We start from the raw sequence: 72,089 nt of genomic DNA on the forward strand, positions 1-72,089 counted from the left end.
GGCCATCTCCTCCTTGGCCAAACCGAAGTGTATCAATGATGTTCAACGCCTGGCAGGACGGATTGCCGCGTTGAGCCGGTTTATCAGTCGCCTTGGCGAGAAGGCCATCCCTTTGTATCAGATGCTGAAGAAAACGGATAACTTCGTCTGGAGTGACGTCGCTAATGAAGCATTTGAGGACTTAAAGTGGCAGCTGGCTAATCCGCCGGTTCTCGCCGCTCCGGTTGACAAAGAGCCATTGTTGCTATATGTGGCAGCTAACGCCCGGGCTGTTAGTGTGGCTATTGTGGTAGAGCGCAAGGAGGCCGGAAAGGAATATCCGGTTGAATGGCCGGTCTACTATATCAGTGAGGTACTTATTGAGTCCAAGCAGAGGTACCTGCATTGGCAAAAATTGGTGTATGGGGTTTTATGGCAAGCCGGAAGCTTAAGCAGTATTTCCAAGGTCATCCCATCACGGTGGTCAGCTCTGCTCCGTTGGGAGATATAATCTAGAACAGGGGAGCAACTGGCCGGATTGCTAAGTGGGCTATAGAGCTCGGGCCTCACGGGTCGAAATACATACCCCGAACGGCGATCAAATCTCTGGCACTTGTGGATTTCATCAATGATTGGACAGAATTACAAGCGCCAGAGGAGAATCCGGATCATACTTATTGGACTATTCATTTTGATGGGTCCAGGCAATTGGAGGGCTCGGGGGCTGGAGTCATATTAACTTCCCCACGAGGTGGTAAGTTTTGTTATGTTCTCCGTTTCATGTTCCCTTGCACTAACAATGCAGCTGAATATGAGGCTTTACTCCATGGTCTTCGGATGGCTAAAGAGATGAACCTAAGCCGAGTTAAGTGCTTTGGTGACTCGGATCTGGTGGCTCAACAAGTGTCCGGCACTTGGGATTCCAAGGACCCACTAATGGCAGCATATCGTCGTGAGGTGGATATTGTTGCAGGTCACTTTAAAGGTTATCAGGTGGATCATGTGGACTGGTGGAAGAATGAAGCGGCGGACGCTTTAAGCCGCCTGGGTTCCCAACGTAAACCGGTTCCACCTAATGTCTTCCAGGATGTTTTGTATAATCCGTCCGTCAAGCTCCCTGGTGAAGAGGATTTGGCTGTTCCTGATCCGGAGGCTCAGTTGGTGGCGGCTCTTCATGATATCCCGGATTGGATGGTTCCATATCTGGCATATATGAATCGGGGCGAGTTACCAGAGGATGAAACTTTGGCCAGGCAGATAATCCGGCGGTCCAAGTCCATGACTATTATCAATGGAGAGTTACATCATTGCAGTGTGACACAGGCATTTCAACGTTGTGTGTCTCCTGAGGAAGGCCGTGAAATTTTGTGTGAGATCCACGAAGGAGATTGTGGTCACCACGCCAGTTCAAAATCTTTGGTGGCCAAGGCGTTTCGTCACGGTTTCTATTGGTTGACAGCTCAAGCTGACGAGGACTTGGTCAAAAGATGTGATGTCTGTCAGAAATTCTCGAGGCGCGCTCATGTACCAGCTCAAGAATTGAGGATGATTCCAATCACCTGGCCGTTTGCAACTTGGGGGCTGGATATGGTTGGGCCTTTCAAGAGGTCCAAGGACAAGAAGACCCACCTTTTGGTGGCGGTCGATAAGTTCACGAAGTGAGTGGAGGCAGAGCCAGTTAGTAAGTGTGACGCAGCCACGACGGTTCAATTCATCAAAAAGGTGATCTTCCGGTTCGGCTTTCCACACAACATTATAACAGACAATGGTACCAATCTGTCAAAAGGTGCCATGAAGGAGTTCTGTCAACGTGAGCACATCCGGCTTGACGTGTCATCAGTGGCTCACCCACAGTCTAATGGTCAAGCGGAGAGGGCCAATCAAGAGATCTTGAGAGGCATCAAACCCCGGCTTATGGTTCCTTTGCAACGGACGCCGGGTTGTTGGGTTGAGGAGTTACCTTCTGTGTTGTGGAGCATCAATACCACACCCAACAGATCGACATGATACACACCATTCTTCATGGTTTATGGAGCGGAAGCAGCTCTTCCTAGTGACATCCGTCATGACTCGCCTCGTGTAGCGGCATATGTTGAAGCTGACAACGAGAAGGCACGGCAGGAAGCTCTTGACCTGTTAGATGAGGAACGTGACATGGCGGCAGCCCATTCAGCGATTTATCAGCAAGATCTGCGTCATTATCATAGCCGCCGGGTTAGAACCAGAACCTTTCAAGAAGGTGATTTGGTGCTTCGGCTCATCCAGGATCAGACGGATATGCATAAGCTATCCCCCCCTTGGGAAGGACCCTTTGTGGTGAGCAAGAATCTGCACAACGGGTCATACTACCTAATCGATGTTCGAGAGCGCAAAGACTCACGTAAATCGGAGGAGGAGACCAACCGGCCGTGGAATATTGCTCATCTTCGGCCCTACTATACTTGAGCTATAGGCTCTGCTTATGTACATATTATGACATTGTATATATTATGATCAATATAACAAACCGGAACCTCAGCTAAAGCGGGGTATCTGTTGTTTTTCTTACATCATGTGTGGTTACGTGGAGCTTACAAAGTGGCATCCGGTTTACCCCTTGATTTAGCTTCTCAAAGCTTTATATTACATCACTTGGGGGCTTGGTCGTATCCGAACCATAGCTACACCTCTTGATCGGCGCAATGCCACAGCATCACTTGGGGGCTTGGTCGTATCCGAACCACAGTCACACCTCTTGATCGGCTCAAAGCCACATCAATCCGGGGCCAAAGAGAGTGTTGTAAAACAACAGCTCAAACATAGGCACCCACTGAGCATAGCTCACAATGTTGCTTGGGGATTCTTTGCTGTCGAAATGAACTAAGAATCTACACTTGTAACAGGCTATCAAGCCATGGCTTGGAAGCCTGGTGTATACACCTAAAACCCCAGGTTAACCTGCCTATTTAAGTAAGTCACTCCGCCCAGGTAAACCTGGTATGACCCTTCGAACTTTGACAAGTTACTCTAAAATGAAGACCCTGAACTTGTCAAGTAAAAACGATGATTGGTTAAGGATTGAGGACCATCTTAAAAGGCTTTGCAAAAATGGTTTAACTCAGTGGCCTGGCAGCCCATGAAAAGCCTCGAATTTGGGGCCTGGCAGCCCGTGAAAAGCCTCGACTACAACAATTTTTATTTGCCTTTTGCTAAGTTTTCTTTGTTTCATAAGATTTGTGATGTTTTTAAAAACCGGTGTTTATCAACCCGGCTAGGCTGTCAACTACAAGTTGTCAGTACACGATCAAATTATAATCCGGAGACTATCAGCCCGGTCTGGTTTTGACTCAAAGGTACCAGTATGGAATAAACCAGTGTTTCTCACAACCCGGAACGGTTTTATTGTAAACCGGCATCATATATCAGGAGTTACTTATCCTCCAGAGTAGGGTTATGGCCCTCACTACAAAGTTGGTCAGCCAACATCATGCCTAAAGGTCGAAAGTATTATACATTTCCATATTTGGTTATCTTTTACAACCTTGGTTACAGACCTTGATCATATATATATTTGGGTATCATGACCCGCCCGGGGGTAAACCGCCAGGGCGCTTTAAGCTTCTTATCTGCAGGAACAGCTTGAATAAATGGCTATGGATTATGAATATCATATCTTAAGCATGTCGGATTAAGCAAGCATCAGTCGCAGATAAATATGCACAAAGGCATACCAGACCAAGTATTTTAACTAGCATATTACAAGGCGTTTCAGTGCCCAAAAGGATAATTGTTTTCTCAAATACATGTTGCAGCATGTAGAAGACTAGACCGGCCTCCGGTTCATGGTTGGTCACCAGCTTGGCCTGACGGCTGCGGATCATCTCGCACCGGTTCAACTCCCTCCTCTCTACCCAGTGGCTGGAAATCAACAGTTGCCCAGTTGATCCCAGTTAGGGCTTGGAATACAGCTTCATCGCTTATCAGCGTGGACGGTTCGATGTCAGGAGCATAAGTGTGCTTACGGATTGGTGGGATAAGATTTTGCGCTTCTGGAATTGGTGCCGCAACCCGTCTGTTCTTATCATCATAACTCGCTTGATAGTATGAAAGATCTGCCTCTTCAACCAGTTGACAAGCCAATGGGCGTACTTCCCGGTTTATGATTCGGAGATCATCATTGCCAAATTCTGTTCCGTCTTCCTTTAAACTGGGATAGCCTTGGGCCGCCTCCACTGGATCAAAGTCAGGCACCCGCGCTTTTGCCCGGGTTAGTGCGGCCAAAGCGCCCGTTCTAGCGGCAGACTTTTTTAGCTCGTCTACCCGGGCAGGAAGCATAGATAACCTTTCTAAGGTATCCTTGATCAAAGTGGGAGGAGGATTATTATGTGAAGCAGTATAGATGATCCGCTGCGCACCGGTATACAGCTGCTCTATCAGAGTGTAGGCAACTTTCAACTTCTTCTGTACATCAGAGCCCAGATGGCTAATGCGAGTTCCTGCACCATTGTACACATCAGTAAACCGACAACACATGGGAAAGATATGTTGAAAGCATTATGGAAAACATGTTTACCGAACACAGCAGCAGTCATGGCATGAATCTGCCGCTTTACGCCGGTCAGTTCATCAACCACCGGTTTAAGAGCGGCTTCTGCGTTTTCAGCCCTTTTTATCAAAGCGGATTTTTCAGTCTCCCAATCCGCCCGCTCTTTGTTGAAGCCCTCTTTCAGTTTCTCCATAGCGCCTAGAGCGCTGGTCAATTTTTCCTTCGCTTTGGAGGTTTCAGCTTGCTGGGATTTGAGGTTCTCTTGCAGATCAGCGGTTTGGCTTTCCTTCTTGCTCAGTTCAGCCTATAAAGAGACAGATATATAATGAGTTGACAGTACATATTTGAAGTACCAAGCACATAACAAGTTATGCCCTTAGTACTTGGGGGCTAATGCATATTTTCTCTTTATCAGAAATTTTTACAAGTCCCAAGCACAATACAAGTATTAAGCTTGGTACTTGGGGGCTAATGTGTATTTGCTCATAAAATGCTGATATGGGAATTCTTCTACAAAGTCCCGGTTCATCTCACTACAGGAATCAGCTACTTTGCCGTCTGCCACGGCAGACGGCAAAGGCAAGGATTGCGGACGGCAAAAGGCTCCGGCAAAGTAGGCATCGGTAAAGAGCTTCTTTGCCGTCTGCTTTTTGAAGCGCATGGCAAAGGGGCCTTTGCTATCAGTGGCTGGCGGCAAAGAAAGCCGACGGCAATAAATGCGCGGTTAGTCCGTTAGGCGGCTAACGGCAGCCTTTGCCGTCTGCCGCTGACGGCAAAGAGCATCCGGCCTTTGCCGTCCGCCGAATGATGTCAGCTGGACGTCACTGCGGGACAAGCCTTTGCCGTCTGCCACTGTAGGCAAAGCCTTTGCCGTCCGCCGCTGTAGGCAAACTAACCAAATGGGTCAGCTCCCAGGGAGCACAGGTGGCCGCCACGTGGCTTCTTTGCCGTCCGCGGTAGACAGCAAAGGAGCCTTTGCCATCAGCGGCTGACGGCAAAGGTGCCTCTTTTTTCTGTTTTTTTTAAATCCAGCAATTTTCACAGCAAATATATGACATATATATATATATATATATTTCACAGGGCTATTTAACAGCAAACATATGACATATCCAGCACATAAGTTTCATCGTGCATACATATATAGTTCCATCCATTCATACATAGCAAGTTGCACATACACATTGTTCCATCCATACATATTACAATGCAAAGTTTCATCAAGGACATCAAGTTTCATCATAGCAAGCTAGAAGAATATTAGAGGAGAATGAAAGAAAAAACAAGCACTCCATCATAGCAAGCTAGCTTCTGTGAAGTGCATGAAATCTGCAAAATGGCAAATAAGAAAGTTAGAAAAAGGTGACTAGAAGAAGAAGTATATGCCATTTATGAGCTAACTTAGGTGAAATGGATCATTTATGAGCTAACTTAGTTGAAATGGATCGTTTATGAGCTAACCTAGGTGAAATAGATCGTTTATGAGCTAACTTAGGTATAATGCATCATTTTAGAGCTAACCTAGGTAAGATGGGTCATTTTGGAGCTAACCTAGGTGAAATGGATCGTTTTTGAGCTAAGTTAGGTGAAATGGATCGTTTATGAGCTAACCTAGGTGAAATAGATCGTTTATGAGCTAACTTAGGTAAAATGCATCATTTTAGAGCTAACCTAGGTTTGATGGGTCATTTTGGAGCTAACCTAGGTAAAATGGATCGTTTGTGAGCTAACCTAGGTGAAATGGATCGTTTATGAGCTAATTTAGGTAAAATGGGTCATTTTAGAGCTAACTTGGGTAAAATGCATCATTTTGGAGCTAACCTAGGTAAGATGGGTCATTTTGGAGCTAACCCAGGTAAAATGGGTCATTTTAGAGCTAACATAGGTAAAATGGATCATTTTGGAGCTAGTCTAGGTAAAATGGGTCATTTTAGAGCTAACTTGGGTAAAATGGATCATTTATGAGCTAACTAAGGTAAAATGGGTGCGTGTGGAATGGAAGACCTCCCACCACGCGCCGACGAAGAAGGGGCCTCGGAGCGCTCCTGTTGAGGATATAACCCTTAGAGTCACCCGCCAGGAGGGGCCGGGTTACTCATAATGGTCATCACGCGAAGCCCAGTACCGAGCTCGAAGACGGCGGGTCAATGATGGGCCTAAGACCCGGAGTTGGCTTAAGGCCCGTAGTGATAAACCGCCATATGGCAAGACTTGTAGTGTAAGGCAAGAATAGTTGAGAGTCCGAGCCGGACACTCTTATGAGCCAGCCGGGGCTCTGAGAGCCGCTGAGCGTCAACCTCTCTATATAAAGGGATGACCCGGCGGCGGTTTAAGGACAAGTAAGATCTCGTCGAGAGCCAGGCATAGCAATTAAGCTCCCTGGTCATCGAAACCCTAATCAATACCACCTCAACTGGACGTAGGCTTTTACCTTCACCGTAAGGGGCCGAACCAGTATAACCCTCGTATTCCTTGTCCCGTTTAACCCCTTTAAGCTTTCTAGCTGCAATGGCTCCATGACTAAGTCCTTGCATGAGGACATCTGCCGTGACAATTCCATGACAGTTGGCGCCCACCGTGGGGCCAGCGCACGGTGGATTTGAGTTCTTGAAGGGCAGCTTCGAAGGGCTCAAGGGATACGCTGTGGGCCGGATGACCAAGAGTCGTCGCGGCAAGCTCTACATCGACGATACAAACTGGGGCCCCGACGCCGGATCAATTGAGTACGGGCACCGGGTCCCCTTCGACGGAATTCATGTCTTCATTGGCAAGATTGGTGAGCCGGGCCCTGAGCCGGATCTCCGCGCCGATCTCATCGAGACGGCTCAGCGCGCATGACCCGCCCGGGCCCTACCTGCCTTGAAGCATGCTTTTGTGGGATGTGTTCATGGAGGACTCTCTGATGGATCTGGATCTGGTGATGAGTCGGCCGCCGGCTCTGACGGCGAGTCGTCTATGGATGAGTCAAACTTGTTGTATCAACTTCAAGATGGCAGGCTCAAGGGTTGTTCCGATGGCGACAGCATTCCGGACCCCTTTGAACCGCCGAGCCGGGTTGGAATCTTCATGGCCGGCACGCAACCTGTTCAAAACCCCGCCTCCGGGTCAGGGAGCCCGGTGCCTTCGCCGGCTCAGGTGCTGATGGATCTTACAGATAAGATGACGGTCCTGTTGACCGCTACGGTAGCTCCGGTGGATCAAGTTCAACATGACGCGGAGGTGGCACAGTTAAAGTTGGATCTAGCAAAGGCCAAGGAGGATCTGGCGGTGGAGGGGATCAGGATGGCTGCAGAGAGGGCGGCTCTCGACGCCCAGACTCAGCTGATTCAGGCACAGTCCTTCTGGCTCACGATGGATCAAAACGCATCCAATGAGGTCATGAGAAGGAGGCATCAAAAGGCCCAATCTCGACTCCCTCCGGTTTACGATCCTCGAAACCTCTTCAACACGCCAGGTGCAGGGTCTAGTAACCCGCCGGAGATCATAGTGCCCGGGGCTGGGATACCAATTCAGCCCCAAGTAATGGGACCGCCCCGGGTGAACCCTGCCCCGCCTCAGTACGTGCCAATACCGCCGGGTCATTATGCCAACCCGTTGGAAAACATGGTCGCCGCGGCGGCATGGCTGGCGGCTCTCCCAATCGATGGTGACTCTCCAACGGCGGTTGAAACCCGCCGGGTCAGGGAGCTCCTTCAGACAGCTCTGGCGCAGCAAGAGGCGTACTCTTACAGCCGGGATAGGATCCATTCAACCCCTCGTCCAGGCCGGAGCCCGAGTTATAGCAGACACATGGTTTCAGCGACCGGCTCAAGTAACGTCCGACGCGATGACTTGCCACCTGGCCATGGCCCGGCTCATAACGGAGCCTTTCACGCAACAGACCAAGACAGAGCACGGCAAGAGGCGGAGCAGGTGCCTCAGTTGACGGCTTACCAGACACCCCCGGCTTATCCGACGGCTTCCGTCGACGTGGGTATCCCTACGAGGACTGGAGGTGTCCCTTGTTTAGTGCCGGCTCTCCGCAATGAACGTCTACCCAAGGACTTCAAAGGGCCTAGGAAGGTGCCTAATTACACGGCTGATTTACAACCCGGAGCCTGGATTGAGAGTTACGAGATGGCCATGGAATTGCTAGAGGTCAGCGAAGCGGCGATGGCCAAGTACTTCACCATGATGTTAGATGGGACTGCCCGCACTTGGTTGAAAGGGCTGCCGCCGAATTCTATCGGGTCTTGGGCTGAGCTGAAAGCCCGTTTCATCCAAAACTTCAAAGATACCTGTAGGCAGTCTATGTCAATTGTGGATTTGACTAACTGCAAACAGCAGGAGGGTGAGTCTACGACACATTGGGTTCGCCGGGTCAAAGAGATAATACATTCATCTGATAAGATGGATCCCGGATCTGCAGTCTTGATGTTGGAGCAGAATTGTCGTTTCCTGCCCCTGAAGATGAAGCTCGGGCGGCTCAAGCGTGACTGCAATGATATGGGTACGCTGATGGCGGCTCTCGTCAAGTACGCCGACTCTGATAGTACCAAGGACCCCGCGTCAGATGATGAAAGGACAGGGAAGGGAAAGAAGAACGGCAATGGCAAGGGTCTTCAGCATAACCAGGCAAATCAAGGAGGTAACAAGCGTAAGGCTGATGGCGGCATGGAGTTTGTGGCCAATGCCAGCTCACAGGGTAACAACCAGCGACGTAAAGGGAGGCCACCTCCCCGAGCCGGCGGTTCAGGCCCAACCCTTGAGCAGTTGTTGAATGAGCCTTGTCCAAGGCATGGCTCCAGGGAGAAGCCAGCTACTCATCTATGGAAAGATTGTGCAATCATTAAGGCCTTTAAGAATTCCAACGCTTTTAATGGCAACAATGGCCCGGGCGACGGCTCAGGCGCCGGCGGCTTTCATGGCCCGGGCGGCGGCTCAAATTCCAATCCTCAGAATGTTCAAGGGGGCTTTAATCAGCAGTCCGGCCAGGGTCATCAACAGCAATAGGGGGGATACCAGACCAATCCAAAGTAGCTCAATGGTGGACAGTACCATGTGTTTACCACCAGTCTGTGTAAGCGAGATCAGAAGCTTCACAAGAGGGCTGTGAATGCTGTTGAGCCGGCGGTTCCACGCTATTTAAGATGGTCTGAGCAGCCTATTGTGTGGAGTAGGGAGGATCACCCTCCCCGGGTTGATAATCCGGGTCACTTGGCCCTGGTGGTGGCTCCTCAGGTGGTAGGATATAATTTCACTAAGGTGCTCATGGACGGAGGCAGCAGCATCAACATCCTCTATTATGAGACCTTCCGTCGTATGGGGTTGATTGATAAGAACCTCAGTCAGTCCAATACTGTTTTCCATGGTGTGGTGCCTGGTAAGTCGGCTTATCCAGTTGGTAAGATCGAATTGGAAGTGGCCTTTGGAGATGAGTACAACTACAGGGTGGAAAAATTGACCTTTGAGGTGGTTAAGATAAGAAGTCCGTATCATGCCATATTTGGGCGGCCGGCTTACGCCAAGTTCATGGCACGGCCGTGTTACGTATACCTACAGCTCAAGATTCCGGGTCACAATGGGACCATTACGGTTCATGGTAGCCGAACGATAGCCTTGGAATGTGAGGAAGGTGACGCGGCTTATGCAGAATCTATTTGTGCAACAGAGGAGCTGAAGTTTTACAAGGATAATGTTGACCCAACAGATATGACATCTCTGAAAAAGCCGACCACGGAGCATGAGCCGGCAATGAAATTTAAGTCAGCCGATGAGACTAAACTTGTTGATTTCGTTCCAGGTGACTCATCTCAGCAGTTTAGCATCAGTGCCAATTTGGATCCAAAATAGGAAAGCGCACTCATCGAGTTCATCCGTGAGAACAGGGACATCTTTGCATGGAAACCTTCTGACATGCTAGGTGTACCTAGAGAACTCGCTGAGCACACTCTCAATATTGATCTGAAATTTAAGCCGGTCAGGCAATTCCTTCAGCGGTTTAATGAAGAGAGGCGGAAAGCCATTGGTGAAGAGGTGGCCCGGCTCTTGGCAGCCGGGTTTATTGTCGAAGTCTTTCATCCAGAATGGTTAGCTAACCCGGTGCTCGTGCTCAAGAAGAATGGCACCTGGCGGATGTGTGTGGACTACACGGACTTAAACAAGGCGTGTCCGGCTGATCCTTTTGCCCTTCCCCGTATTGATCAAATCATTGATGCTACGGCGGGTTGCGAGCGCTTAAGTTTCTTGGATGCTTATTCTGGATACCATCAGATTAAAATGGCAGTTAAGGACCAGGAGAAGTCGGCGTTCATCACTCCCTTTGGAGCCTTCTGTTATGTGTCTATGCCTTTTGGACTCAAGAGTGCACAGGCGACTTACCAGCGTTGTGTGCAGAATTGTCTTCATAACCAGATTGGGCGCAATGTTCATGCCTATGTGGATGATATCGTGGTTAAGTCCAGGGAGAAGGAGACCCCGGTAGATGACCTTAGAGAAACCTTTGATAATCTCCGGGTTTACAAGATGATGCTTAACCCGGCCAAGTGTGTTTTTGGTGTTCCTGCAGGCAAGCTCTTGGGTTTCCTGGTTTCTAACAGAGGCATTGAAGCTAACCCAGAAAAAATCAAGGCAATCACCTCTCTGGCTAAGCCGGCGTGTATAAACGACGTCCAGCGCCTGGCGGGTCGTATCGCTGCTTTAAGCCGGTTTATAAGCCGTTTGGGTGAGAAGGCCATGCCGCTGTACCAGTTGATGAGGAAAACTGATGACTTTATCTGGAATGATGCTGCTAATTCTGCTTTTGAGGATTTGAAGAGACAGCTGGCCGAGCCCCCAGTCCAAACACCGGTATCGACATTTGCAGAAGCTTGTTTATGGTGTATTCATGGCAAGCCGGAAGCTTAAGCACTATTTTCAGGGTCACCCCATCACTGTGGTTAGTTCTGCTCCCCTTGGAGATGTCATCCAAAACAGAGAAGCCACAGGGAGAGTGGCTAAGTGGGCTATAGAACTTGGGCCTCATGGTCTGAAATACGTGCCACGCACTGCTGTTAAATCTCAAGCTTTGGTGGATTTCATCAACGATTGGACAAAGCTACAGGTGCCTGAAGAAAAGCCGGATAATACATATTGGACTATTCACTTTGATGGGTCTAGGCAATTGGAGGGCTCGGGGGCTGGAGTTGTATTGGCTTCCCCTAAAGGTGACAAGTTTCAATATGTGCTACGGTTGATGTTTCCTTGTACTAACAATGCGGCTGAGTACGAGGCCTTGCTCCATGGTCTTCGGATGGCTAAGGAGATGAGCTTGAGCCGGGTAAGATGCTTCGGTGACTCAGACTTAGTGGCTCAACAAGTATCAGGCAAGTGGGACTCCAAGGACCCTCTCATGGCGGCTTATCGCCGTGAAGTTGATGCCATTGCTGGACACTTTCAGGGTTACCAAGTAGAGCACATCGATCGCAGGAAGAACGAGGCGGCTGATGCATTAAGCCGGCTGGGCTCTCAGCGAAATCCGGTGCCGCCTAATACTTTCTTGGACATCCTGCATAACCCTTCTGTCAAGTTACCTACAGAAGAAGACTTGGCTGTCCCTGACCCGGAGGCACAGTTGGTGGCGGCTCTCCACATCACCCCAGACTGGACAGTACCATACTTGGCATACATGACCCGGGGAGATTTGCCTGAGGACGAAACTTTGGCCAGACAAATAACCCGGCGGTCTAAGTCAATGGTCGTCATCAATGGTGAGCTGCATCGCCGCAGTGTTACTGGAACATTCCAGCGTTGTGTTTCCCCTGAGGAGGGTCAAGACATCTTACGTGAGATTCACGAAGGGGATTGTGGCCATCATGCCGGCTCAAAATCCCTTGTGGCCAAGGCTTTTCGTCATGGTTTTTATTGGCTGACGGCTCATGCTGATGCGGAGGACTTGGTCAGTAAATGTGATGGTTGCCAGAGGTTCTCGCGACGGGCTCATGTGCCGGCTCAGGAGCTGAGGATGATTCCAATTACTTGGCCATTTGCGGTCTGGGGGCTTGATATGGTTGGGCCTTTTAAAAGGTCCAAGGATAAGAAGACCCACCTCTTGGTGGCAGTTGACAAATTCACAAAGTGGGTTGAAGCAGAGCCAGTTAGCAAGTGTGACGCAGCCACGGCGGTTCAGTTCATGAAAAGGGTGATATTTCGCTTTGGCTTTCCACACAACATTATAACTGACAATGGTACCAATCTGTCTAAAGGTGCCATGGAGGAGTTTTGTCAACGAGAGCATATTCGACTTGATGTTTCATCAGTGGCTCATCCTCAATCCAATGGTCAAGCTGAGAGGGCTAATCAGGAGATCTTGAAGGGCATTAAGCCCCGGCTTTTAGTCCCTTTGCAGCGGATGCCGGGTTGTTGGGTGGAGGAGTTACCCTCCGTGTTATGGAGCATCAATACTACTCCTAACAGGTCTACGGGTTACACGCCTTTCTTCATGGTTTATGGAGCGGAAGCAGTCCTCCCCAGTGACATACGTCATGACTCGCCTCGCGTGGCGGCTTATGTTGAGGCGGATAATGAACAGGCGCGCCAAGATGCTCTTGACTTGTTGGACGAACAACGTGACGTGGCAGCAGCTCGCTCAGCGATTTACCAACAAGACCTGCGCCATTATCACAGTCGCCGGGTTAAGTCCCGGGTCTTCCAGGAAGGTGACCTGGTGCTCCGGCTCATCCAAGATCAAACAGATGCACACAAGCTATCCCCGCCTTGGGAAGGGCCCTTTGTGGTCAGCAAGAACTTGCACAACGGGTCATACTACCTTATTGACGTTCGGGAGCATAAAGATTCACGCAAGTCGGAGGAGGAGACCCGTCGGCCGTGGAACATAGCTCAGCTTCGGCCTTATTACACTTGAGCCACCAGCTCTCATAATGTACATATCTCTATACCCATGTATATATTATGTTAAATAATAAAGCAGGACCTCTGTCCTTTTCTCCTCCAAAGATAAACGTGTTATTTCCATTACAACATCACATGGTCACTTGGAGGTGGATCCGGCTTATGATCGTATTCAAATCTAGCTGTAAACAATATAATCATCTGGGGGCTTCCTGTTCAAACATAGGTCGTATTCGAACCAAAGAGAACATAGCTGTCGATACCCATTTGATTGGCAAAGTGCCGAGCTCATTGGGGAGTTTTCTTTGATCATATTTGAATCATAGCTCAACCCCCTTTAGGAACCGACGTGGATCGTATTCGAATCAGCGTCGTTAAACAACTCTTAAAGTCAATTGGGGGCTTCCTATTCAAACATGGGTCGTATTCGAACCAAAGAGAGCATAGCTGTCGGTACCCTCTTGATTGGCATCGCCAAAGCCACTGGGGGCTATATGATCGCATTCGAATCTTAGCTTAACCCCTTTGGGACAGTTCTCTGGTCGTATTCGAACCAGAAGCCCCTAAGTTATTGATCTTCTGACTTACAACAAGTTCTGTGGGTCACATCAACAGTGTGCAAGGGCGGTTTTCCTTTGCCGACTTACTTTTGATTCACAATGTTGATAACATCCAGTAAGTATTCTTGACGCTGGTAAACCGGAGTTGAGATCTTCACCTCATTATTCGGATTACATAAGCCGGAACTATGCTTGAAGGCTCGTAAGTATGTCATTATGATTACATCGAAGATATAATTGAGGGCCAGTCTTTGGTGATTTTTAATTCATATCCCGGGTTATATATGTAAGGTCTATGGTTCTCAGTGCGGTAAGCCGCCTAGAGACTTGTGACTTGTTTTTTCTATGCAGGATGATCAATTATGACCCGGAGGAATATAAGGAAGCAACTTCAATGGAGCTAAGCATTCAACATGTGCACGATGGCACGACAAGGTTAACATGTTTGTCCTACTCTATTGCAAGACTCCCCGAGTCCAAAAGGTGAAGCATTGTTTTAAAGGCGTAACCGTGGGCCGCCTAAGAGTCAAGATGCTCGCTGGGTCGAAGCTTCCGGCCCATCCCTCTCCGCTCCTCCGGCTGTTCCCATGACTTGGAAGGTTGACGATTTCCAGTCAATGCCACTCAAAGCTTCAAATTGAGCCTCCTCGTCAATTAACCCGGCCGGGTCAATTTCTGGGGCAAAGGTGTGCTTACGAGTCGGCGGGACCAAGCTGATGGCTTCATAACGCGGAGTGGGGATCCTCTGATTCTCTATGTCGTAGCCCGGCTGGTACTTGGTAAGGTCGGTGCCATTCCCAATCAGGGTGGCCACCGGGCGCACGATCTTCACACAGGCGGCAAAGTCTTTTTGGTCGAAGGGGGTGCCGTCTTCCTTCAGGCTGGGGTATCCAAGTGCGATGTCAGCCGGGTCTAGCTCCGGAAGGAAAGCCTTGGCCCGGCTTAGAGCAGCTATGGCTCCGGCTCTTGCAGAGGCCCGTCGCAGCTCTTGGAAACGCTGAGGAAGAACGGCAAGCCGGCGAAGTACGTCCGCCAGGTGAGTCGGAACCTCATTGGACAGGGCCACAACGGCCAAGGCGCGCTGTGACCCGGTGTAGAGTTGCTCCACCAAAGTGTACACGGCCTTCAGCTTGGTCAGCACATTTTGATTGAGGTTGGCGCTTCTGGGACCTGTTTTACAACGTCAGGTAAGCCGCTCGCAATGATGGGACTTATGAGACATAGAGAATGTAAACTTGTTGAAAGTCTGCAGAATGACTTACCGAAGATTGCGGCGACCATCTGTGACACATGTTGCTTTAAGTCGGAGAGTTCGGCGGTTCTCTCTGTTAGAGCCGCCTCCGCCTGTTCGGCCCGGCTGACCAGAGCAGCCTTCTCTTCGGCCCAAGTCTTCCTTTCGGTTTCAAACTTCTTCTTCAGTTTCTCTTGAGCAGCAACACTGGACTCAAATTTAGCGTTGGCCTTCCGGGTCTCAGTTTCCTGAGTCTTCAGGCGGTTCTTCAGCTCAGAGATATCAGTCTCAAATTTCTTGCAAGCAGCCTGTACAATTTCCAGGTTATAGCATGAATAATTATTATACAACTTTAAAGTCCCAAGCACTTTCCAAGTAAAGACACTTGGCACTTGGGGGCTAATGTATGCTGAAAGGTTCTATCTACAAATTGTCGGTTCATGAAAGTAAGCCGGAAGTTAAGTCTACAACATATTCTATCATAAGTAGTAGACTTGGGGGCTAGTATGGTAAAGATGACTATGCAGTAAGCAAGAGAGTGTTACCTCAGACTTCTGCTGTATCTGCTTCACCATGTCAATCTCCAGGTCCCGGTTGTTGTGCACCTGATTGACATAGCCGGAGATGATATCTCCAATGCTCAAGTTAGCGTAGTTGGTGATGTCCAGCTTGGCCCTGCGGCGCTCTAGCAACTCTTCCTTGGCAGAGCACTTAGCCAGCGCAGTGGGTCTCCCCGGCTCGACAAACTCCGTCCGGGTGATTACCACGTCCGGATCATCGGCCGGCTTAGCCGGGCTGGAGATGTCCGGATTGGTAGAAGTCTCTATGACCGGCTCGTCGGTTGGAGCGGTGGCTTCAGGAGCAGAGGCAGCTGGCGGCTCTTGAGCTGAAACCTCCGGCTCAGTCAAGACCAGTTCTTCGACTGGTTTATTCTTCTTCGCCCTCTTGCTGAGCTTTGCTTGGGCACTGAAAGGACAAAAGGTTAGTACAAAAGCATGAGTAAAGATAAGCACAACACAAGATGATCATCGTTACCCGGGTGCGGTCTTGAAAGCCGGCAGGTTAGATTGCATACAATCACCAGAGGAAGGTGAAGTTTCCTGATAATTTGAATCAGAAGAATTGAGCGGTTGACGAGTAACGCCCACCAAAGGATGAAAAGGATATAAGTTGGAGATAACCTCGGTCCGGCGCTTCCTTGATGCTTCAGGTAAGCCGGAGGAGAGGTCTGCATCCTTGTTGGTCCGGGTGTGCCGCCGGCTCTCATGAATCTGTTGCTTCAAAAGAAATTGAGGATCTTGATAAGCTAAAGGATGTGAAAATCTTACTTTCCGGGTTACTCTTCGGACTTTCAGCCTTGGCAAGGGCTCCGAGTCGGAGGAAAGTGTCGTTACCTCTTCAGTCACCGGGTTACTTGCTCCGGTGTCATCCTGCTGATGATCAGTATTGATAAGGTGGATAGGAATAAACAAGAAACAAAACAAGAGCCAACAGATTCAGGGGTTACCTCTGACTCGGAGCTGTCACTTAGCTGAAGCAGCTCTGAGGCAGTAGGCTTGCTTCCCTTCTTGCGGGGAGCGGCTCTCCTGGCGGCTTTCTTAGCCTTCCTGGCTTTTTGGGCCGCCTCATGGTCATATTTGACCTTCCAGAACTTGTCATTAGCCTGAAACATACAACAAAGATTTCTTAAGGTCCAGATGGAAACTATTAAAAAGAAAACCAAGGTGTTCAGGTCAAGTGGCTTACCGCCGGAGCCGGGTTAGCTTGGCAGAAGGGGTTCAGGCTGGTTCTCCCACAGTCGGCTAAGCTCTCATTCAGGAGAGACTTGGTCATGTCGTCCACAACGTCCTCAGGAAGATCGTTGGGGCTGTGCCGCAGAGGGTCATCCTTCCGGCCCGTGTAAGCACACATTAAGCCGGGGCGGCGGCTCAAGGGGATCACCCGCCAAGAGATCCAAACCCGGACCAGATCAATGCCGTTGAGGCCGTTTCCCAGGAGAGCCTTGATCTTATTGATGGTGGGGATCAGAGGTTGACGCTCAGCTTGAGAGAGTTTGTCTGGCAAAGGGTGATTTGGCTCCAGATGCAGGGCACGAAAGCCGGGCAGAGGGCTCTCGTCAGCCGGAGAAGTGTCCTGGCAATAAAACCACGTCTGGTTCCAGTCCTTTGGATGGCTTGGCGGCTCAGCATAAGGAAAGAGGCAATCTCTCCGGCGTTGTATGGAGATTCCACCAAGTTCCAGGCTCGGCCCGTTGGCGCACTCATTCTGGCGGTTAAGATAAAATAGCTCTCTAAAGAGTAGCAGGCTGGGCTCTTCTCCAAGATAGACTTCGCAGAATACTTGGAAGTTGCATATATTTGACACGGAATTGGGTCCTATGTCTTGCGGCCGCAGATTGAAGAAGTTCAGAACATCCCTAAAGAATTTTGAGCCGGGCGGTGCGAAGCCCCGGCTCATGTGATCAGCAAATATCACCACCTCACCATCTCTTGGTTGAGGTCTTTGCTCCGACGGGTCAGGGGCACGATAAGACTTGATTTCCTTCTTGGGCAAGTAACCCGTCTTTACGAAATCAGCTAGAGTGTCGTCGGTGACATTGGATCTCATCCAGTTGCACGTGATGGGTGCCTTGGGAGCTTTGGGAGGCATTGTGAAAGATGAAGCCTATGAAAAAAGAAAAATGTCCGGTTCAATTATAAGCCGGCAGACGTCTACAGTTTAATACTCAAATGGCGGCTTATGAGAGGGGCCTAATGACATATGGTTAAGTGCATCGGGTTATCTAAGTCGCTGAAGGTATCGTGAGATTCAAATTTTCTACAGCTTTATCATAAATGAGCCGGAAATTTTACAGCGTGTAGCTTCTTTTAAGCCGGAAATGTGAGCCGCCATAGCTCAGCAGATGCAATTTTTGACTAAGTGTGGTGAAAACAAGTTTCACAGATCGCAGTAATTATTTTGGATCAAACGGTTGGCTAAAAGGAAAAATTTCTAGACCTAGAACAGACACAGAAAAAGTTCAAGGGTTTGAACGGAGCCTTCATGCAATGAAAGGGGATCTATGTACATTGGGAACGGGCGTGAAACAGCTACCGCAGCAGTTCTATACAGTCTAAAGATCAAGAAAAGGTGGTAATAATGGAATCTATCAAGAGCTCGCGATGAACGGCGACGAACACGGGAAGAACAGCAAAGAACCCTAATGCGGATCTACTTTATGGAGTGGCAAGGGCTTACGGGTGCTGGAGAGTTGCGGAGGTCGCCGCCGTTTCTCTGGTCACGTCAGGTTGATGCAGCGGCCTGAGTCGGTGAAGACGAGGAGACCCGCGGCGGCGGCGGTGGTGGAGCTCGAGCGACAGTACAGTGGCGAGAGGAGGAAGACGATGGAGGCGACAAGTAACTGGAGCCTCATGGGCCGGGCTATTTATAAGGTGAGGCTCATAAGTGGGCGCGAGAAACGAGGAGGCCACGGCGTGATTATCTCACCACAAAAACGCCTCGATTTTTGGGATGGCCTTTAAAGATAAGATCTGTTGAGGATATGGTGGGATAAAAAATGGACTTAATGGAAGATGACGTCATGGCGGGTTACCAGGAATCCAGAAGATGACGTCACGGCGGGTTATAACCTTCGTACGACCGTAAGCCGGAAGATCTTTTCTCTCAAAAGAATTGAAGATTGACATGAACCGGTTCAAATCAATCTGGGGCCTAATGTTGAGGATATAACCCTTAGAGTCACCCGCCAGGAGGGGCAGGGTTACTCATAATGGTCATCACGCGAAGCCCAGTACCGAGCTCGAAGACGGCGGGTCAATGATGGGCCTAAGACCCGGAGATGGCTTAAGGCTCGTAGTGATAAACCGCCATATGGCAAGACTTGTAGTGTAAGGCAAGAATAGTTGAGAGTTCGAGACGGACACTCTTATGAGCCGGCCGGGGCTCTGAGAGCCGCTGGGCGTCAACCTCTCTATATAAAGGGACGACCCGGCGATGGTTTACGGACAAGTAAGATCTCGTCGAGAGCTAGGCATAGCAATTAAGCTCCCTGGTCATCGAAACCCTAATCAATACCACCTCAACTAGACGTAGGCTTTTACCTTCACCGTAAGGGGCCGAACCAGTATAACCCTCGTATTCCTTGTCCCGTTTAACCCCTTTAAGCTTCCTAGCTGCGATGGCTCCACGACTAAGTCCTTGCATGAGGACATCTGCCGTGACAATTCCACAACAGCTCCCGACCAGCGCCCACCATCTTTCAACACCTGCCATGACAAAGAGTAAACGAAATTAGTACAACATAAAAAAATACCGACATGAATAATAATATGTATATCACTTAAGTGTATCATCATCAAGTACAACATAAAAAAATTGAATACCTGACACTACTAATAATCTCGATCACTATCATCAATAAATGCATAATCATCATCATCACTATAATCAATGACGGGCTCATAGGGTTCAGTGGCATCAACATGTGGAAGGCCACCTTGACGTAATCGGTCAAGCATTGACAGGTCATCCGCATCAGTAACCTCTTCTTGTTCCTGCTCTTCTTGTTCCTCCTCTGGGTTGATGTCGGATTCACTGTCGCTGTCTACTTCAATGTTTTGGGGTGAAGTATTGCGGTTCTTGAAACGCTTTTTGGAAATACGTGTCTCTTGGAAGAATTCTCCTTCATATGTGTCTGGGTTAATGTGAGGTTCATAATCCTCTTCCTTTGGGGGAGATAGTCTAGCACGTGGCGGCACTTCATAAACGACATCCCAACCTTTCAGATTTGGATTAGTTTGGCAGGCCCACGGTAGATAGAATACTTGGGTCACCTGTTGAGCCGTAATATAGACATCAGGAACATCTAAATGGGTGCTTTATTTGATTTCAACTAGCCCTATATGTTCATGAGTCCTTCTAGTCTCCTTCGGCTGAAACCAATAACATTTGAAGAGTACGACATTCGGTGGGTTGTCACCATAGAATAGAAGTTCATAAATTGCTTCAACTCTCCCATAATACTCGGTACCTCCTTCGCCGATAGCAGATACACAACAATTTGTAGACTTTCGGTCGGCCATAGATAGCTCTTTGCCATAGGTACGAAAGCGATACCTGTTGATGTCGTATTTGTCAAATGAACGGACCTTATAGTCAAAACCATTAGCGACTTGTCTCAATTCGGCGTCCATAGACTCTGAATTAGCCTACAAGTTTTATACGAAAGGATTGTTGCATTAGGCAGAAATTAGCAAATGAAATGAAATGGTCTAATAGAAATTACCGTTTGTTTGAACCAAGAGATGAAACCGGGATAGCCGCCTCCTTGCTTTGCGAGAAGCTCATACTCTTCGACGGAATCCTTTTGGATCACCGCTCCATACGAGAATATGGCGACGTATCGACTGTATGAAATATCCAGGAATAAGAGCAGTTCAAAGGAAATAGAAGTTGTGAAACAATGTACCGAGAACTTACTCGATGTACGGCCGCACTTCTGTCAGGTTGTTGAAGATATACAACGTAATGGTCCGCCATTCTTCGTTATCCAAAGATACTGGTTTCGAACCACTGGCTGGTGCGAGATTCCCTTTGAATAGGCTAAGGTTGGATCCACCCTTTTGAGGTTCGTCAACATTGTACCGAGGTTTCGGATTATGCAAATGACGATTTTTGGCTTCGTAGTGTGCTGTCACGAAGTTTGCCGCCTCCTCAGTGATGAATGCCTCAGTCATCGATGCTTCAATTCTACGTTTATTTTTACATTTTTCTTGAAGCGTCTTCTGCATCCTCTCAGTTGGGTAGCACCAACGATTTTGCACGGGCCCCCCCAATCTTGCCTCGGTCGAGAGATGCAAAATCAAATGCTGCATTGGATTAAAGAAGCCTGGTGGAAAGATCTTCTCTAACTTGCAGATCAACTTCGGCGCCAACTCTTCCATTTCTTCTAGCACGCCAGGCGATAGTTCTTTCGCACAAAGAACACGGAAGAAATAGCTGAGTTCTGCCAGTACTAGCCATTCATCCTCAGGGATGAAGCCACGCAACATCACCGGCATTACCCGCTTAATCCATATGTGCCAATCATGACTCTTGAGACCAAATATCTTCAATTTATCAAGACCCGCTCCCCTCTTTAGATTTGCTGCATACCCATCGGGGAACATCAACTGCATTTTCACCCACAAGATAATTTCCCTCATAGCTTGTAACGCCCATGATGCGGCTATATCTCCCACGTGTCGAGGCACGACTTAGAGGCATAACCGCATAGTGGTTTTGTCGCAAGAAGGGTCATCTTCACACAATCCCATGTAATGAACAAGAATGGGATAAAGAGTTGGCTTACAATCGCCACTTCACACAATACATAAATATAATTCATACATCATCCAAAATACACACATAGACCGACTACGGTCAAGATCCAAACGAAAATAAGATAACCCCAAATGCTAGATCCCCGATCGTCCCAACTGGGCTCCACTACTGATCATCAGGAAAAGACACATAGTAACGACCACGTTCCTCGTCGAACTCCCACTTGAGATCGATCCCATCATCTGCACTGGCATCGTCGGCACCTGCAACTATTTTGGTAGAATCTGTGAGTCACGAGGACTCAGCAATCTCACACCCGCGAGATCAAAACTATTTAAGCTTATAGGAAAGGATGGTGCAATGAGGTGGAGCTGCAGCAGGCAATAAGCATATATGGTGGCTAACATACGCAAAAGAGAGCGAGAAGAGAAGCAACGGAACGGTCATCATCTAGAAATGACCAAGAAGTGATCCTGAACTCCTACTTACGTCATTCATAACTCAAACCGTGTTCACTTACCGGACTCCGCCGAGAAGAGACCATCACGGCTACACACACGGTTGATGTATTTTAATTGGGTCAAGTGACAAGTTCTCTACAACCGGACATTAACAAATTCTCATCTGCCTCATAACTGCGGGCACGACTTTCGAAAGATAATACCCTGCAGGGGTGTCCCAACTTAGCCCATCATAAGCTCTCACGGTCAACGAAGGATAAACCTTCTCCCGGAAAGATCCGATCAGTCTCGGAATCCCGGTTTACAAGACATTTCGACAATGGTAAAACAAGACCAGCAAAGCCGCCCGAATGTGCCGACAAATCCCGATAGGAGCTGCACATATCTCGTTCTCAGGGCACGCCGGATAAGTCAAGCTACGAGTAAAACCAGACCTCGAGTTTCCCCGAGGTGGCCCCGCTGGCTGCTCGGTTCGGACCAACACTCGAAGGAGCACTAGCCCGGGGGGGGGGGGGTTAAAATAAAGATGACCCTCGGGCTCGTGAAAACCAAGGTTGGGCCTTGCTGGAGGAGTTTTATTCAAGGCGAACTGTCAAGGGGGTCCCATAAATCACCCGACCGCGTAAGGAATGCAAACTCAAGGAACATAATACCGGTAAGACAGAAACTAGGGCGGCAAGAGTGGAACAAAACACCAGGCATAAGGCCGAGCCTTCCACCCTTTACCAAATATATATAGGTGCATTAATTAAATAAGAGATATTGTGATATCCCAACATATCCATGTTCCAACATGGAACAAACTTTAGCTTCACCTGCAACTAGCAACGCTATAAGAAGGGCTGAGCAAAAAGCGGTAACTTAGCCAAACAACGGTTTGCTAGGAAAGGATGGTTAGGGGCTGACATGGCAATATGGGAGGCATGATATAGCAAGTGATAGGTAGCGCAGCATGGCAATAGAACGAACAACTAGCAAAGGAAAGATAGAAGTGATTTCGAGGGGTGGTCATCTTGCCTGCAAGGTTCTCAGAGTTGTCGAAAGCTTGATCCTCGTAAGCGTACTCAACAGGTTCCTCGTTCACGAACTCGTCTCCCGACTCTACCCAAGACAAGAACACAAGCAACGGAACCACAATCAATCACGAGAAATGCACAAGCAACATGATGCAAAACATGTATGATATGCAAGATATGATATGCGATGCAAATGCGTGCTCCGGAAGGAAAATGATGAACAAGGCATTAACTTGGAAAACCAAGCATGCCACTGGAAAGATGAGATGATTTCGGACGAAATCGATATAAAGATCACCGGAAACGAATGCACGGTTTGCAAATGGCAAGCAAAACAAGAATGACACGAATCTGCGATTAACAGCATGATAGCACTTAAAATGCAACAAGTAACAAAGCTACAGCACTCCAACATAGCAACAAAGCATATGAAAGTAATCTACAGGAGATGCTTGACAAAAGAAGAACACTGAGCTACGGCTAGATCACAACATATCAAGCTCAAAGAAGCATGGCAAAAGTGCAAAAGATAACAGGTTCACAGACTTGGTGAAATTACTGGACATGGCAGAAAACAGCATCAGGTAGCAATGTTCAGAGCACGAAATCAACATGCTACATGAACTTAACATGGCAAAACAAGGCATGGGAGTATTCTACTAAATTCATAGGACAAAAGTCCCTTACTGACCATAAGCCAAAAAGGACCAGAAGATATGATGGCAAGCATGTAAACATAGCAAGTTACGTTAACAGGTTTCAGATTTAGCAGAAAACAGAGCATGGCAGAACCAATAATATGAAGGCATCTTTGTGAGCTTGATGCACTCATCACAAAGCAATGCATGACAAAACAAGCATACCTACAGCAAGATGGCATGTTTTGGAAGCTAACCATAGCAAGAGCAAGTACATAGCATGCATGGATCAACTACAATAAGCTTGGCAAAATTGCATATCATGTTAAGAATCTGCCAGAAATATTTTATAGCAAAAGTAGAGCAAGATTGAGTCGTGCTATGGCACTCCATAATTGCAAACAAGGGCACGAATGGATTAATTACAACTATATCTACAAAACATCCTTACTGAACAACTCCAAAATATGCATGGATCTCTCTGTAGCATCAAGTTTACATGGCAACAAAATAACAGCAGACAAAGACTTGGAGAAATCACTAAGTCCCTGAAATCAGAAACATTACGGAGCCTAGTTTGCATGCTTGTGCTAGTCACCACAGAGATCACAAAAATACATGTCATACACCATTGGAAAGATGGCATGGCATACAACAAAACACATGTAGAGCTCATGCCCATAAGATGCACAGATTAAATGATACAAAAATGACAAATCTCCAAGTTCTGATAAGAACCAGAAGATAACAGCAACTAGCCCTCTTGCGACAGAGATTTGTGCATCAATATGACCTCTAATGAACATGGTGCAATTGAACAAAATGTAGAGCATCACGAGACGAACAATTTGACATATTACACGCGCGAAACAGAGCTATATGCAGAGAGTTATGCAATGTAGAACAGGAACACTTAATGTAAAATACAACAAAGACTTGGCAATTTTCGGAGGGGGGGGGGGTGGGGTTTGGGGTCAACCTCGTTGACTCAGATCCGATCGGGCTCTGCTCGATGGAGCTCGGGTGCTCGCCGGCGAGGGCCGGAGTAGGAGGGGGGCGCGGCGGCCGGAGGGAGGAGAGGCGGAGGAGAGGACGGCGGGGATTTTGTCCGGCGCCGGGCGGACGTGTCCGGCGCACGGAGGGACGAAGGGCTAGGGTTGGACTGCGAGTGTTTTTCGGGAGAGATGCAAATATATAGGTAGAGGGAGCTAGGAGAGTCCAAATGAGGTGCGGTTTTCGCCCACATGATCGTGATCGAACGACCTACAGCATGGAAGAGAGTTTGGTGGGTTTTGAGCTGGTTTTTAGGGGGGTTTTGCTGCAACACACAAATGGCCTTTGCGGATGCTCGGTTAACCGTTGGAGTACCAAACGACCTCCAAATGGAACGAAACTTGATTGGTGGTCTACCGGTGGTATACCAAGGCCACTTGACAAGCCTCGGTCCATTCCGAGAATGTTTGACACCCGCTCACGAAATAAAACAAAAGGGTTGCACCGGAGGAGATGGGAGCGCCGGATCGGAAAACGGACAACGGGGAAAATGCTCGGATGCAAGAGACGAACACGTATGCAAATGCAATGCACATGATGACATGATATGAAATGCATGACATGGACAAAATGCAAAACGAAAGACAAAAACCCGACCACGGAGGGAATATCATAACACATAGCCGAAAATGGCAAGAGTCGGAGTTACAAATATGGAAAATTACATGCGGGGTGTTACATAGCTGGCCTTCCAAGATTGAACCATGCCTTTGGCTTCGTCCAGTTCAGCTTTCCTTTCGGTTCTTTCATGTTTTGTAACGGCCTATCACATAGCGCCTCCAGATCGACTCTAGCCTTAGTATTATCCTTTGACTTCCCATCTATGCCGAACAATGTACCAAAAACATGATCTCACTCTGGTTGACCTATGAGGTTCGGTAGTAACTTGATCTGAAGTTACATGATCATCATCATTAGCTTCCTCACTAATTGGCGTAGTAGTCACGGGAACAGATTTCTGCGATGAACTACTTTCCAATAGGGGAGCAGGTACAGTTACCTCATCAAGTTCTACTTTCCTCCCACTCACTTCTTTCGAGAGAAACTCCTTTTCTAGAAAGGATCCATTCTTAGCAACGAATATCTTGCCTTCGGATCTGTGATAGAAGGTGTACCCAACTGTCTCCTTTGGGTATCCTATGAGGACACATTTCTCTGATTTGGGTTTGAGCTTATCAGGATGAAACTTTTTCTTATAAGCATCGCAACCCCAAATTTTAAGAAACGACAACTTTGGTTTCTTGCCAAACCACAGTTCATACGGTGTCGTCTCAACGGATTTAGATGGTGCCCTTTTTAATGTGAATGCAGTTGTCTCTAATGCATAACCCCAAAACTATAGTGGTAAATTGGTAAGAAACATCATAGATTGCACTATATCCAATAAAGTACGATTATGACATTTGGACACACCATTACATTGTGGTGTTCCAGGTGGCGTGTGTAGTGAAACTATTTCACATGGTTTTAACTGAAGGCCAAACTCGTAACTCAAATATTTTACCTCTACGATCATATCGTAGAAACTTTTATTTTTGGTACGATGATTCTCCACTTCACTCTGAAATTCTTTGAACTTTTCAAATGTTTCAGACTTGTGTTTCATCAAGTAGATATACCCATATCTGCTCAAATCATCTGTGAAGGTCATAAAATAATGATACCAGCCGCGAGCCTCAATATTCATCGGACCATACATCAGTATGTATGATTTCCAACAAATTTGTTGCTCGCTCCATTGTTCCGGAGAACGGAGTCTTAGTCATCTTGCCCATGAGGCATGGTTCGCAAGCATCAAGTGATTCCAAAAGTCCATTAGCATGGAGTTTCTTCATGCGCTTTACACCAATATGACCTAAATGGTAGTGCCACAAATAAGTTGCACTATCATTATTAACTCTGCATCTTTTGGCTTCAATATTATGAAAATGTGTATCACCACGATCGAGATCCAACAAACCATTTTCATTGGGTGTATGACCATAGAAGGTTTTATTCATGCAAACAGAACAACAATTATTCTAGCTTACATGAATAACCGTATTGCAATAAACATGATCCAATCATATTCATGTCAATGCAAACACTAAATAACATTTATTTTAGGTTCAACACTAATCCCGAAAGTATAGGGAGTGTGCGATGATGATCATATCAATCTTGGAACTACTTCCAATACACATCGTCACTTCACCCTTAACTAGTCTCTGTTCATTCTGCAACTCCCGTTTCGAGTTACTACTCTTAGCAACTGAACCAGTATCAAATACCGAGGGGTTGCTATAAACACTAGTAAAGTACACATCAATGACATGTATATCAAATATAGCTTTGTTCACTTTGACATCCTTCTTATCCACCAAATACTTGGGGCACTTCCGCTTCCAGTGACCAGTCCCTTTGCAGCAGAAGCACTCAGTTTCAGGCTTTGGTCCAGATTTGGGCTTCTTCACTTGAGCAGCAACTTGCTTGCCGTTCTTCTTGAAGTTCCCCTTCTTCCCTTTGCCCTTTTCTTGAAACTAGTGGTCTTGTTAACCATCAACACTTGATGTTTTTCTTGATTTCTACCTTCGTCGATTTCAGCATCACGAAGAGCTTGGGAATTACTTTCGTCATCCCTTGCATATTATAGTTCATCACGAAGTTCTACTAACTTGGTGATGGTGACTAGAGAATTCTGTCAATCACTATTTTATCTGGAAGATTAACTCCCACTTGATTCAAGCGATTGTAGTACCCAGACAATCTGAGCACATGCTCACTGCTTGAGCTATTCTCCTCCAACTTTTAGCTATAGAACTTGTTGGAGACTTCATATCTCTCAACTCGGGTATTTGCTTGAAATATTAAGTTCAATTCCTGGAACATCTCATATGGTCCATGACGTTCAAAACGTCTTTGAAGTCCCGATTCTAAGCCGTTAAGCATGGTGCACTAAACTATCAAGTAGTCATCATATTGAGCTAGCCAAACATTCATAACGTCTGCACCTGCAATAGGTCTGTCACCTAGCGGTGCATCAAGGACATAATTCTTCTGTGCAGCAATGAGGATAAACCTCAGATCACGGATCCAATCCGCATCATTGCTACTAACATCTTTCAACTTAGTTTTCTCTAGGAACATATATAAAACATAGGGAAGCAACAACGCGAGCTATTGATCTACAACATAGATATGCTAATACTACCAAGACTAAGTTCATGATAAATTAAAGTTCAATTAATCATATTACTTAAGAACTCCCACTTAGATAGATATCCCTCTAATCCTCTAAGTGATCACGTGATCCATCTCAACTAAACCATGTCCGATCATCACGTGAGATGGAGTAGTTTCAACGGTGAACATCACTATGTTGATCATATCCACTATATGATTCACGCTCGACCTTTCGGTCGCCGTGTTCCGAGGCCATATCTGTTATATGCTAGGTTCGTCAAGCTTAACCTGAGTATTCCGCGTGTGCAACTGTTTTGCACCCGTTGTATTTGAACGTAGAGCCTATCACACCCGATCATCACGTGGTGTCTCAGCACGAAGAACTTTCGCAACGGTGCATACTCAGGGAGAACACTTATACTTTGATAATTTAGTGAGGGATCATCTTATAATGCTACCGTCAATCAAAGCAAGATAAGATGCATAAAAGATAAACAACACATGCAATCAATATAAGTGATATGATATGGCCATCATCATCTTGTGCTTGTGATCTCCATCTCCAAAGCACCGTCATGATCACCATCGTCACCGGCGCGACACCTTGATCTCCATCGTAGCATCGTTGTCGTCTCGCCAATCTTATGCTTCTATGACTATCGCTACCGCTTAGTGATAAAGTAAAGCATTACAGGGCGATTGCATTGCATACAATAAAGCGACAACCATATGGCTCCTGCCAGTTGCCGATAACTCGGTTACAAAACATGATCATCTCATACAATAAAATTTAGCATCATGTCTTGACCATATCACATCACAACATGCCCTGCAAAAACAAGTTAGACGTCCTCTACTTTGTTGTTGCAAGTTTTACGTGGCTGCTACTGGGCTTAGCAAGAACCGTTCTTACCTACGCATCAAAATCACAACAATAGTTTGTCAAGTTGGCGTTGTTTTAACCTTCGCAAGGACCGGGCGTAGCCACACTCGGTTCAACTAAAGTTGGAGAAACTGACACCCGCCAGCCACCTCTGTGCAAAGCACGTCGGTAGAACCAGTCTCGCGTAAGCGTACGCGTAATGTCGGTCAAGGCCACTTCATCCAACAATACCGCCGAACCAAAGTATGACATGCTGGTAAGCAGTATGACTTATATCGCCCACAACTCACTTGTGTTCTACTCGTGCATATGACATCTACGCATAAAACCTGGCTCGGACGCCACTGTTGGGGAACGTAGTAATTTCAAAAATTTCCTACGCACACGCAAGATCATGGTGATGCATAGCAACGAGAGGGGAGAGTGTTGTCTACGTACCCTCGTAGACCGTAAGCGGAAGCGTTATATCAACGCGGTTGATGTAGTCGTACGTCTTCACGATCCGACCGATCCAAGTACCGAAGGCACGACACCTCCGAGTTCTGCACAGGTTCGGCTCAGTGACGTCCTCGCCTTCTCGATCTAGCAAGAGGGGCGAAGTAGTAGATGAGTTCCGGCAGCACGACGGCGTGGTGACGGTGTTGGTGAAGAACAATCTTCGCAGGGCTTCGCCTAAGCACTATGAAAACTAAGACAGAGGATAAACTAGAGGAGACGGGGTTGCCGGCACACGGCTTGGTGTTTCTTGATCTGTCTTGGGTGCTAGCCCTACCCCTCTATTTATATGTTGAGCCTTGGGGTCGAAACTTGGAGTAAAAGCCTCCACAAAGTCGGTTTCACCCGAAAGGCAAGAGTCCTTCTCGGATTCCAGGGCCAGACGCCAGGGTTCCTGGCGTCTGGACCCAGACGCCAGGGTTCCTGGCGTCTGGACCCAGACACCAGGGACCCTGGCGTCTGGCCCCTGGACTCCGCAAAACTTCCTTTTGCGCTTTCCAAAAACCTCGTGGGCTTTCCCCTTTGGCCCAGATAAACTGTTCTCGTGCCCAAACATTTCGGGAAACATCCGGAACCCCTTCCGATGGATTCCGGAACTTTTCCGGAGATCAAACACTACTATCCACATATCAATCTTTACTTTCGGACCATCCCGGAGTTCCTCGTCATATCCGTGATCTCATCCAAAACTCCGAACAACATTTGGTCACCAACATACATAACTCATAGTACTATATTGTCAACGAACGTTAAGCGTGCGGACCCTACGGGTTCGAGAACTATGTAGACATGACCGAGACACCTCTCTGGTCAATAACCAATAGCGGGACCTGGATGCCCATATTGGCTCCTACATATTCTACAAAGATCTTTATCGGTCAAACCGCATAACAACATACGTTGTTCCCTTTGTCATCGGTATGTTACTTGCCCGAGATTCGATCGTCGGTATCTCAATACCTAGTTCAATCTCGTTACCGGCAAGTCTCTTTACTCGTTCTGTAATACATCATCCCGCAACTAACTCATTAGTTACAATGCTTGCAAGGCTTATAGTGATGTGCATTACTGAGTGGGCCCAGAGATACCTCTCCGACAATCGGAGTGACAAATCCTAATCTCGAAATACGCCAACCCAACAAGTACCTTCGGAGACACCTGTAGAGCACCTTTATAATCACCCAGTTACGTTGTGACGTTTGGTAGCACACAAAGTGTTCCTCCGGTAAACGGGAGTTGCATAATCTCATAGTCATAGGAACATGTATAAGTCATGAAGAAAGCAATAGCAACATACTAAACGATCAAGTGCCAAGCTAACGGAATGGGTCAAGTCAATCACATCATTCTCCCAATGATGTGATCCCGTTAATCAAATGACAACTCATGTCTATGGCTAGGAAACTTAACCATCTTTGATCAACGAGCTAGTCAAGTAGAGGCATACTAGTGACACTCTGTTTGTCTATGTATTCACACATGTATTATGTTTCCGGTTAATACAATTCTAGCATGAATAATAAACATTTATCATGAAATAAGGAAATAAAAAATAACTTTATTATTGCCTCTAGGGCATATTTCCTTCAGTCTCCCACTTGCACTAGAGTCAATAATCTAGTTCACATCGCCATGTGATTTAACACCAATAGTTCACATCTTTATGTGGCTAACACCCATAGTTCACATCGACATGTGACCAACACCCAAAGGGTTTACTAGTCACGACTGGTGTATAGACGGTTTAGGAAGCCAGAGTGAAGGTCTTGAGCATTCAGATAGGCATAATTTGACAAATCGGCGTTCCATTTGCCTTTGCCAATTGCAGAGAGCTCATCTTTGGCAGTATGCTTTGACAAAGCGACAGGATTGCCCGGAGCGGTATGGCCAGTGCCAGTAATCATAATGTCATCATCTTTGTCATCAACAACCGTTACTGGGGTTGGCAGTTTGTCAGTATTATTAACTGGACTTGCCGGTTCATTGTCAGTTCGGATAGGGCTGGTTGGCTGGTCAGCATGGCTTGTGGTGTCAACTTCTGCCTGCTCAGCAATGAAGTCATGATCTTGAGGCGGTGGGTCATTCAGTATGGCATCAATGTTGGTCTCTTCAGGATCTGGAGTTTTCTCCGGTTCAACAGCCACGTCTTCATCAGCCGGTTTATTCAACCTAGCTTTCTTGCTAGGTCTGGGCTTGGCGCTGAGAAAAATAAACATGAGGATCAATACAGTATATCAAAATAGCAACATCAAGGATAACAACAAGTGTATAGCTCACCCAAGAACCGTTTTGAGGGGTGGAAGTTTTGTGGCCGACGACTCACCAGAAGATGAGTGAGAAGTACCCTGATAATTTGAATCGGACGGGTTAAGAGGCTGGCGGAAACAACCTGCTTTGGGGCATGAAGTATCAATGGGATAAGAGACCTCTGATCGGCATTTCCGAACCGGACTGTTCGGTAAACCGGCGGAGGTAACTACCTGGCCGCTGTGCCGGGTTGTGCGGCGAGCCTCGTGCTGCTGCGTCTTCAGAAGAAAGTTTGGGTTCAAGTAAGCAAGGGGGTGAGAAAATTTTACTTTCCGGTTTGCTTGACGGATTTTTGATGTTGGCAGAGGATCTGAATCAGAGGAAAGAATGGTTACCTCTACGTCATCAGCATGACTGCCTTCAGCGTCGTCCTGATAATAATCGTTGTCAATGAGATGTACGAAAAATGAACCAAGAGAGTCAAGTTCTACCTCTGATTCCAGATTACCCACATCGTCATCAGCTGGTAGCTCGGAGGATGCAGTGGTGCTTTTCTTGGCAGGTTTTTTGATAACCTTGGTCTTTGGACGAACTGGCTTGACCGGTTTATCTTGCGGCTTGACTGGTTTGTCTTGTGGTGGTTTCTTGTTCCAGAATGGATCATCACCCTGTCAGAAAATAATCACACTTTCAGAGAATATTTGGACAAAAGCAACATCAGATAAAAAGATTATATGATTCTTACAGCTGGCGGTTTGTTGAAAGCGCAGAAAGGGAGTAGTCCGGTTTGGGCACAGACAGCCTCCGGTTCGTTCAACACTTTCTTTACAACCTCAGTGACTTCTGCATCTGTAAGCTGAATGTCAATGTGCCGCTGAGCATCCTTCAAACTCCCCGTATACTCACACATCAAACCGGAGTGCCGGCTTAAGGGCAGAATACTCCAGCTTATCCAGCAACAAGCAAGATCAACTCCTGTCAAACTGTTCGCCATGAAGGCTCTAAGCTTTGATAATTGGGGAGCATAGTTGGCCCTTTCTTTTGCTGTCAACCTCTGAGGAAAAGGATGTGTGTTGCTAAGGCGTTCAGGGCGGTAACCCGGCAGGGGTTTTTTCATCAGGTGGAGATGTATCCATGCAATAAAACCAAGTCTGGTTCCACTCTTTGGGGTGACTGTGGAGTTTGGGATGAGGGAAGGTGACTTCCTTCCTTTTCTGAACCGCCATTCCGCCCAGTTCCGTATTGGGTCCATCCGAGAACTCTGTGCGACGGTTTAAGTGAAAGAAATCCCTAAACAGTTTGACTGTAGGTTCCTCTTGCAGATAAACCTCACAGAAGACTTGGAAGTGGCAGATGTTGGTCACAGAATTGGGACCGATGTCTTGAGGGCACAGCTGAAAATTGGCTAGTACATCTCGGAAAAATTTCGAACCGGGAGGGCTAAAACCTCGACTCAGATGGTCAGCAAACACGACTACCTCTCCGTCCTTGGGTGTAGGAGGATTTTCCGGGCCAGGGACCCTCCAGTGGATGACATCTTTCTTGGCTAAAGCGCCCGTTTTAACAAGATTGTTTAACTGATCTTCGGTTACTCGAGAAGGAGCCCAATTGCATTCATAGATTTGCTCGGCCATGGCAATGAAAGATCTGAAACATGATTATTGCCGGTTTAAGATTTACAATGGACAACTATACAACGGTATAAGGATGTAAGCATATTGTTAAACCGGAATTGGTTATTCGTAAAACAGAGTCTGATAATGGAAACAGTAAAATGATGAACGCATTGGCGGTTCAACAGGGGACTAATGGTATTTACTGGGTCATCATTTTGTATATGAAGTTAAACCGCCCTATCTGGTATTAAAAGTGTATAAGTGAAGGAAGAAAGAAGTTTCACATCTTGCCATGGTAATTTCAGATCTACCGCGCATTGGAAAAACAAAATATATTCTGACCTAATTTCCAGCGTGTTAAAGGTTCACCAAGTTGAGATGAGTTTTATACAAGGCAGATGTTCTAACAAGGAAGCAGGAGTTTAAAGTACAAAGGCTTTGGAAAAAGCAGATCTAAACTAGCCATTGGTACTGCTAAAGAGAAACAAACAGATTCAAGAACTTCGAAGAACTACGAAGAACGACGAACCCTAATGGTCGATCTGGAGTAAGAAAGGAGGAACGTACTGGTGCTGAGGAAGCAGCGGAGGATTGCCGCGTTTTTTGGTCCGATCAGGTTGATGCAACGACCGTCGCAGAGGAAGAAATGAAGATCGACGGTGGCGGCGGAGCTCCAAAGGATGGGCAGTGCAAGGAAGAAGATGAGGTGAAGAGATACGGAGGGGGGGTGGTGAAAGGATCGATATAGTTGACTAGAGGGGGGGGGTGAATAGGCAACTAACAATTTTTAGCTTTTCTTTGCCAAATTAAACTTTGCATCAAAATAGGTTGTCTAGATATGCAACTAAGTGAGCAACCTATATGATGCAACGACAACAAGCACGCAAGCAAGTAAGAGAAATAACACAAGTAAACTAGCGAAAGTAAAGGAACAAGATAACCAAGAGTGGAGTCGGTGGAGACGAGGATGTGTTACCGAAGTTCCTTCCTTTTGAGGGGAAGTACGTCTCCGTTGGAGCGGTGTGGAGGCACAATGCTCCCCAAGAAGCCACAAGGGCCACCGTATTCTCCTCACGCCCTCACACAATGCGAGATGCCGTGATTCCACTATTGGTGCCCTTGAAGGCGGCGACCGAACCTTTACAAACAAGGTTGGGGCAATCTCCACAACTTAATTGGAGGCTCCCAACGACACCACAAAGCTTCACCACAATGGACTATGGCTTCGCGGTGACCTCAACCGTCTAGGGTGCTCAAACACCCAAGAGTAACAAGATCCGCTAGGGATAAGTGGGGGGAATCAAATTTCTCTTGGTGGAAGTGTAGATCGTGGCCTTCTCAACCAATCCCGAGCAAATCAACAAGTTTGATTGGCTAGGGAGAGAGATCGGGCGAAAATGGAGCTTGGAGCAACAATGGAGCTTTTGGGGGAAGAGGTAAGTCAACTTTGGGGAAGAAGACCCCTTTATATAGTGGGGGGAACAAACCAACCGTTACCCCCCCTCTGCCCCGAAGAGAGCGGTAGTACCGCTGTGCCAGCGGTACTACCGCTTGCAACAATAAGCGGTACTACCGCCCAAGAGCGCGGTACTACCGCTTGGTCCACAGCGGTACTACCGCGGAGGGAGGGCGGTACTACGGCCCCCCACAGCCGCGGCCAGTACTGTAAAACCCGACACGAAAAAGGAGCCCTCGAATCAAGGCGGTACTAGCACGAGACCAGAGCGGTACTACGGCTTGGGGCCACCAGCGGTACTACTAATCTGGAGCGGTACTACCGCGCCCAGAGCGGTACTACCGCTTGTGGCACCCAAGCGGTACTACCGCTCCGTCCCGCGGTACTACCGCTGGGACCAGAGATAGCACACACACGGAGCTACTAGCGGTACTACTGCTCTGGGCGGTACTACCGCTCCGGAGCGGTACTACCGCTTGTATCACCCAAGCGGTACTACCGCTCTGGCCCGCGGTACTACCGCTGGGACCAGAGAGGGCACAAAGAAAGGAGAACCAAGCCCATCATCAAAACGGAAAGGCTCGGAGGGAGGGGCAAAGGAAGTGTACGTGATGATTCCGCCCTAGCCTTTCCAAAACGGACCCCCTCTTGATAGTACGGTGATCCCTATGAAACTAGTCCACCAAACTAATCCGAAAGGACTACACCGTCTTCGCTTGAAGCTCCGAGTGGAGGATATCGTCTCGTGCCCAAAAGAATGAGTCTCTGAAAAACACTCAACGCACACGATTAGTCCGCAAAAGCATTGTCATCAATCACCAAAACATCTTAGGGATAAATATGCCCTTACAATCTCCCCCTTTTTGGTGGATTGATGACAATACGGGATTTGCACAACTGGGAAAAAACAAATGGCATAAGCAAACCCCAAGTCTCTAAAATATAGACGGGCTCCCCCTAGATGTGTGCCATCAAGATAGGTGCTTTAAGCTGCACGACACACATACTAGGATCAACACTCCCCCTGTATTTTAGAGACCAACAACCTAAGCGAGAAACAAGATAGCAGGATATATAACATAATGAAGCATATAACTCAAGAGATATCAAATGACTAGAGACAAAGATAAAGATATTATAATGATAGGGTAGCATATGTCTCACACCATATGACGCGAACTAAAGTCTTACTGAACACAAAACCAAGCAAACGCAAGTTCCAAGCAAAGCACAAAGTAGCACATAACGAAAGCACAAAGGCAAAGACACACTCGCAACACAACGACGCAAATCCCTAAACTCTCCCCCCCTTTGGCATCGAGACACCAAAAGGGGCAAAGAGCTAACCTACGGCTCCAGGTGAGAGCATGCTGAGGATCTCGAACATCAGGACTCTGCGTGATCATGTGCACTGCCGTCCGCGCCCGGAAACTGCTCGGCATCTGAGTCGGTCCATGGACAGTGCTGCTGGATCCACTCCTCCTCCTCCTCAGTAATCTGACCCTCTGAGCCGCTGGTGACTGTCGCACCCATCTGACGCATCAGCTCCTTGTGTTGTCCTCTTGCCTTCTTCTCAGCCACATGAGTCATGTACTGACCATGAGACTCCATGCAGAACAGCTTCTTCATCTTGTGTTTCAGCTTCTTTGCCCAAGAGGGCTCTGCTGCAGAAGGCTCTGTCCCAGGTGGCACATACTCCTCATCATCATCCCCGGCATCAGCCTCGTCCTCGGTCTCCATGGCAGCAGCAGAAGATGGAGCTCCAGATCTACCCCAATTATCCTTCTTCCTCAGACGCTTGATCTCATGAGAGACCAACTCTCCAGTCTCCAGCTGCTCATCAGGATAGGTACGTCTCCAGGCCCTCTCAATAAGCAACATGATGAACGGACCATAAGTTGGGCACTTGCGCTCAGAAACAACCGCCAAAAGCTCAGACCACATGACATGAGAGATGTCCAGAGACTCGCCGGTGTTTGCGTCCTTCTCACGCTGGCAGAAGAGAAGCATGTCCACAAGGTAAGAGTGCACCATGTCCAGATTCCCAATACGAGGGAAGAGAGTCTCGCGGAAGATGCGGTGAAGGATGTCCAAATAGGTAGACAACTCATAGGTTTCCTTCCTGGTCTCAGGGTGGACCTTCCGAGTACAGTAGGGCCAGAGGGCTTGCTTGTGAGTGGAGGTGGTATTCTGGTGAGGACGAAAACCAACTGGAGTCTCAAGCCCTTGATCTTCCACCTCAAGCAGCCCCATGAAGGCCTGCCACTTGACAGCTAGCACCTTTCCATTTGTCATCCAAGTCAGAGTCCTGTCTGCGTCAGTCCCTAGGTGAACAGTGGCAAAGAACTGTGCCAGCAAATCTGCATCAAAGTCCTTGTTGAACTGCATGATCCTGAGAATGTTCAACTGAGAGCACATCTGTAGAGCATCACCAAAGTACTCAGGGTCCTTCTCCATAGCATCCGTGTTGATGGAATGAACATTGACAAAGAGATTCTTCTTAGCTTTGATCACATCAAAGTATGTGGAATACTGAAACCGGTTCCAGAACGGGCGGTTGACAAGATTGGGTTCTTGTTCTTCCTCATAGGGGTTGCGCCGACGCTTGTCCCAGAATTCCCTGCTAGACATCTCAGTCACTTTCCTGCCACTTGGCTTTGGTTGGCTGGCAATCTTCTTCATGCGAGGAGGATTAGCACTTGAGGAAGCACCCCCTGCCGGCTGTGGAGCACTGGAAGAACCACCTGCAGTCTCAGATGAGCGGTACCGCTTCGACGTTGAACGCCCGGGGTTGACACGACGGACTTGCTGCTCAGGATGTTCATCACCTGGAACCAAACACACGGACACAAGAAACAACCAGTAGAAACGATCAAAACCAAATAAACACAACAAAGATGGATCAACATGTGGTAGGAAACAATGGAACTGGGCATCCAGCGGTAGTACCGTGCCTGCTCAGCGGTAGTACCGCTTATCCACATAAGCGGTAGTACCGCTCCGTGGAGCGGTAGTACCGCTCCAGCGGTAGTACCATGCCATATGGGCGGTAGTACCGCTCGAGACGGGGCACGGCGGATCCCTACTGCCGTGGTCAGATCCGGCACTACCGGGGATGCCAAATTCAAAAATAAACCTACCAAACATCAATCCAAAGAGTCTAGTTGCCTTCTCCAACCTACTCAAGCCTAGATTTGGCCAAAAATCTAGAGATGCAACTACTATTGCCCCTAAAACGCAAGATCTGAAAACTAGACACGAAGAGAAGAGGAACGGGGGCTATACCGGCATCCATGGCAAGAGGACGAGGTGGGGATCGACTCCACCGAAGGAAATGGAGAGGAATGGTCCAGAGACGGAGGGCCGCCGGAGCCTTCCCGCGGCGAGATGGCGCTGGAGAGAGGAAGAGGAACCAGGGGACGAAGCAAATGGGTATGGGGTGGAGGAAACCACCCCTGCCCACGACTTAACCCCCTGGCCCCGCCCCTCAGCGGTAGTACCGTGGTGTGGGGCGGTAGTACCGCTTAGCCGAATAAGCGGTAGTACCGCTCTGTTGAGCGGTAGTACCGCTCCAGCAGTAGTACCGCTCCTTCACAACGGTAGTACCGCCCAGCGCAACACAAACCAGACTCTACACACATGGTGCAAAACGAAAGACGGGAAACAACGGCAAGAAGACCAACAAGAGCACTAGCAAGAGAACAAGAATCACACACCTCTATACGAGAGGGCGGTGGCCGAGGCCACCTATGTTTGAGTCACTTGGTATGGCACCGCGAAGAATTATCCTTGGGCCCATGACCAAAGCTCGTCTATGAAGCACAAGTACCATAAAAAATGGCTAATGTGAAAGAGTGAGATCAGTTTATGCATTGTGGGGGGAGGGAAAGTTCATTGAGAGAACAACACTCCCCCTACGTCCATGCCTACACCTAGACAAGAAAGCACAATGAATGTGAGGGGGTGCAAAGATTCAAACCACATTGCTCGAATCAATGATATTTAGCTCATGCCTTAACTCGCGAAATCTTGCTTCATCCAATGGCTTCGTGAAAATATCTGCAAGGTTATCATGAGTGTTGACATAGTTGAGCTCGATCTCCCCTCGCCTAATATGATCCCGGATGAAGTGATACCGAATCTCAATATGCTTTGTCTTGAAGTGTTGCACCGGGTTGAGAGAAATCTTGATAGCACTTTCATTGTCACACCAAAGAGGCACTTTGTCACAAATGACACCGTAATCCTTTAAAGTTTGCCTCATCCATAAAAGTTGTGCACAACAACTTCCGGCCGCCACATACTCCGCTTCGGTGGACGAGAGAGACACACAACTTTGCTTTTTGGAAGACCAACTTACCAAAGAGCAACCAAGAAATTGGCACCCTCCGGAAGTGGACTTCCTATCCACTTTGTCTCCCGCCCAATCGGAGTCCGAAAAACCTACAAGCTTGAAGTTTGCTCCTCTTGGGTACCATAGGCCAAAGTTTGGGGTATGAGCCAAATATCGAAAGATTCGCTTGACCGCCACAAAATGGCTTTCCTTAGGTGCGGCTTGAAACCGTGCACATATTCCCACAATCAACATGATATCCGGTCTAGATGCACAAAGGTAAAGCAAGGATCCAATCATAGAGCGATATACCTTTTGATCCACCGCTTTACCATTGGGATCAATGTCAAGTTGGCACTTGGTGGGCATTGGAGTGGAAGCCGGCTTGACATCACTTAGCTTGAATCTCTTTAGCATGTCTTGAGTGTATTTGGCTTGGTTGATGAAGGTTCCTTCTCTTCTTTGTTTGATTTCAAATCCGAGAAAGAACTTCAACTCTCCCATCATAGACATCTTGAACCCCTTTCTTAGGCTTCCAACCACATTCTCCATGAGATGACCTTTGGTGGTGAGCTTGGAAGCGATCTTAGTGGCACGACGCTCCAATTCCTCCTCGGAAGTGAAGTGAGGAGGGGTAACTTGATCATCTTGAGCATCGTCTTGAGCTTGTTCTTGATCTTGAACTAGCTCGAGGGGAAGAACTTGACCTTGGGCATCATTTGGTGGATCACCACCATCTTGAGGTTGATCTTGCCCTTGATCTTGTTCATGAGGTTGAGGGCCTTCACTTTGTTCTTCGGAAGCGTGTGGGTCTTGGGTTGGTGATGGCTCCACTTGAGTGGAGCATTGTCCTTCTCCTTCGGCCACAAGGGGTTCCTCAATGGGTAGGATATAACCAATACCCATTCTTCTTATGGCTTGGGGAGGAATTTCATCACCTACATCACAAGTACCACTTTGCTCCACTTGGGAGCCGTTATTTTCATCAAACTCCACGTTACACGTCTCCTCAATAAGTCCCGTGGACTTATTGAGAACACGGTAAGCATGGGAGTTTGTAGCATAACCAACAAATATGCCCTCATGAGCTCTAGTCTCAAATTTAGACAAACGAACACCTTTCTTGAGAATGAAACACTTACACCCGAACACCCGAAAGTACTTGAGGTTGGGCTTGTTACCGGTGAGGATCTCATATGGAGTCTTGTTCAAGCCTTTGCGAAGATAGAGCCGATTTGAAGCATGACACGCGGTGTTGATGGCTTCGGCCCAAAAGTTGTATGGAGACTTGAACTCCGCCATTATGGTCCTTGCCGCATCCATCAACGTCCGATTCTTCCTCTCCGCAACACCATTTTGTTGAGGGGTGTAAGGTGCGGAATATTGATGCTTGATCCCCTCATCACTGAGAAACTCATCCAAGGTGTAGTTCTTGAACTCGGTGCCGTTGTCACTTCTTATTGTCAAGATCTTTGTATTGTGTTGACGTTGGGCTTCATTTGCAAAGTCAATGACTGTTTGTTGGGTCTCACTCTTCCTCTTGAAGAAATACACCCACGTGTATCTAGAATAGTCATCCACAATTACCAAGCAGTACTTTCTACCCCCAAGACTATCAAAGGATGGAGGCCCAAAAAGATCCAAATGAAGGAGCTCCAACGGCCTCTTCAAGTAAATAAGAGTCGTGGGAGGGTGAGCCTTCTCATGAAGCTTTCCTTCGATACAAGCACTGCAAGCACGATCTTTGGCAAAACTAACGTTCGTTAGTCCACGGACATGGTCCCCCTTGAGAAGACTTTGCAAAGATCTCATATTGACATGGGCTAAACGGCGATGCCACAGCCACCCCACGTCAACTTTAGCCATTAGGCATGTCGCGGTCTTAGTGGGTTGCTCCGAAAAGTTAATCACATAGAGACCGTTCTCGACATGCCCAACAAAGGCTACTTTAAGAGTCTCGCTCCACAAGAGGGCCACGGTATCAATATCAAAGAAGGTGGCAAAGCCCATGATAGCAAGTTGACGAACAGAAAGTAAATTGTATGCAAGGGACTCAACTAGCATGACCTTCTCGATCGTGAGATCATGAGAAATGGCAACTTTGCCGAGTCCCAGTACCTTAGAAGACGAGGCATCACCCCACTCGACATTGGTGGGCATAGATGGATTCTTGTGCACGTCCACCACCAAGTCCTTGCTTCCGGTCATATGATTTGTAGCTCCACTATCAAGCAACCATGATCCCCCACCAGAAGCAAACACCTACAAGAGATCAATGCTTGGTTTTAGGTACCCATTTTGTAATGGGTCCTTTGATGTTAGCAACAAGGGTCTTAGGAACCCAAATAGACCATTCAATGTACTCATGAGGAGAACCAACGAATTTGGCATAAACATGCCCATCACTAGCATGGCATAACACATAAGAAGGATTAAAGTCGCCGGCTTTGTTGGAAGGAGTGACATTGCTCTTCTTGACACCTCCACCCTTCGCATTGTTCTTCTTCTCCTTGGAAGCACCCTCTCCCTCCTTCACAAAAGTTTGCTTGAGAGGAGGAGGTCGCTTGGTCTTGTCATTCTTCTTCTTGTTCTTGGGATTGGGTGCGAACCCAATCCCCTCCTTGGCCACAACTTCCTTTTGATTGCTCAAGAGGTCGTTGAGGTTCTTCTCACCTTGTATGCATGACATAAGGCCTTTCTCAAGTTGCTCCTTTAGCTTAGCATTCTCCTCAACAAGATGCACATGCTCACAACACGGGTTAGTAGCATTTGCATTATCAATTAACACCATATGAGGAAAGGTGGCTTTCTCCTTTGTTAGCTTCACTTGGAGTTGATCATGAGACTCCTTGAGGCTAGCATCAACACCCTTCAAGACTTTGTGAGCCTTGTCGAGAATGCCAAACTCCTCTTTGAGTCTAGCAAGATCAACCCCAAGTTTTGCCTTCTCGGAGTTTAGCACACGAGACACAACAAGAGCATGACCAAGATCCTTCTTTAACTTAGCATGATCATCGTTGTATGACTCCTCAAGAGCCAAACGAAGACCACGCTCTTCGTCAAGAGCATTGGAAAGATCCGAAATCTCATCGGCATAGTCATGACTATGCCCCTCCATCTTAGAGATGGTATCTTCGTGAGCCTCGATCATGTCATTGGCTTCACCAAGTTGTTCCAAGAGAGCAACGAAGTGCTTCTTGGATTTACCCTTGAGTTTACTCATAAAGATCTCAAACTCATTTTCCTCCACATTTGTTCCCTCATGTTCATCAATGCTATCCGTCGAAGAAGGATGATTAATGATGGTAGTTTTGATGTTGGAGGTTACCTTATTGGTGGCTTTAGCCATGAGGCACTTGGCGGTGATGTTCTCATTGGGTGAGTCGAAGAGAGACACCCGTGGAGTCTTTGCAACGGCAACGGAGGCCATGGCAACTGACTCACTATCTTCATCATCGTCATCATCCTCATTGTACTCTTCTTGAACCACCAACGCCTTGAAGGGAGTCTTCTTGGTGAAGTTGCTCTTGTTGGGGAACGACTTGGCCTTGTCTTTTCTAATGAGCTTGCCACCATTGTCTTCCCTCTTCTCGTAAGGGCACTCCGCAACAAAGTGGCTCACATTGCCACAATTGAAGCAAGTCCTCATCCGTTGCTTGCCCTTTGCGCCACTTGAGTTGCTTTTGTTGAAGTTTGGCCTCGTGTTCTTCTTGCTCCAAAATTGCCTTGAAGCAAGAGCCATGTGTTCATGATAGGCATACTTCGTATCTTCGAGGTTGCCCTCCTCTTCTTCCTCTTCATCCTCTTCCTCCATACTAGCCTTGGCCTTTAGAGCAAGGTTGGGCTTCTTTACTCTTTGAGAGCGAAGAACCGCATTGTCGGCGGTCTTGTCCAAGATGCTCATAGCAACAAACTCATCCAACACTTCACTTGATGACAAAGTGTGGAAGTCCGGCCTTTGACGAATTACAGAGGACATGGCTTTGTGGTAGGGCATCATTGCCTTGAGGAATTTGCGCTTGATCCAATTGTAATCCGTGTCCTTACTTCCATGATCTCGGAGAGAGACCGCGAGTTTGGTCACTCTCCGAAAAAGCTCACGAGGTTCTTCATCTTCTTTCATTGCAAACTCGTCGGCTTCATCTTGCACCACTTCATAGTTGGAGCGTTGAATGCTTGCGCTTCCCCGATAGAGGGAAACAACTTGGAGCCAAGCATCTTTGGCCACGGTGTAAGGCCGGAGATGAGGAAGATCTTCGGGCGGGATTGCTTCTTGGATGATGAAGAGAGCATTCTCATTGAATTGATGATCCACAACTTCTCTAGGAGTGAAGTTGCTTCGGTCATGCGGATAAAAGCCTTCTTCAATGATTCTCCAAAGGTTAGTGTTCACATGATTTAAATGACGCTTAAAACGATAGAACCAAGAATCAAAATCTAAATTCTTTTCAATCTTAGGGGCCGGGCCGGCATGATTCAAATGAGTGAAAGGAAGCGGTCCACTATAGACGGGTGGAGGTTCCACATGGGCAAAGATGCCGGTCCCATTTTTATCACTAGAACAAGGAGCCTTCTCGCTCGAAGCTTCCCCCTTGTCGGAGGTAGCATCCGTCACCTTGTTAGCGGGATCACCCACTTTCAACGGTGCGGTTGTAAGTTTAAGCCCTTCTAAGAATTTATTCAACATGCTTTCGACCTTGGTCGTCATGGAGGTTTTCAATGTGTCCAACGCCACATTGAATTCCTCACGAGAGACCGCGGTTCCCCCATCTCCCGTAGACGAGACAGGATTCTCACCGGAGTGTTCCTCCGCACCGTCTACGACGTCAACCATACTCTTTGGACGGTAAAGTCCTTAATAAAGAGACGAGGCTCTGATACCAATTGAAAGGATCGATATAGTTGACTAGAGGGGGGGGTGAATAGGCAACTAACAATTTTTAGCTTTTCTTTGCCAAATTAAACTTTGCATCAAAATAGGTTGTCTAGATATGCAACTAAGTGAGCAACCTATATGATGCAACGACAACAAGCACGCAAGCAAGTAAGAGAAATAACACAAGTAAACTAGCGAAAGTAAAGGAACAAGATAACCAAGAGTGGAGCCGGTGGAGACGAGGATGTGTTACCGAAGTTCCTTCCTTTTGAGGGGAAGTACGTCTCCGTTGGAGCGGTGTGGAGGCACAATGCTCCCCAAGAAGCCACAAGGGCCACCGTATTCTCCTCACGCCCTCACACAATGCGAGATGCCGTGATTCCACTATTGGTACCCTTGAAGGCGGCGACCGAACCTTTACAAACAAGGTTGGGGCAATCTCCACAACTTAATTGGAGGCTCCCAACGACACCACAAAGCTTCACCACAATGGACTATGGCTTCGCGGTGACCTCAACCGTCTAGGGTGCTCAAACACCCAAGAGTAACAAGATCCGCTAGGGATAAGTGGGGGGAATCAAATTTCTCTTGGTGGAAGTGTAGATCGTGGCCTTCTCAACCAATCCCGAGCAAATCAACAAGTTTGATTGGCTAGGGAGAGAGATCGGGCGAAAATGGAGCTTGGAGCAACAATGGAGCTTTTGGGGGAAGAGGTAAGTCAACTTTGGGGAAGAAGACCCCTTTATATAGTGGGGGGAACAAACCAACCGTTACCCCCCCTCTGCCCCGAAGAGAGCGGTAGTACCGCTGTGCCAGCGGTACTACCGCTTGCAACAATAAGCGGTACTACCGCCCAAGAGCGCGGTACTACCGCTTGGTCCACAGCGGTACTACCGCGGAGGGAGGGCGGTACTACCGCACAGGAGCGGTACTACGGCCCCCCACAGCCGCGGCCAATACCGTAAAACCCGACACGAAAAAGGAGCCCTCGAATCGAGGCGGTACTAGCACGTGACCAGAGCGGTACTACGGCTTGGGGCCACCAGCGGTACTACTGCTCTGGAGCGGTACTACCGCGCCCAGAGCGGTACTACCGCTTGTGGCACCCAAGCGGTACTACCGCTCCGTCCCGCGGTACTACCGCTGGGACCAGAGATAGCACACACACGGAGCTACTAGCGGTACTACTGCTCTGGGCGGTACTACCGCTCCGGAGCGGTACTACCGCTTGTACCACCCAAGCGGTACTACCGCTCTGGCCCGCGGTACTACCGCTGGGACTAGAGAGGGCACAAAGGAAGGAGAACCAAGCCCATCATCGAAACGGAAAGGCTCGGAGGGAGGGGCAAAGGAAGTGTACGTGATGATTCCGCCCTAGCCTTTCCAAAACGGACCCCCTCTTGATAGTACGGTGATCCCTATGAAACTAGTCCACCAAACTAATCCGAAAGGACTACACCGTCTTCGCTTTAAGCTCCGAGGGGAGGATATCGTCTCGTGCCCAAAAGAATGAGTCTCTGAAAAACACTCAACGCACACGATTAGTCCGCAAAAGCATTGTCATCAATCACCAAAACATCTTAGGGATAAATATGCCCTTACAGGTGGAAAGACCCCCTGGCCCTATTTATCAGGGCAGAAAGATAAGCGTGAGGCGCGAAAATCGAGGAGCCTAAATTTTGGATATGAGGCGGAGCTGTCGCCTCGATTGTCGAAGGCTCATTAATGAAGGTGGATTATACACAGTTTTAAATAACAGGTGATGTCACGGCGGTTTACCATGGTCCTAGAAGATGATGTCACAGCTGTTTACAAGATTATGTGAAGATGTTGAAGAAGAAATTTTCTTAAGTATTGAGGGTTGACATGAACCAGTTCAAATCAATCTGGGGCCTAATGTTGGGGATATTACCACTGGGCGTAAACCGGCCAGGAGAGGCCGGGTTAACCCCATAAGTAGTTCATTTGTATCTGAAGTCCATGAAGACAGACGATGACGCTTTATGAAGGCCCAGGGCCCAAAGCCGGTTCAAGGCCTGTAGACATAAACTGGCATTGATATGTAAACTTGTGTTGTAAGGTAGAAGTAGCAGAGACCGAGCCGGACACGATTATGAGCCGGCCTCGGGATTCTGTAAACCGACGGGCGTCAACCCATGTATATAAGGGGACGACCCGGCGGCGGTTCAAGGACAACAGACAACAACTCGAGACTCAGGCAAAGCGTATTCGCTCCCTGGTCATCGAAACCCCAGCAATTCCATCACAACTAGACGTAGGCTTTTACCTTCATCGTAAGGGGCCGAACTAGTATAAAACTCTCTTGCGTCCCTTGTCCGCTTTAACCCCTTTAAATTAACCCGTAGCGATGGCTCCACGACTAAGTCCTTTCTCTAGGACATCTGCCGTGACAAAACCACGACAGGCCCTGCCTTGCTCTGTGCCCTGTTGACATGGATTTTGACCAAGATAAAATAAATATATGGACAACATAATATAAATTAAAAAACAGCAAAAATACGTTCTATAATGAGAAGAATCAATTAAAAAATATAAGCAATCGCTCAAAGTGAGGACTAACAAAAATAGGCATATGAATATTTTCGAAGGTCGATAATGCACACATTAAACCGACAATTATAAATATGACGAAACAAGTAAACAATCCTCAAGTTTTCTCCTGTGGAAAAAATGTACGCGCACCGTCGTGGACGGATAATGATCTAAAATTTCACCGTCAGAGGGGATACCAAAAAATGTCAAAGCATCATGGAGTATGCCCCTCCATCAAAATACCGTTGTATATTGACGGATGCACACAAAATATAATTCGATGGAGAAGGGCAATAATAGGGAGTGCGGTGTTTCGATGCCCAGGCTCATCTGCACCCGGACACGAAAAAAATTCAAAACAAATACTAGAAAAATTCAAAAAATTCTAATTTTTGTGTGTAGTAGATAATTTGATGCGTGAGGTTCGCTCCAATTTTCAGCTCATTTGAGTATCTGAGTAGCTCTCGGCAAAAAAGACAAATCGGGTCAGAACAGTGTGTGAACAGTAAACTTTTTTACAAACCCCGAATTTGTCTTTTTTGCCGAGAGCTCCTCAGATGTCAAAATGAATTGAAAATCGGAGCGAACCTCACGCACGAAATTATGTACCACACAAAAAATTTGGAATTTTTTGAATTATTAAGTACTTGTTTTGATTTTTTTCATCAGCGGGGGTGCAGATGAGCCTGGGCTCAGAAATGAATTATCGAATAATAGGACCGATCTGCTGCACACAAAGAAAAAAAGAAGAAAAGAAAAAAAAAAAGATCCATTAGATAGCATATATATACATGCATGTGGTGTGCGTATAGGACATAAGCCATATAATCACACACCGTAATTGGTTTCTTCCTCTTAATCCTAGGCATGCATTAGGCACCAATTGAATAATTAAAGTAAGAAACCCATACGTGCCTTGTAGCAGGGCCCTTCTTTAGATAGAGCTTAATTAAGGAAATTCACTAAACTAATTGGGCCAGAGGGCCATGTGCGCTCCCGCCGAAGTCCCATCAATGAAATCAACTCAGGGAGACCAAGTCTGCAACGCCAGCTTCCGCTCCCACGTTCTGCATGACAGCGACGTGCAAGTTGAATGCTTGGCGCGTGCGGCAGCCTCCAAAGATCTAGTACTGCATATTCGTCCCCTATAAATACCAGGCTGTCTGACTGCTTCCGACCCGGTCTGGGATTCGTTTTCTCCCTAGTACTAAATCTCTCTCACACACATCATATACAAAAAAAGAAGGAGGACGCAAGCGACTTGCTTGCTGAGGTTTTAAGGTGAGATCCATGGCTCTCCCCTAGCGCCTGATTTGGCCATTGCGGTACAGGTCAGGGAGCTTTCTTCTTCCTCCTCTTCTAAAACTCTAGCCCTTGGTTCGGCCATGCTGGTACGAATCAAGTGGCATGTTTTATCTTTTCAAAATTCTTCCTTTAGTCTGGCCATTGTGGTACAGACTAAGGTGCATGGTTTAATCTATCTTAAAATTTTGTCTTTGGTTTGGCCATTTTGGTACAGACTAAAGAGTATGTTGCATCCATCTCAAAATTTTGTCCTTGGTTTGGCCATCACGGTACAGACCAAGGAACATGTTATATCTACCCCAAACTTTCGCCTTCGGCTCGGCCATCGCGGTACGAGTCAAGGAGCATGCATGGTTCTTTTAAGCATGCACTACTGCAGATGCTGCTAACGCGACACTACGATCAGAGACCCTTCGACGAAACTGTGTGCGATGCAATAATCACGAACGGTGGTGTAAAAGAGCCGTCAAAAAAGGTGCAAAACGTTTGCGATGGCGGAGCCATCAAACACGGTTCAGATTTTAGTTGCGTGTGCGATCCAGGGCATACGGTTCAGTCCAATGAACTGTTTGCGATGAGGCGGAACAAAAGAAACGGGCAGCCTGATGAAGGCGTGTGCGATATAGAGCATACGGTTCACTCGAATGAACTGTTTGTGATCAGGCAACACAAAAGAAATGGTCAGCCAGATCAAAGTGTGTGTGATTGAGGGCATACGCTTCAGAAGGATTAACTCTTTGCGATTAGGCAACATAACAGAAACCGATCAGCCAGATCAAAGTGTTTGCGATTGATGGCATACACTTTACATGGATGAACTGTTTGCGATTAGCCACAACAACTGAAACAGTTAGATAGACCAACGTGTGTGCGCTAGACGGGCACACACATCTATTATATATATAAAGTATTTGACGGGTTAACCAATAAAAAGAGAAATAAGCTAGAAATTACCACAATAATTAGAATGGCTCCGGTTTGTAAGAAGATTGTACCAAAACTTGACCCAAATTGGACTAGTTTTTACCACAACATGTTGGTGCTATGACATAACACCATGCCAAGTTTCATGATTTTGAGGTGAGTTTTGGATTTACAGTAATTTTAAAACCAGGTTTCTCAATGTTTACTGTCGAGTCAGCACCGCCCTGGATAGGCTTTTTACTCGTGGGTCTCAAATGATAAATCCAAATATGTGACTACCATGCAGGTTTTCTTATTACGAATTACAGCCCTTGGTGTGCAAGCTGAAAATAAGTTTGTGGGTGTTGGTGGGCACGAAAAACTTGTGGTTCTGTAATGAACAAAGATCTCAAGGATCCCGCGAGAGTGATGTTCTTTGCCTATGTTGTGCATGCTTATAATATTTATGTCTTAATTAAAGAAATGGCAAGCCATTGGCCCAGTATGAAAGAAAATATGGGTCAAAGCCGAGTTGAAAAGGGCAACAATATCTAACTCCAGCTAACAAACAATACAAAAGCACGAGGATTAATTGCTCATCAGGTTTAGACAAAATCCAGATTGAACAGGACAATGACATCTAACTCAACCAAAGTTTTCGGCAGTCACAATCAAATGGATCGGTCTGATCCATAAAATCAAGATCAACGGCCAGAAATTCTACTGGTCCATGATGACAAGTTGTTGTAAATAGAAGCCGAGCACGACCAGAAGCCCTTAGGTCCACATGAAACTTCTTTTTATGTTGTTCAACCCCGGCAGCCGTAAGAAATTTCTTGTTGAAAAACTTAATCCTCACGGACAATAGTGCCCTCGCATTCAACATGAAGAATGTGACAAAGCTAGTGTTTGCATTGTTGGATGCATATCCTTCCAGTGTTACTGTCTTCAAACGAATGTCGTGAGATCTGAGAAAATCCCGGTGCTTCTTGAACCATCGATTGGTTATACCTTTTTTTCCATGTGTTAGTGCCTAAATAGAGATGAAGATTGAAAACAATTAATGTCTAAAAAAGATTATGTTGAAAGAGTCATAGTTGAACGATTCATTATAGTACACTATATATGGGCTTTCAATGTGCGTGAAATCATCACCTTCATATACAAATTCTCCAGACATGGAAAGCATTGTAGCAAGGCAATAATGATGTTGAGATTAAAACACCACATAGTGATATATAAGGTCTTGACAGAATCCACCACCATTGATAGGATGGACAAGCGCTTCATTGAGCATAGAACATAATATTTGCACTGAAAGTGTACTCCAAGATGATACTTAACTTATGCGCACAAATGAAAAATGCAAATTACAAAAGTGTACGTGAATAATATACAATACCTCAATAGGTGTGGAGGCAAACACCATCTCGGACCATTCAAACGGATCACTAATTGCACCCAAGGTCTCCAGTTTAGGTGCAGAGACCACAGTTATTTGTGAAGGTTTATAACAATATTTAAGGAGCAACCTTTGAAGTGAAGGGGCGTCTTTGATGATGAGCTCCCGTCCTTCAAAAAGAATTCCAATGCTTACAATGTGAGACGACTTTATTTTGAGACAAGGGATATGGATTCCTATTCCAAACACAAGCACCAAACGCTGCAGTGCAGGGCAGCTAGAGTGGATGATGATGTGAAGTGAGGCCACCGACAGATCAACCAACACAAGCGCAAGTTTTTTCAGCACTGGCAGTCGAAGCATTTGTACCAGATAGTCTGCTAGATGGCACCGGGTCAAGGTGACGGTGTGGAGAGAGGAGGAAAACCATGAGATGGGCATCGGTGGTGAGGGCACAAATGCAGCTCTTGGTGGAAACCTATCACTGTAATGGTAGAACTCAAGCTGCTGGAGTTTATCGAATTGACGGGATGTCAGGCAGGTGGCCACCATGCAGGGTATGTCTAGCAGGTAGCATGCCGGGATGCAGATGCGTTGAATGGAGCCCCCGTGGGAGGAGATGATGGCTCTGGGGAGTTCAGAATCATCATCGACAGATAGCTGACGACAGTCGAGATTAAGAGGCGCGGTGCGCCACAGAGTGCGCCACCGAGATGCGAGACTTGTGTGCGGAAGCCATCCTTAGTGGGGAGAAGGGAGATGATCTCCCCAAGGATTCCGTGCAGGAGATCGCTGATGCGGCCCGCCGGAGATTCTACTGGTTCCTTAGGTCCAGAGGTGCGCTTCTGGCCGCACAGCCGGGTCGAAGATCTACATCTGGCGGCGGCGCTGTCGGAGCCTCATCTGTGTTCATATCAATCTGAAAAAATGGCATAACATGTAGGACATTCGAAATCAATTCCCAAGACCAGGAAGAAAAAAAGGCACAAAACATATATGTAGGTGACTAACCGGTTTTCCGTCGGAGTCGCAGTTGTTGCCGGAGTTGCTGTTGACCTCCGGCTCCAGCTGGGGGGGGGGGGGGGGCACGACGGCACCGACGAATTCAAGGTCGTGCTGCTGCCCATGCGAGACCTCGTCGGTGGCAACGGAAACCTCTGTGGCGAGCTTGACGCGTTGTGCGGGTGCGTCACCAGCCCCGGCGTCGCCACTCCCTCCCATGGTGCGCTTCGGCGGCATCGTCATACACTCCGGAGTCCAGATGTCGGTTACCACTATGGACCGGGGGTGCGGCCGCGTATTATGGCCGGCGGCTCGGACGCGCAATTAATACCGACCAGTGGGAGCGAGGCAGGCTGCAGTCAAAAGTTGTCTCGCCTCCCGGTGAGCCTACGCGGCCGACGTCTGCCATTCCTACCATCATTTCACACAGCTACTCACACGCCTCCCCGTCAATACACACACCTGCACGCACACCTCTCGGTATGCCTGCGCGGCGGACTGCTCGCATGCGCCCCGTCAACTCACGCCTGCTCGCACGACACACGGGGCGTGTGGCAGCACATATATTTTTTGGTTTATTTTCTGCCGCTTTACTGCTTCACTGAACCGTTTGTGTTGAAGAGATGCACAAATCATGCGCTGAACATCTCGCACGCTTCCCGGTGAACATGCGCACCGGACGAGTTTTGGATTTACTAGAATTTAAAAACCAGGCATCTAAATGTTTTGCCGGCAATCAACAGTGCCCTAGTGTTTGAAATTCATTCTCATTTCTTGAATGGGACCTAAGCATGCACATACGGACACAGATTTGATTTTTCAACCAATTTATAGTCACTAGAGCATGCGCATGTAGTTCAAATTTGAATTATGCACATAAATGCATTGAAAACTCAGTTAATGCATAAAAATGTCCAAACGAACCCCGAAAAATCACAAAAATTGACACAACACTCCTATTGTTCTATGTTGACACGAGAAAACAATTTGAAAGCAATAAGAGGCAATAGATATCGTTTCGCCCCCAAAGGTGGGACGTTCCCTACCGAAAACCATCATGCTTGTTGTGAGAAGCTCCGGTTTGTGAGAAGCATATACCCAAACCTGCCCCAAATGGGACAAAACTTGTACCACGGCATGTTGATGCCGCTCCATGATAGCATGCCAAGTTTCATGAATTTCAGACGAGCTTTGGATTTACTAGAATTTAAAAACTAGGCATCTCAATGTTTTGCCGGCAATCAACGGTGCCATGGTGTTTGAAATTCATACCCATTTCTTGCATGGGACTTAAGCATGCACCCAAGGACACATATTTGATTTTTCAACCAGTTTATATGCACTCGATCATGCGCATGTAGTTCCAATTTGAATTATGCACATAAATGCATTGAAAACTCAGTTAATTCATAAAATGTCCAAACGAATCCTGAAAAATCACAAAAATTCACACAACACTCCTGTTGTTCTATGTTGGCACGAGAAATGTTTTTGAAAGCAATAAGAGGCAATGGATATCGTTTCGTCCCCAAAGGTGGGACGTTCCCTACCGAATACCATCATGCTTGTTGTGAGAAGCATATACCCAAACCTGCCCCAAATGGGACAAAATTTGTACCACGGCATGTTGATGCCGCTCCATGATAGCATGCCAAGTTTCATGAATTTCAGATGGGTTTTGGATTTACTAGAATTTAAAAAACAGGCATCTCAATGTTTTGCTGGCAATCAACGGTGCCCTGGTGTTTGAAATTCATTCCCATTTCTTGCATGGGACCTAAGCATGCACCCAAGGACGCAGATTTGATTTTTCAACCAATTTATATGCACTGGAGCATGCGCATGTAGTTCAAATTTGAATTATGCACATAAATGCATTGAAAACTCAGTTAATGCATAAAAATGTCCAAACGAACCCCAAAAAATCACAAAAATTCACACAACACTCCTGTTGTTCTATGTTGGCACGAGAAAAAAATTGAAAGCAATAAGAGGCAATGGATATCGTTTCGTCCCCAAAGGTGGGACATTCCCTACCAAAAACCATCATGCTTGTTGTGAGAAGCTCCGGTTTGTGAGAAGCATATACTCAAACCTGCCCCAAATGGGACAAAATTTGTACCATGACATGTTGATGCCGCTCCATGATAGCATGCCAAGTTTCATGAATTTCAGATGCGTTTTGGATTTACTAGAATTTAAAAACTAGGCATCTCAATGTTTTGCCGGCAATCAATGGTGCCCTCGTGTTTGAAATTCATTCCCATTTCTTGCATGGGACCTAAGCATGCACCCAAGGACACAGATTTGATTTTTCAACCAATTTATATGCACTGGAGCATGCACATGTAGTTCAAATTTGAACTATGCACATAAATGCATTGAAAACTCAGTTAATGCATAAAAATGTCCAAACGAACCCCGAAAAATCACAAAAATTCACACAACACTCCTGTTGTTCTATGTTGACACGAGAAAAAAACTTGAAAGTAATAAGAGGCAATGGATATCGTTTTGTCCCGAAAGGTGGGACGTTCCCTACCGAAAACCATCATGCTTGTTGTGAGAAGCTCCGGTTTGTGAGAAGCTTATACCCAAACCTACCTCAAATGGGACAAATTTTGTACCACGGCATGTTGATGCCGCTCCATGATAGCATGCCAAGTTTCATGAATTTCAGGCGAGTTTTGGATTTAATAGAATTTAAAAACCAGGCATCTCAATGTTTTGCCGGCAATCAACGGTGCCCTGGTGTTTGAAATTCATTCACATTTCTTGCATGGGACCTAAGCATGCACCCAAGGACATAGATTTGATTTTTCAACCAATTTATATGCACTGGAGCATGTGCATGTAGTTCAAATTTGAATTATGCACATAAATGCATTGCAACTCACTTAATGCATAAAAATTTCCAAAGACCCCTGAATAATTCCAATTCTTTTATGATCACTGCAGATAAAAGGACTAGCAATTCAAACACCGTCCATGGCCGCTGTGACCCCATTATGTAATTCAAATCAAGACGAAAAATCAAGTACATCCCACACAGTTTATTATAACCAACCGTGTGAGATGTAGCACAAAATATCTTCGGACCATGTCTGAATAAGGGACTGTGTGTGATGACACTTTGCGCGCCAGTTTTTTGTCTGAAGCGATTCCAAATTTTCGGCTTCCGCGGAAATATCTACCTCCCTGCCCCCCCTTACCAAAAGCTACATTTCCCCCCTTTCCGCCTTCCTTTCCAAGTTGAAACCTTCACTCCTTGCTTGCAGCGCCGCCGCCTCCTCGCCGGTGACCCTCCTTCACGCTACTCGGCCTCGCCTATCCAGGCAGGTAATCCACACCCGACCCCCATCCTCCTCCTCCTTCCACATCCCACATGCCCCGACCGCCGGCGCGAGCGCGACACCTTTCACCCAAATCACCGACCCCTCCACCAAATAAGCGCCGGCCTAAGCCATGGTGCACGCAGTATAGCCAGGACCTCAAGGAGCATTTGGCAGTGGAGAAGCAAATCGCGGTCGCACGCGTGGATGAGGTCACGATGGCCGCCATTCGTGCCGACCCCCAGATCTTGGAAGAGCACCTCGCCATCGAGACCACCGTTGACGCCTCGCGCGCCGACGCCGCGTTGTGGTTAGCTGCTTTAAACGACAGTTCGTGGCGTTTTCCCGAGGCCATCGTCGGTGCCTTCGACAAAGACTACGAGGTGTTTTCTCAGCATGCACGTGCTTACCTCATCTCGAGAGCCAGCAGGTTGGTGCCCTGAGCGGCTCAGGCAACTCACCACTACAACGAGGGCACCCACGATGCGGAGGCCTCGCCCTCTTCCATGTCCAAGGAGCCAATAGTCATCGATACCTCTGACAATGAGGAGTAGCTTGTCTTATTAGCTCACTATAAGGACCCATGTTCAGTTTGGTAGCTACTGCCTCTCCTTAACAAATTCCAGTGAATTGTGCTATCTACTTTCACCATGCAATCTTCTGCTATAGTGTATATGTTCTATATGTCATGCAATGTGGTGTTCAATTAACTGCTTGGTTCAATTCTGCAAATGTGATGTTCAATTCTTCAGGGTGCAATATTTCCAAGTTGTTAAGCATGCTTGGTTTGGTTAACTATCTGATCTTCTATTAGGAGTATGTTATATTGTTCAATTGGTGTTTAGTTAACTGCTTGGTTCATTGGTTGTGGCTTGGTTCACTTGTTGTGGTGTTTAGTTAACTGCTTGGTTCAATTCTGCAATGTTCAATTGTTGTGGCTGCATTCTGTTATTGTATACCATGTGAGGAATAAATCGAATTTGGCTGTACTAAATACACGAGAAACAAATATAATTGCTATATTCCAAGTTGTTAAGCATGCTTGGTTTGGTTAACTATCTGATCTTCTATTAGGAGTATGTTATATTGTGCAACGTGGTGCTCAGTTAACGTTTGGTTCATTTGTTGTGGTGTTTAGTTAACTGCTTGGTTCAATTCTGCAATGCGATGTTCAATTGCTGTGGCTGCATTCTCTTATTGTATACCATGTGAGGAATAAATCTAATTTGGCTGTACGAAATACATGAGAAACAAATACAATTGCTATATTTCCAAGTTGTTAAGCATGCTTGGTTTGGTTAAATGTCTGACCTTCTATTAGGAGTATGTTATATTGTGCAATGTGGTGCTCAGTTAACATTTGGTTCATTTGTTGTGGTGTTTAGTTAACTGCTTGGTTCAATTCTGCAATGCGATGTTCAATTGCTGTGGCTGTATTCTGTTATTGTATACCATGTGAGGAATAAATCGAATTTGGCTACACTTAATACATGAGAAACATATACAAGTGCTATATTTCCTAGTGCCTAATCATGCTTGGTTTGGAGAAATGGGTTTTCCATGTGGCTTGAATTAATTTGATGAATCTGCAATGTGCTTATTTATCATCAACATATTTTACTGATAGCATGCGAACCCTTGCTTAACCTGATGACTAACTACCTAATATGTGTTGCAGGGAAACAATGGGAAGCACTGAGGTTTACAAGATGGTACTAACTATTATACTTTGCCTTTTTGTATTCCTTTGCCCCATTTTCAATATAGAGAAGATATTTATGCACATCCTTGTTTTCAGGCTTCATTGATGATTAATTCTCAAACCACCTCCGTGGTCAGGAGGCAAGGAAAGTTTTCATACAACACCCATGGTTCAATATTGAAGTGTTCCTGAAGAGATCGAAGGATGGACGGTCAATCATCCACAGGCACTGGCCTAAAGTTGCAAAGACCTTCAACATGAATGAAGGCTCAATATTCGCCTTCCGCTTCAGCAATTTTCCAGATGATATGCATCTCTCTATGTACCGTCTATGATGCTAATTTCGAAAAGTTCTAGATGTTGCATGTGAAACTTGATGCTGGTGCAGTTGTGTAATGGGGTAGCTGAGTGCTGAAGCTATATCATGTTGTACTCCGATCTATTTCAATTATGAAATCCTGCTTCCTTAATATGGAAATGGAATATATTATGTGCTTAATATGAATGTCAATTAGATTAGTAAATGAATTATTAATAATAGGCCAATTAGCCCGCTAATTGGCCAATTAGCTTGCTAATTGGGTTTTCCTATTGCAAACGGTTAATGAGAAAACACTGTGGGCGATGACCTAAGGCAACGCACACAGTTTCTAGGAATAAACCTTGTTGGATCAATGAACAGTCACACACGACATTCTCTTCAAAACTGTTTGCGTTACGCCACCTTGCGCAAACGTTTTCCTTGTAGTTACTGTGTGGGATGTATATACGAACGGAAACGTTTAGTGGTGACTGACTGTGTGGGATGTACTTACGACCAGAAATGATTTTGCCTATATAATTGTATTTTTTGAGCACTACTGTACGTATTTCTTTATTTGAGTGCTCGTCGGTCGGACACGACCTCATTTTGCCGAGCGTGTGTGCCAGGAGGGCATATCCCCAACGGTTTCTGGGTCGTGTGGGAAGGACCCCCTATCACCCACACTCACTTGGCGACGGTTCCAAATGCCATCGCGGAAAGGAGTAAAAAACTGTTTGTTTTGGACCGACGCATACCAGTGATGGTTCCTTTAAATGTTGCGTGCGCTTCGTCCTACTAATCTTCATCTTGGTTCGGTCCCCTTAGCGATACAAGCCAAGATGAACGCCGCGTTCCTTGGTTTGGTCTCTATACGTGGATACAAATCAAGAGAGTGTCATAGGTACGTAAATCTCATAAAAAATTTACCTTAATTTGGTCATCATAAAAAATGGATATGACTAAGTTGGAATGAAAATATGAACGTGCTAAACTAAACTCGTGATAATCTCTTGTTTGGTTGCGCTACGGGCATTATGTGCCACGCTAGTTGTAACACAAACAGGAGCATAAAAATATATTCCCTCACTTGGTTACGCTGCATGCGGGCATTATCTTAATGCCACGCGGTGTTAGTAGTAATACAAGTGAAAGAAAACTAAACAAAACATTCGGGCCACATATTTTGGCCAAAGTCAATTAAAATATGTAATGAAATGCTCCAATGCTGTAAGAGCATAAACTATCAGCATCATCACAAATGGATATCACAAACTCACTTTACTTGGGTTATGCTACACACGAGCGCCAATGAACTGACGCTATGTGGAGTTAGTGTTAATACCATGTAAGGTACAAACATAAACAAAATGATAGATGTCATATGTCTCAGGCAATACCATAATGGCTCCACAAACTTTTGCTTGGTTACGCTGCACGCGAGCATTATCTTAGTGCTACGCGGTGTTAGTAGTAATACAGGTAAAGCAGAACTTAATAAAAAAATAGGTTCACTCCACATCCACATATGCATACAAAATTCGTACAAAATACATGATAAGGCATATTCCTTGTAGCCCACATAAATACATGATAAGGCATATTCCTTGTAAACAAACAAAAATTCGTACAAAATACATGATAAGGCATATTCCTTGTAAACAAACAAAAATGGGTTAATTATCCTTTTGCCCTCAGTGGTGTCCATGTGCTCAGTTTTGCCCTCAGATGTGAATTGTGCTCAGTTTTGCCCCTAGTCCGAGCGCACCGACTCATTCCATGAACTCAGCCGTCTCCATTAGGTCAACCTTTTGACTTGGCCCTTACAGGTGGGACCAGGCGGCACGGACGGCCAATTTTATTCAGACCGTTGCACGCGTGGCTTGTGGGACCCGGCAGAGAGTCGTTGAGCAGAGAGCCGTTGCAGGTGTGCTATATAAGCGGGCGACAGCGGCGGTGAGCACGGCGACAGAGAGCACGGCGGTGACCACGGCGAGAGAGAGAGAGCACAGCGGTGGGAAGCTAGCTGTGGAGGGCGCGGTCGTGGGAAGCTAGCTGCGACGAACGGCAGTGGCCGCAGCATGAGCTCCGGAAGAAGAGATGGAGGGCGAAGCACGCACTGACAGAGAGCTAGCTGTTGAGCTTAGGATGTTGAAGAAGAAAGTTAGGAAGCTTGAAGATCAAGCACTACCAATACCCATTTGCAAATACTTTTGGGCATTTGTAGGTATGGTAATCGCACTAGTTGTAATGTTGAAAATGTATGGAAAGGCATGAATTATGGAGGAATTTGTAATCTTGAAATTGTATGAGAAATTTACCTAGTTTAAATGTTGGTTAAAGTTGTTTAAATGTTGAAACAAAAAGAGAAGAAGTGACCAACATTTAAATATGTTGAAGAAAAGAGAAGAAATGAGGAATTCAGAAACTTTTGATCAATGAAATGCAGCTCTCTGCTCTGCCTTTCTGTCCAAAAAAAGGTTGCTCTTGGGCCAAATTCAGAGCGTAGAGCCAAGTGCAGGATAGACTAATGGGCCAACTGGATCCAATTAGGCCCATTCGGGGGTTCTCTTGCGTATTTTTCTGTTTTCTGTTCTAATTTAATTTAGGCAGTAAATCATAATGCTGAAACTTTTTGTGGAAGCTAATTGAATTATTCCGGAGCCAAACAATTAAGGTTAGAAATTTTTTGGAGCTGTTAATTAATCCAATTCAAATACACCGTGATTTAAATCAAAGACCAAAATGTCATGGAAAATGTGCCTCAGCTCTGGTAGAGGTTTACACCTGGTGCCAAAATAAATGAACATTTTTTAAGGGCATTACATTGAGAAAAAAATAATTTGTCTAAAAAAATGAAGGGTGGAAAATGCACAAAAAATTGGTGCGACTGGGGACTCGAACCCAGGACCGCGTGGGTTTGTGGTGTTTAGGGCTGCGCTGGTAACCGCTAGGACAGATGGCAAGACTTTGACATGGGTAGGGAAGGAAGGTTTACATAGTGAGACTGTGATTTAAAAAAAATAGTGAGACCGTGAATGTTTGCACACGCGTGAGAGTGGTTTTCCTTTGTTTTGCACTGAAATTTTGGAGGGTTTGAAGGTTGAAAACGTATGTTTGCACTGCCACATGATTTTGGTTAGAGTGGCACTTGGTTTAGGGTTAGAGTGGCACTTGGTTTAGGATTTAAAGGGAATAAATTTGCATGTTAGTTCATGACTTTTTTTTGAATGAAACAGAGGGCTTCTCACCCCCTCCGATTTTCATTAATGAAAACCACAAGTTCTCGAACTTCATGACTTGGTTTAGGGAAGAAATGATATGTTTGGGCACAGGCATTTTTTAACACACATAATAAACCCTAATAACTTAAATAAGATGCAACACACCGTACCATTACAATAATAAGTTCACGGACAGTTCACGGACACATGACGAAACATGACACGACACGACACGACATAGAAAAGCAACAAAATAAAAAACGAAACATGACGAGCTTGACTCCGGGCTTGAACATCTTCATCTTGACCTCCTTCTTCCACATTGGCCGCGCGCGCCCCTTCAACACCGTCTTCATCTTCACACCTCCTCCTCCTCCTCGTAGGGAAGGGAGTGCATCTGGCCTGGAGCGGGGAAGATGCGCTCGTAGTTGGTGTAGATGTTGTAGACGGTGAAGAAGATGGCCTCGCAGCCGCACCAAAAGACTTGGTCGAGGAGCTCGCGCGCGTCAAACGGGTTGGTGAAGGTGACCGTGAGCAGTAGGAGGATGCCGCCGCGGTCACGAACCTCGTTGAGGGTGAACATCCTCGGCAAGCCCCGTGGGAGGTGGGCATAGCCGGCTCTGAGGAAGGCGCGGGTGAGTTCGACGGAACCCCTCCACCTTGAAATAGCCCACACACGGAGCTCCCTCTCCACGAGCACGCCCAGTGGGTAGCGCAGCTCCGGCACGACAGGCGGACGGTTGAAGGTCGGCCCATTGAACTGCATCTTCACTTGGTCTCGCTTGGGGAGGGCTCGGTCGCTTGCATGTTTGAAGTTGGAGAGGATCGGATCTGGCTTGTGGGTGGGAGAGGAAGAGAGGCACCCCATTTATAGGCCTGTGGGTGGGAGAGGAAGAGAGAAAGGATGAGAACAGTGCGTGTGTGAATCCGGACGCGTGTGTGTATCCGACGCGTGTGTGTATCCGTTACGTTTTGCACTCTTAATTTTTTGCACGAAAACGATTCACGGGGCGCGTGCGTGCATCTGAATCACTGCATAGCTCTTTGACCGGGCGGTGCATGTGAATCGCTGCCCTGAACCACTGCCCTGAACCACCTTTCTCGCCTCGCTAGCCTAGCTCGCCTAGCGCGCCTCGCTAGCCTCGCTCGCATGCATGCACGTCGCCGCCTCCTGCGCATGCAAACCCACGTCGCCGCCTCCCATGCATGCAAGGCCTGGAAAGGCTGAGACGGGCTATTTACTGCGGTCTCAGGCCCAGACAACGAGACGACCCAACGGTCCATCCAGCGCGCCCGGTATTTGTAAAAAAAAAACAATCTCCCAGCCAATCAGATTGCATCTCGCGGATCGCCCCCCTCCTCCCCGCAGATTCCTTCTAGAAGGGTTAGATCGATGGCCCTTGATCGCCGCTAGGGTTAGATGAACGGTCCTTGTTCAGCGCTAGGGTTAGCGGGGTTTGGGAGGGGTTTGGAGCAGTCAAAGCTATGTTTGACCAGATTTCAAATGAGCATAATAAATTAAATAAAAATCAGAAAAATAAAAAACCTGCGCACATAGTCTTCTTATGTCATATACTAACGATTTAAGTTGATAAACAAGGTTTACATACATTTAAACGATAAGTTCATGTGTATTGTGTGATATCTTGAGTATCTCAAACCCTCTTGTATGAAGTGAAGAGAAGTGTTTTGGGGAAATGAACATGAAAATTTCAAAAAACTCACCACAGCTTCATTTTGGAGTGACTAAGAAGGATCCAGGCTTAGTTTTCATTTTGATGTTTTACACTTGTTTAAATCTTGGTCAAAGTTAAGTTTGAATAGAATTCAAATGAGCAATTTTTTTTAAAAAAAAATCAAAAAATGGAAAAACCAGCGCACATAGTTTGTATATATAGAATATATGTGTAAGAAAGTTATTTGGCTGATTTAGACAAGGTCGAAAAAACCTTGCTTAGAAATGAGGCCGTTTACCCTACCTTTGGACCCCTCTTTTTAGCACATTTTTCATGAAAATTTCAAAAACCTCACCACAACTTCATTTTAGATTGACTAAGAAGGATCTAGGCTTAATTTTTCATTTTGATGTTTTAGACTTGTTTAAATCTTGGTCAAAGTTAGGTTTGACCAGAATTTAAATGAGCAAAACAAAATCAAAAAATCAAAAAAGGAAAAACCATGTGCTCATTCAAACATCATCCAACAGATATTTAAACATCATGTCAAGCATACTTCTAACATAGGTCCAACATCATCCAACATAAATACAACATGTCAAGTGATAAATGTTTCATAATACAACATCATCCCTTATTCATAATGTTTCATAATTATTCATATATAGCATTGGGGCTTCTGTCTGTTCCTTGAGCTTCTTGCCATCACTTTGCTCCTCGTGCACCTTGTGCTCATTGCTTCTTCTCTTCTCCTCCTGGTTGTCAGTACCTTGCGCGTCTTCTTCAAACCTATCATAGAGCTGTGCAAAACATAAACGGTAATGAAATCATGTCAAGTGATAAATGTACAATAGTATTTGACCCTTGCAAGATTTACATGCCTAGCAGAACTCACAACAACAGAAGGTTGGTCACCGTTTGAAGCCTCAATTGGATCATCATTTGGAGCCTCACTTGGATCACCATGATCACCATTTGGAACCTCACTTGGATCACCATGATCACTATTTGGAGCCTCACTTGGATCACCATTTGGAGCCTCACTTGAATCATTATTTGGAGGATATTTTGGATCATCGTCAAAATCATGCGGCTTTTGACCATCATCATTTGGAACCTCGTCAAAATCCTCATCCGATCCAACCGGCTGTTGACCATCATTTTCATCATCTGTTGAGGCAACCGGCTGCTGACCAACATTTTCATCGAAGCCTTCATCAAAACTCTCTCCAAACGCTGGATCTACTGTGTTATCACAATACTTACCGAAATGACCAGACCCATCACACCTTGTGCACTTACGCTTCCTCGCTCCAAGTCCAGCTCCTTCGCTGCGAGGTCTGATTCGACTCTTCCTTGGTCTACCTGCTGCTCTCTTCAGAACTGGAGCGCAAAGCTTGAATCCAGGGTCCACCATGTCCCATTGTAGTTTTCCCTCCATAGCAGGCAAGGCATAAGCATATGTGGCTTTGAACCTTGCAACAGAGTAGTAATCATGCACATACTGCTGTATGTTCCCTGCTGGACCTGGGAGAGAAGTGATGAAAAACAAGGCATGAATGCATGGCAACCCAGTTATCTGCCATTGCCTACAACTGCAAGTTCTAGCTTCTAAATCCACTGGATATCTCCATTCCCTCTTCTCTTTATCCAAATATGATATCTCTGCTGTGGTACCCGAGCAAAGAGTCATGTTCATTTCCAAGCCTGTTGTCTTCCGCTTCAGTTCATTCATCACGGCAGGTATGATAATGTGGCCCATGAATTTTGCCTCGTCTATTCCTGCACAATAATGAAATTTCTGCATGTATTCTATCCTTATCCTGTCAAGCAAATCCACCACATAATGACCCTTTAGTTTCCGAATTGTTGAGTTGAAAGACTCTGCTAGATTATTGTGCACATAGTCAACTTTGCTCACTTCGCTGAATTGGCTTCTGGCCCATAACTTGGAGTGGTGTGTTTCTAAGTATTCTTTCACTTTGGGATTCATGTATAACTGCCTCAAGTGGTAGTTGTGCTTCTTCACACTGCAAGTCAAAGATGCTGGCCATAAATTGTCGGTATACACCTTTCCTTTGAATTTCTTCATGAAATTTGCAGCAAGGTGACGCATGCATTCCCTATGCTCTACTCCAGGGAACACATTGTCCACGGCCACTTCTAAACCTTTGCAGGCATCTGTATGAATGACCAACCCATTGGGATGTGCAATAGCCCGGTGCAGATTATGCAAAAGCCAAGTCCAGCTCTCCTCAGACTCTGTCTCCAGCACACCGTAGACAACTGGAAATACAACTGTGTGCATCAACTGCACAAGCTGCTACTAACTGTCCTTTAAACCTCCCTGTGAGAAAAGTGGCATCAATAGCCAAATAAGGCCTGCAGCCTGCCAAAAAACCCCGGTGACAAGCCTCAAAACAGACAAAAACCCTCCTAAAGCATTCCTTGGTCTTTGTCACTCCCCTGAATGTGTACTCCATGGTGTGGTGATCAATATCTACAATACTACCTGGGCTTGTCCTCTCCACTTCACCTTTGAATGAATACAACAATTAAAAACTTTCCTGCCAGTTACCATAAATAGAATCCATAGCATGTTATTTACCATTGAACAACCTCATGTATGGTAAATCTATCTTGAACTTATCTTTGATGTTCTTCTGCAATTACTTTGGACCCACTTGCTGGTTTTCTTTCACCCACTTCTTTACTTCTTCTGCGACCCATCTTGACTTGGCTCTACTGATTGTATCCTTCCTAAGGGTTGATTCCTGGCATGTGTGCTTAAAAGGGTTCACTTTGACCTGAACATTAGTGCTATTCCGCATTTTAGATGCGAGCAGCCTCCATGGACAACCCTCAGTCGGACAGTGCACTCTGTAACGTACTTGATCGCTCTTGTCAACTTTGAAAGTACGTTCTACCTTCATGCAGTATGTCACAAGTGCATTTCTACACTCATTCATGGATGCAAAAACTGTACCTTCTTCCATATGAGGGTTCAAAGGGTCCCATTCAACAGCTGCAAGGTCTTCGTCCTCACCCACCGCGTCATCATCCACACGGATTACATTGTGAGCCTCATCTTGGTTTTCAGTCCGAGGTGCCCGTCGTAAATTCGGAATAACATCAGAATATAGCTTCTCTTCATCAACCCCAGAATTGTAGTCATCAGGCTCCACTTCAAGGGGGACCCTACTGCTGTTGCCCACACTTGTCGAGCCACCACGTCGCCGTGCACCAACTGAACTGTTCTGGCTAGAGATGCCATTACGACGACTTGGTTCTCCCCGAGATGTTGCACCCGTCATCCTAGGTCCAAATGCCTGCTCAAGCACATCAACTTGCAGCCTCACATGAAAATTATCTTTCTCTTTATGCCTAACAAACATGGTAGCTAGCTCTTCATCATTAGTAACTGTCACCCAATTCTTTTCCCCATCATAGTATTTGTATACCACTTCATCAAGCAAACCCCAAGGATATTGGCTACAAATTACCTCCCCAAATTGTCTGAAACTCCAATTACTAGCCATTGGCAACCGATAATCAAAACCTCCTTGGTATTTCTTCTTATCCTTTGCATCGAACATGTACCGGTCCCTTCTAATGTGCACCATGAAAGCAAACCGCAACTCCATCCTAACCGGCGAAAAACAGAGACGCAATTAGCACACTAATTGGGCAAACCTACTCGAATCGAGTGTTCAAATGCACAACTAAGCTCAATCTAAACAAGAGGTGAGACTTACCCCTCGGGAACCCAGTCGTGGACGTGGCGGATCTCCGGCCCGATGCCTGCCTTGCCAAATACTCCAGGGTCGCCGCTGCACGCCATTTCGCCCTAGGGTTCTTCCTCCTAGTTCAAATAGCTCCGGCAGCCCCCCACCTTTGAGCGCTCCGGCCGGGCGCACGGAAGGAGGCCGCGCCGCGGGTCGAGCAGGTGGCGGGCGCCCCACCCGTGGCGTCGCAGGAAGGTGGTGGGCGTCGCAGGTATCCGTGGAGCGTAGGCGCAGGACGGTAGCGGCGGAGCAGGCCGTGCAGCTGGTGGCGGGGCAGGTGCTGGCCGCGGCGCAGGTGGCGGCGGCGGCGGCGCAGGACAGCCGGCCGGCGGATGGGCAGAGTGAGCTAGAATGATTTGGGGATTTAGTTGCACGGGCCTACATGTCAGCTCCGGACCCACGTCCACGCGGTCCCACGTGTAAGCTCCGGACCCACAACCACTAACGCCGGCGGACGGAATGGACTCAAATATGGCCGTTTGGCCTCGTCATAGTTGCTGTGCATGGACTAGGGGCAAAACTGAGCACAATTCGCATCTGAGGGCAAAACTGAGCACATGGACACCACTGAGGGCAAAAGGATAATTAACCCAACAAAATATCATAAGCAAATTCCACTCAGGCCAGGCTTGATATTGTCTGGAGTCAGAGTCAACAAGATATGGCACATATCATATGCACCATAAAAAGCATCAAAATTGTGTCAGAAAGCTTCAGTCCGTTACGCTACACACGGGCACCACATTAGTGCTACGCAATGATAGTAGTAATGTGATGATGCAGAACTCATTAAAATTGGCATGTCACATATATCCATGCCATCAACCAAATATATCATGCAAAATTGCTAAAGGAAAATACATACCCATATCCTATGTGCGAAACGTAGGATAAAACTATGCCTAGCCAAAATCAATCTCCATTCTGCATATAAATGAGGTTGAACACGAACAAATTGTTGCATGCTAGGAAAATATATTCCCAACATCATATACATGAAATCACGGAGGAGTATTTGCATGAAACCAAACTTCAAGTTCACCAAGAAGGAGTTCATCGTCGACCGCGAGGAGGATTTCTCTTGTAGAATATTGTAATAGGCATGTGATGTAATCCTATGTAATAGATATGTTGGAATTCTTAATTAGGGGTTTTCTCTTCGGAGATGTAATTAACAGAATTTTTATGTAAATGTAAGAGTTCTGGAAATAAAGTACCTGCAATGTTTGATTCTATTTTTATTTTATGCATCTAAATTTCACTCTGTATCAATGACGTGGACGCGTGTTTCATGCCCGCCATTTTCCCGTGATCAGATTCTGGCACGCCCAGTGGGACCTATTTCTCCCCTCATCTTTGAATTCCAACACAGGATTGCAACATATGAATTTCTGAAGTACATGAAGTATATAAACATTGTGTATGGTAAATATACTCAAAGAAAACTGATATGAAGTTTTGTTTATTCGAAGATATGGATGGTCAAGTGCCGCAGTCGGTCACGCTACGCATTGGAGACATTTGCGCGGCTTCAACAAATCAACATCTGGATAATATGACTGCATCACCGATTGAACATGGCCAAGGAATGGAAGTCTTCTCTCCACTCAAGTTTGGGGGAAGTGTGAGGGTAGACAAAGAAGGAAAAGGGAAGACAATGGACAAACTCCAATATGAGCAACCTACGAATGGGGGAAATACCATGAATATGTTTCCCTCCTCATTGTTTCTTCAGGGAAGGATGTCAAAGGTTCGGAATAAATTTCAAGTTGGTGCTTCAGAGCCTATTCTTTTGCTGGCCGATAAAGCCATTGGAGAATGCTCTGAGATGGTTCTCAAATTTCCCCTTGAATGCAAGAAAAAGCACCCCAATTCCCATGGCTATGAAACATGTCATGTGAACCCAACATCAACATTGTCAAGTCCCTTGTCGTCATCAACACCCGTTGCATATGATTCCTCTCTGACTTCGTTTGAGTTGATGTGCCCTCAACCTCAGTGAAGAATTGTTCTCCATGTCAACCTTCACAATATTAAGGTCGGCAAAGTCTGTGTCCAATTCCCCAAGAGTGTGGACAACAATCATCCAGATCACCTTTTTCATATTAGCAAGGGCAGTATAAGAATTCATACTATGGTGACCAGCAACCCTTCAACAGTTGTCGCTTCATCCGGTTCATCTGGAAAAAGTATCTTAATCATGCGAAGTGTCATGTTGTGGGCATTGTCTGTGAATACACTAGATATGTCCACAGCAAAGAGCGTAAGAAGCTTCCACTTGAGCAACAAGTTGCTCTCTCTAATCAAGAGCCACAACGCGCTACTGTCTTGCAGCTTTGTGTGGGTAAGCATTGCCTAATTTACCAGTTATACCAGGCTCAGGCTAGGAGTTTTATCCCTCCACTTCTCCGCGACTTCCTTGACAATGACATGGTTGAATTTGCGGGTGCCGCCATTGGCAATGACATCGCAAAACTCAAGTTCTATAACTTGGGTATCAGAAAACCCATCGATGTGCATGGACTGGGTATCAAGGTTCATAATCAAAAAGTTGGCAACTTGGCTTCATTGGAGAAGCTAGCAAAGAAGGTTGCAAACATAAGTCTTAACAAGGACAAAAGCATCACTGTCAGTTAGTGGGAGAAGTCCAACCTGGACCATGACCAGATCAAGTGCATGCTTGGATGCCTATATGAGCTTCGAGGTTTACAGATGACATTCCAACATAACCGGTTATCTTAGAACTCGTTGAAAGGTTCGTTCCTAGGTGAAATATGTAAGGAAAAAGTCGTTGAGTCTTTATCAAAGAAAATATGTACACGACCATGTTTTCTTCCACTAGGTGAATTTTAAATATGATGATGCAGGGAAGCAAATGTTCTTGTATCGTCATAATTTGACCTTGTAGAAGACAAGTGAAATTGGAATAGTAATGACATATCTTTTGCATTAATGCATGCAATACAAATGTTGCTACGTTATGTGCACTTGATTTAAAAAAACAATTGCGACAAAAGAAAAACCACTCCACAATTATAAATTATGACAAAATAAATAAATATTCATCAAGTTCTGTGATGAAAAAAAAAGTCATGAGACACTCCATACCCTCACAAGTCTAAACTGGGGCACAAAAAAACATATAATCCAATAAACTTATGAGTCTAAACTACGACATCTAGAAAAATATATACTCCAATAACTTATGAGTCTAAACTGCACCATATAACCAAAATACTCCAATAACTTATGAGTCTATACTATGTCATATAACAAAAAAAATATTCCAACGACTTACGAGTATAAACTGTGATGCCAAAGAAAATATCACCAAGCGTACTCCATACCTCAAGAATATAAACTGGGGCACATAAAATGTTACTCCAAAAGCTTACGAGTCTAAACTGTGTGATATAAAATAAAGCAAATATAATCCAAAACCTCATGATTATAAACTGTGACTTAAAAGAAACATATACTCCATACCCTCAAGAGTATAAACTAGGGCACACAAAAGAAAAACTCCAATAAACTTACGAGTCTAAACTGTGATAGAAAAAAAATATTACTCCATACCCTCGTGAGTATAAACTGGGGCACACAGAAAAATACACTCTGTACCCTCAGGAGTCTAAACCGGGGCACCCAAAAAAATAAACTCCAATAAACTTACGAGCCTAAACTGTGATAGAAAAAAAATATTACTCCATACCCTCATGAGTATAAACTGGGGCACATAGAAAAATACACTCCATACCCTCAGGAGTCTAAACTGGGGCACCCAAAAAAATAAACTTACGAGTCTAAACTGTGATAGAAAAAAATATTACTCCATACCCTCATGAGTATAAAATGGGGCACACAGAAAAATACACTCCATACCCTCACGAGTCTAAACTGGGGCACCAAAAAAATACTCCAACAACTTACGAGTCTAAACTGTGATGCAAAAAAATCACCAAACATACTCCAATAAACTTATGAGTATAAACTGTGACATAAAAATCTACTCCAATGCCTCATGAGTATAAACTATGGCATATATAAAGAAAATATTACTCCAACAACTTACGAGTCTAAACTGTGATGCAGAAAAATCATCAAACAAACTCTGCGAAAATTCATCAAACAAACTCCGAAATAACGTGAGTATATATTGTGTCATATAAATAAAATTTACTCCAAAATCTCACGAGTTTAAACCATGTGATAAAATGTACCTATTATATTCCAATAATTTATGAGTATAAATTACGACATAAAAATATACTACGCCAATATCTTACGAGTCTAAACTATGGCACTACAAATAGAAATAAACTGATGGTTCAAATACCTTACGAGCTAACTATGGTTAGCGTGAGCAAATTTATGTGATGAGTGTAAGGTGTGGTGCACTAAGAAAATAGGAACCACGCTTCAACTACTGAAGACATAAAAATCATTTCTTAAATGGTTATAACAACGAGTCGAACATAAAGAATGACATAGTTGCCCATCATGAAGTAAAATGCTATATAATAAAAGGAAAAATAAAATGAAATGCAAATATGAGAATGACTCATTCCTATCAATTTTGACGAAGGAATGTGTGCTCCATGATGATCTCTATGCTTGAGATACTAGCGCCAAGAAGGTGGTGTCATAAAAGAGCACCACCATGCTCAAAAAGTTTTCAACAACCCAGACAGATGCAACTCCACTGAAAGTAAATAAATATGCAAGTTTATGGGAGAAGATTCAAAAGAGTGCACGGAGCAAGTTTTACCCTGAATCTCCTATAGTACTAAGCATGACTTCAGAAAAATATTCTCCATAGATGTTAGGAGAATATTCGATCCAAACACCTCCTAATATGTAGGACTTGTGAGACGTGGAAATGGAAATTTGTTCTGGGTACCCGTGGCGCGTGGGAAGGAAGTTCATATACATCACTCACATATATAACTTTATGCAAGCAAATGAAGATCCTACCCCAGGAGGTTGGGGGAAAATCAACCTTACCTTATCCAATATGCTAAGGACAAACTCATCCAAAGATGTCCAAGGCTAGCAAAACGCAATATCATTTAAGGTTGAAGGCATCCACAAACGTCAGATACATATCACCGCTATCGAGGAATACATGGGTAAAGTTCATCTCGCCCTTCAGCAAAGGTGGGAAGAGATTGCTGAATCTTGAAATCATTTGGCTACTAACATATATAACAAAACGAAATACATCATGGAGCCGAGGTGACCATCCATCTCGAGGCATGTTGTGCATATAAACATGCATACTGCATCGTGAGGCCAGGGTACATCAAACCCTACAAGATGAGCTATATAAAACAAAATACTTGAATCACATGAGTATAGTAAGATTCAAGGCAACATGAGTATGGATTGTTAGCCAAATGTAGAAAAAAAATATAAATTTATATATACTCCAACATCTTAAGAGTATAAACTGTGCTGCAACAAATCGATGGAAATCAAATATTCATCAAAAAATGAAGTTCAAACGTGTGCATTTGGGAGTAATGTTGGGGAACGTAGTATTTCAAAAAAATTGCCTACGATCACGCAAGATCTATCTAGGAGAAGCATAGCAACGAGCGGGGAGAGTGTGTCTATGTACCTCGTAGACCGAAAGCGGAAGCGTTTAGTAACGCGGTTGATGTAATCGAACGTCTTTGCGATCCAACCGATCCAAGTACCGAACGCACGGCACCTCCGCGATCTGCACTCGTTCAGCTCGGTGACGTCCCTCGAACTCTTGATCTAGTTGAGGCCGAGGGAGAGTTCCGTCAGCACGACGGTGTGGTCACGCTGATGATGAAGTTACCGGCGCAGCGCTTCGCCTAAGCACTATGACAATATGACCGAGGTGTGTAACTGTGGAGGGGGCACCGCACACGGCTAAGACAAATCTTGGAGTGCCTTTGGGGTGCCCCTACCCACGTATATAAAGGAGGGAGGAGGAGGAGGCCGACCTAGGAGGGGCACCCCTATAAGGGGAGTCCAACTAGGATTCCCAATCCTAGTTGGAGTCCCCTTCCTTTTCCAAGAGGGGAGAGAGGGAAGGAGTAGGAGAGGGAGAAGGAAAGAGAGGGGGCGCCGCCCCCTCCCTAGTCCAATTCGGACTTGCCATGGGGGGGGGGGGCGTGCGGCCACCCCTTGAGGCCCTTCTCTCCTTTCCCGTATGGCCCATTAAGGCCCACTACTTCCCCCGGCGAATTCCTGTAACTCTCCGGTACTCCGAAAAATACCCGAATCACTCGAAACCTTTCCGATGTCTGAATATAGCCTTCCAATATATCAATCTTTACCTCTCAACCATTTCGAGACTCCTCGTCATGTCCGTGATATCATCCGGGACTCCTAACAACCTTCGGTACATCAAATCACATAACTTATAATACAAATCGTGATCGAACGTTAAGCGTGCGGACCCTACGGGTTCCAGAACTATGTAGACATGACCGAGACACATCTCCGGTCAATAACCAATAGCGGAACCTGGATGCTCATATTGGGTCCTACATATTCTACGAAGATCTTTATCGGTCAAATCGCATAACAACATACGTTGTTCCCTTTGTCATCGGTATGCTACTTGCCCGAGATTCGATCGTCGGTATCATCATACCTAGTTCAATCTCGTTACCGGCAAGTCTCTTTACTCATTCTGTAATGCATCATCCCGCAACTAACTCATTAGTAACATTGCTTGCAAGGCTTATAGTGATGTGCATTACCGAGAGGGCCCAGAGATACCTCTCCGATACACGGAGTGACAAATCCTAATCTCGATCTATGCCAACCCAACAAACACGTTCGGAGACACCTGTAGATCATCTTTATAATCACCAAGTTACATTGTGACGTTTGATAGCACACAAGGTGTTCCTCCGGTATTTGGGAGTTGCATAATCTCATAGTCAGAGGAACATGTATAAGTCATGAAGAAAGCAATAGCAATAAAACTCAACGATCATAATGCTAAGCTAACGGATGGGTCTTGTCCATCACATCATTCTCTAATGATGTGATCTCGTTCATTAAATGACAAGACATGTCTATGGTCAGGAAACATAACCATCTTTGATTAACGAGCTAGTCAAGTAGAGGCATACTAGGGACACTCTGTTTTGTCTATGTATTCACACATGTACTAAGTTTCTGGTTAACACAATTCTAGC

The sequence above is a fragment of the Aegilops tauschii genome, chromosome 2 (assembly GCF_002575655.3).
Source record: "Aegilops tauschii subsp. strangulata cultivar AL8/78 chromosome 2, Aet v6.0, whole genome shotgun sequence".
In the NCBI taxonomy this organism is placed as follows: domain Eukaryota; kingdom Viridiplantae; phylum Streptophyta; class Magnoliopsida; order Poales; family Poaceae; genus Aegilops; species Aegilops tauschii.